General features: G+C 42.7%; 3 protein-coding genes across 3 annotated transcripts; 1 reads left to right on the top strand and 2 right to left on the bottom strand.

The window, feature by feature from the left end:
* Positions 1 to 9,800: 9,800 nt before the first annotated feature.
* LOC308314630 (acidic mammalian chitinase-like) lies at positions 9,801 to 15,649 on the bottom strand (the record flags this gene model as incomplete). The annotated part of the gene is made up of 11 exons (XM_080762262.1): positions 15,623 to 15,649; positions 15,149 to 15,178; positions 14,802 to 15,003; positions 14,515 to 14,571; positions 14,058 to 14,208; positions 13,336 to 13,460; positions 13,013 to 13,139; positions 12,321 to 12,503; positions 11,503 to 11,622; positions 10,934 to 11,072; positions 9,801 to 10,078 (listed from the first exon to the last, which is right to left on the bottom strand). The coding sequence occupies exons 1-11, from the start codon at positions 15,645 to 15,647 to the stop codon at positions 9,801 to 9,803; spliced, it is 1,437 nt and encodes a 478-aa protein (XP_080618388.1). The 5' UTR covers positions 15,648 to 15,649.
* A 7,150-nt stretch (positions 15,650 to 22,799) lies between these two features.
* On the bottom strand, positions 22,800 to 27,433 carry LOC308314773 (acidic mammalian chitinase-like). The gene is made up of 11 exons (XM_080762451.1): positions 27,318 to 27,433; positions 26,955 to 26,984; positions 26,659 to 26,860; positions 26,504 to 26,560; positions 26,220 to 26,370; positions 25,801 to 25,925; positions 25,536 to 25,656; positions 23,745 to 23,927; positions 23,461 to 23,586; positions 23,222 to 23,360; positions 22,800 to 23,096 (listed from the first exon to the last, which is right to left on the bottom strand). The coding sequence occupies exons 1-11, from the start codon at positions 27,340 to 27,342 to the stop codon at positions 22,804 to 22,806; spliced, it is 1,452 nt and encodes a 483-aa protein (XP_080618577.1). The 5' UTR covers positions 27,343 to 27,433; the 3' UTR covers positions 22,800 to 22,803.
* A 14,876-nt stretch (positions 27,434 to 42,309) lies between these two features.
* On the top strand, positions 42,310 to 62,822 carry cUnh11orf24 (chromosome Un C11orf24 homolog). Its single transcript, XM_080761421.1, has 5 exons — positions 42,310 to 42,451; positions 43,000 to 43,075; positions 45,765 to 46,194; positions 55,872 to 55,964; positions 56,963 to 62,822. The coding sequence occupies exons 3-5, from the start codon at positions 46,023 to 46,025 to the stop codon at positions 58,333 to 58,335; spliced, it is 1,638 nt and encodes a 545-aa protein (XP_080617547.1). The 5' UTR covers positions 42,310 to 42,451; positions 43,000 to 43,075; positions 45,765 to 46,022; the 3' UTR covers positions 58,336 to 62,822.
* Positions 62,823 to 72,089: the final 9,267 nt, after the last annotated feature.

Here is a 72,089-nt window from a genome sequence, read left to right as displayed (position 1 = left end):
ACCGTAACCTCAGTGAAACTACAGTATGCCTAAACCTAACCTTATTCCTAACCGTAACCTCAGTGAAACTACAGTATTCCTAAACCTAACCTTATTCCTAACCGTAACCTCAGTGAAACTACAGTATGCCTAAACCTAACCTTATTCCTAACCGTAACCTCAGTGAAACTACAGTATTCCTAAACCTAACCTTATTCCTAACCGTAACCTCAGTGAAACTACAGTATTCCATAAACCTAACCTTATTCCTAACCGTAACCTCAGTGAAACTACAGTATTCCATAAACCTAACCTTATTCCTAACCGTAACCTCAGTGAAACTACAGTATGCCTAAACCTAACCTTATTCCTAACCGTAACCTCAGTGAAACTACAGTATGCCTAAACCTCTTCGTTTTTTTCAAAAATAGCAGACCTACAAGCTCGCGCTATGAGCTTGTAGATCTGCTATTTTTCAATAGCTTAAGCATAACACAATGCTAACACCAAAAGGAGTTCCCGCCCCAAAATGGGTTAAACGATTCTGTAAAACAAACGCATACAGTTTAACAGACAAACACAATTTGATATTATCTATGTAGCGGCCGGAGGGGGTCCCTGCTTCGTCGTATCTCTTTTATAGTTTAGTCTACTTTGCCTGAAGAAGAAGAACACAGAATCATTTGAAGACCTCTGCCCTGTGGAGTTGTGTTACGCATGAAAAGGCAGATCTGGGAGATGAAAGGCTCAGCAGAAAGCACTGCCCTCTGACACACATCAGAGGAACGTTAACACAAACCCAGGAGCCGCTCGGAGGCCCTTATCCCCATTTAATCCTAATCCAAACCTCCTTAGATCACCAGATATGAGCCCCCTATGACCAATACAGCGCTGACCTGACCCGTGGCCCGTCGTTCCAGTCCTTTCATCACCAAAGAACTACATGTCCATTTGACTTGTGCATCCCTTCTGTTAAAATACCTGAGGCTAATTCTAAAAGAAAATCTCTTCTAAATCCTGACTCCCCATAGAGTCCTGACGTCACTCGCTCATCCCCCCTCGATTCCCCCTGGTTCAACGGGAGTAATTTCTCTATGGAGAATAACATGGGCTCACCTTAAAATCGCTTCATATAAGCATTGTGGTCCAAAAATAAACAAGCTGTTATTGGAAGGTTGTCAGGGAGGTGTCTCTGTATCGTTTGTGACAGTCAGTCACTCATAATATGAGTGACTGACTGTCACAAACGATATGATATGATATACATTATATGATAGTCTGTTTCTAGCGAAAATGTAACTAATTCAGTAGCAGTAACGATAGCGTTTTCTCTCAGTCAGTTGAGTCTTAATATCCATATGAGTGTAACGGCCGGGGTGACATGTTTATTTTTCAAACACAGTTCTTATGAGTCGATCCAAAATCCGCAATTCAGGTCCGCAATTCACAAAATACACTTCATACATAAAGACACTTTTTTACAAACAATTCAACCAGACAAAACAAAACAATACAATTCCTAGATAAACAAGAAACGAACAACAACAACAAAACAAAAACTGCAACAAAACAACATTTCACATAACGTTGTTTTGTTGCAGTTTTTGTTTTGTTGTTTTTTGTTTTGTTGTTGTTGGTTGTTTCTTGTTTATCTAGGAATTGTATTTGTGCTGGCTTCTGCATTTTGCTTCTACGCCTTCCGTTGTTCAGCCACTAGATGGTGTATTGGGTCAAAAGTTGGGAACCCCGTAGATCAATATGCTCCGCTGTCAGTTTACTAGTTGTCAATGCAGAGAGCAGACGTTTTCGATCCCTGCTTTGTTTGTGATCACCACAGGATCATTGCTTGTGAGTTATGCTTGCCTTTCTGTACAAATGATTATGTGTTATTCTTTGCTGTCCTACTACAGGTGTGAGTGAGTTCTTTTAGTCTTGTAGTTTAGCTTAACCTAGCCTAGCTTAGGTGTATAGCACTAGGGCTCTAGCTGACTTGCGTTAGCATTAGCCGTAGCTTTCTGTTATTAGATTTGCATTATACAGTGTCTGCTTGTTTTCAGTACTCGTTTTCTGTATTGTTAAGAAACTACTTCATGCATAATACTTGACAGCCTTGATTAATATGAACAGTATATATTACCAACCCCATGTTTATTTTCTTTTTTGTAGTTTTACTGTGTGTGTCCCGCTACACTGTAAGTGATGAGGAATAAATCCATCTTCCTGAGAATATCAGTAAAGGACTCCCAGTTGTCTATCTGCCTACTTAAAAATGAGGAACCCTTTTTGACGAGGGCAGAATAGTAAAAAAGCAGACACAACGGTGATTACAACTTCAGTGGGTCAGATACTAAGCCTTCCCAACAACTCATCACAACAACCAAGATGTCAGATCAATCAATCAATCAATTCGAGGTGAGATCAGAGAGCGGACGCTCATCGAAAGCATCAAAACGATCCAGTAGATCGGCAGTGAGTCTGGCTGCAGTAGAAGCACGCGCCAAGGCCGAAGGGGCAATTGCCAAAGCAGCCTTTTCTCAAAGGGAGATCGACATAAAGGTAAAGAAGGCTGATATAAAGGTAAAGGAGGCCGTACTGCAAGTAGAGGCAACGCGGCTGCATGGAGGCTACTCTGGAGGCCATGCAACATCAGAAAGAGGCAGCAGCCGCCTCGGCCGAAGCCAGTGTCTTCGAAGCAGCTGCCGCTGCGGAGGTGGCAAACATCGACGAGCCGTCTGGGGTCTCTGATTATCATAGCTCACCCCACGAACCACACGAGAGAACAGAAAGGTACGTTCAGGAGCAGTATGCCTACATGAACACCGAACACCCTCCAGCAAACACTGATGGTGCAGAGCCTGAAGTTAAAATGGCCCCCCCAGCAGCCGACGACCACAAGCCTACAGTCAACCTGCTTCACAGCCAAGGCAAGAGGCAATTATCATCTCCACCTAGCCCAACTCCTAACGAACCATCTCCGCCCCCCCCAGCAGCCGACAACCACAAGCCTACAGTTGACCCGCTCCACAGCCAAGGCAAGAGGCAATTATCATCTCCACCTAGCCCAACTCCCAACAAACCATCTCCTACCTCGAAACACCCACACTTCAGCCCTAAAAAAGGTGAGTGGAAGTGGCACACAACCCAGTCTACTGAGCTTAAGAGCTCACGGCCACCCAGAGACAATACAGAACATTACGACCAGTCACGTAGAGACGGATATGCGTCTAGTGAATCCCATTCAGTGCTAGATTTAGCCAAGTTCCTCGCTCGCCGTGACCTACTCACAGCCGGGCTCACAAGATTCAACGACATGCCGGAAGATTACTGGGCTTGGAAATCCACATTCTCCAACGTCATCGAAGACCTCGACTTGAAATCCAGTGAGGAACTTGACCTGCTAATTAAGTGGCTTGGACCCGAATCCACCCAACACGCGAAGAGAATGAGGTCAGTTAACATCAGAAACCCCGCAGAGGCCCTTAGTATGGTCTGGGAAAGGTTAGAGGAGTGCTACGGCTCTGCAGAGGCCATGGAGTGTGCTCTCTTTAACAAGCTGAAACGTTTCCCCCAGATCTCAAGCAGAGACCCTCAGCGCCTGCGGGAGTTAGGTGACCTTCTCCTCGAAATCCACCAAGCCAAAAAGGAAGGCTACTTAGGCGGCCTGAACTATCTGGACACCGCCCATGGCATTAGCCCTATTCTGGAGAAACTACCCTTCAACCTCCAGGAGAAATGGATGGTGCATGGCACAAGATATAAACATCAATATCACCTCAGCTTCCCACCTTTCTCTGTGTTTACCAGCTTTATTCGTGACGAAGCGAGGATGAGGAACGACCCGAGCTTCACTACTGCGACCCCTAGCACCACCCCACCTCAGAGAGACAAATCCTCACTGAAACCAGACAGAACGCCCATAACAGTGCACAGAACAGAGGTGGACAGCACTCAACAGAAGGATGAGGCCAACGAATCGGACGACCCTAAGAAGCAGTGTCCTATTCATAAACTACCGCACCCTCTGCATAAGTGTAGAGGTTTCAGACAAAGGCCCCTGGAGGAACGCAAGGCCTTCCTTAAAGAGAACGGCATATGTTTCCGTTGCTGTGCCTCAACTTCACACCAAGCAAAGAACTGTCAGGCCGTCATTCAATGTTCTGAGTGCGACAGTTATTGGCACATCGCAGCCCTCCACGCCGGCCCAGCACCCTGGACAGTGATGCCAACCTCTGAAGAGGATGGCGGGGAGGAAGAGGAATCTCCCTCCACTTCAACGACCACTTCATCCTGCACAGAAGTCTGCGGAGATAGCACTACTGGGAAATCCTGTGCCAAAATCAGCCTCGTGTACGTATATCCCAAGGGGCAATCAGCTAAGAAAGTGAAAGCTTATGCTATTCTAGACGACCAGTGCAACAAGTCTTTGGCCAGGTCAGCCTTCTTCGAGAAGTTCAACATAGCTGCAGACACATCCCCCTACACACTCAAAACCTGCGCAGGTGTATCAAAAACTGCAGGCCGAAGAGCAAGGGGTTTCATCGTGGAGTCGGCCGACGGGAAGACCAGTCTCAACCTGCCTGCACTTATCGAGTGCGACCAGCTACCCGATAATAGGTCAGCGATCCCCACGCCAGCAGCGGCAAAGTACCATACCCACCTGAAGTCATTAGCCTCTAAGATACCCCCACTAGACCCCAAGGCAGAGATTTTGCTTCTTCTAGGAAGAGACGTTATCCAAGCTCACAAGGTGCTAGAGCAACGCAATGGGCCTCCGCACGCTCCCTTTGCACAACGCCTAGCCCTCGGCTGGGTGATAGTAGGAGAGGTCTGCCTCGATGGTGCACACGAACCATCACCTGCGAACGCCTTCAGAACCACACACGAACCATCACCTGCGAACGCCTTCAGAACCCGCATACTGGAAAACGGACGTCCCAGCTTCACAAGCCCTTGCCCCAACAAAATCAACGTCAAGGAGGGCGTTGACCACACCCGCCAGCTCCATAAATCTGCTGTCTCAGCGAAACAGCGATCCACTTCCTCCTCCCCAAAGGGAATTTCATGCAAGACCTTTTTACGGCCGGTCACACAGACTGTTCTATTGCTTCCCTCAGAGACTTAAGCGTTATTTTCTCAAGTTGGGTTTATGGTGGTATCTTCACAGATACCAGGCGGGGAGTGTGCTGGCTTCTGCATTTTGCTTCTACGCCTTCCGTTGTTCAGCCACTAGATGGTGTATTGGGTCAAAAGTTGGGAACCCCGTAGATCAATATGCTCCGCTGTCAGTTTACTAGTTGTCAATGCAGAGAGCAGACGTTTTCGATCCCTGCTTTGTTTGTGATCACCACAGGATCATTGCTTGTGAGTTATGCTTGCCTTTCTGTACAAATGATTATGTGTTATTCTTTGCTGTCCTACTACAGGTGTGAGTGAGTTCTTTTAGTCTTGTAGTTTAGCTTAACCTAGCCTAGCTTAGGTGTATAGCACTAGGGCTCTAGCTGACTTGCGTTAGCATTAGCCGTAGCTTTCTGTTATTAGATTTGCATTATACAGTGTCTGCTTGTTTTCAGTACTCGTTTTCTGTATTGTTAAGAAACTACTTCATGCATAATACTTGACAGCCTTGATTAATATGAACAGTATATATTACCAACCCCATGTTTATTTTCTTTTTTGTAGTTTTACTGTGTGTGTCCCGCTACACTGTAAGTGATGAGGAATAAATCCATCTTCCTGAGAATATCAGTAAAGGACTCCCAGTTGTCTATCTGCCTACTTAAAAATGAGGAACCCTTTTTGACGAGGGCAGAATAGTATTGTTTTGTCTGGTTGAATTGTTTGTAAAAAAAACCCATTAGCAATCAGGACTGCAGACTCACTCCGTCGTAGTCTGAAACCTCACCTCTTCAGACTCTACCTTAGCCCTTATTACAGTGTTGTTTTCGTCGACTAAAACTAAGACAAAAAATGTTCGTCGACTACCTATTTTCACTGACAAAAACAAATGGAAAACTAAATGAAAACGATGACTAAAACTAAGACTACATATACTGACAATTTCGTCAACAAATAAAAACTAGACTAAAATGTTAGGAAGGGACTAGTGGACAAGAGATCCAGTATAATTCATTTTACACAATAGCCGATCTACAAGCTCACAACGCGTCGCGTTTCAGCAAGTGTAAAAACACTCATTACCACGGCATCAAGACCCAACCAAAATAAAACTAGACTAACACTAAGACATTCCAGGTGACTAAAATGTGACTAAAACTAAATTAAGTTTCAGTCCAAAGACTATAAGACTAAACTAAAATAGAAATTTGCTGCCAAAAACAACACTGGTTCTGACGTACTCACAGTCCAACAAAACACCACATTTCCACCTGGCCTAACCCATTCTGACCGGGCACCCATTTTGGTGTTGGCATCATGTTATGCTTTAGCTATTGAAAAATAGCAGATCTACAAGCTCATATCGCGCCACCGAGTGGCGCGATACGAGCTTGTAGGTCTGCTATTTTTGAAAAATTCGAAGAACGACTGACATTTTTAGAATCTGATCTCAGGTCAGAATGGGTTCATCAGACCAGTGTGTGTCCCGTGGAAACCTCGTATGAATCTGATCTCAGGTCAGAATGGGCTAAACGATACCAATCCTTTATGGAAACAGGGGAGTAAAGAAACCATTGAATCCTAACCTCTAAATCGTTCTCAATTAGAGCATAAACACAAAGCCATTTAGATTCAAAATCAGACCATGATCTGATGGTCTGAGGTTGACACTAATGGGTTCGATTGGTGGACTTAATCCCCTCAAAGGTAATCACACGCATGTGTGTTATACTTTAGCTGTTGAAAAATAGCAGATCTACAAGCTCATAGCGCGGCAGCACTCGGTTCTAGGGGTCCTTGACGTGAAAATGTTTGAGAACCACTGACATAGAAACATAGGGTACAGAAAACTGTCAGGATTTAGAAGACATTTTGTAGAATCAACGTACAGTATGTGATGATCCTTGATGACTATCTCTATGTATTTGATGTATTACCTTTTGTTGTTCTTGCTTACTGTAAATTGCTCTGGATTAAGAGCGTCTGCTAAATGCCTAAATTGTACCAGTTTTCTGAAGAAAAAGAAACATAAATTATGTTGCTATATCAGTTTTGCTCAAAACCTTTTCATGTCAAAGTATATTTGGCCGTGGTTCCCCCATCTCAAAATGTTTTGTGCCAACATGGACCCCCAGAAGCAAGATTTGAGTGAAATGTTTGCTTTAAAAATATACATTCGAAGATTTGCAACACATTTTCACGATTTCTCAATGGCCATGAAATATGGTTAAAGTGGTTTTAAAATGATTTTGATGCTAGTATATATTGGGTAAATTCACCAAATCTCTGTCTGTCACTGTCACATTTTTTTTTAGTCTACAAAATTAACACTGCATGGTCCTGTCGAATGGCAATTCGGACGGACAGACTGGACCGACTGGTCTTTGTTCGACAGTTCGCTTCAACCAGTCAATGTTATTACATTTCTGGGCCAACCAAATGTAAGACATATCACAGTCATCCAATATTCTTCACCTGTGCAACCCAAGTGGGCACCTGCTGTGTTGAACAGGTTAAGCCGTACATTATTCGACTCAGCTTACTCTCTTTTCCTTCCATCAACTGGGCCCAGTACCCGATAAGTCTCTTTTTAACAGCGATACAAATTGGGTACCTCCCCAGCTCACCATACATACACCATATTACTACAGGTAGTTGTTTTAACCTTTAGGATATACTTGATAAATTTAAGATGTCATTTTTTCTAGTTTTTTTCAATTGTTTCGAACCCCCAGATTTCACATGTGTACAGCATGACTGGTAAGAATTTGTCAAAAAGACCTAGTGCAACATTTACTGGTAAATCAAATGATCTACTGATCACTGCATATGTTTTACGAGAAGGCTTTTTCCACAATCACAGAGAACAGAACGGACCACCCACTTTGAACGCTATCAATGCACTGAAAAGGGGACAAAAACACGTTTAATCAGAGCATTCTGAGACTGGAGTTCACAAAACAAGGGTTTGAATTATGTGTTATACAGAGAAATAGATTTGTCTGACTTCATATAATTGTGTGTTGATTGACTGATTGTTGACTCCATTGTAGGGAGCGACTACCAACTGGGTGTGGTGGGGGGGGGGGGGGGGGGGGGGGGGACATGCCAACTTTGGATTTGTGTAACATGGGCAAAGTGAATAGTATAATTATTATGTTTATTATATTATGTGGATATGTTTGATGAGTAATGCGTGACACTAAAATGTGTATTGAGTAGTAATGTATTGTCTCCGGCAGTACCGGTTCCAGGCCTTTTGAGGCCCTAGGCAACATATTATACAGAGCCCCCCCCCCTCCTGCTTTGCCACGCCGGATAAAAATTGTAAATTTGCCATGAAAATGCTTCAATCTGGTGCACTTTGAGATCAAAATTAAGAAGCTAGGTGGGGGCCACATGTGGCCAGTAGCCCATGTAAGGGATACATGAAAAAAAAAATCTTCTCCCTGTGACGAGGCCCCCTCAGTGGTTGAGGCCCTAGGCGACCGCCTAGTTCGCCTATGCCTAGAACCGGCCCTGAGTGGTCCTACCCCCCCCATGAGACTAACAAATCCCAAATGTTTGTAAACAAATCCCAAATGTTTATAAACAAATCCCAAAATGTTTATAAACAAATCACAAATGTTTATAAACAAATCACAAATGTTTATAAACAAATACCAAAATGTTTATAAACAAATCCCAAATCCCATGAGACTTGGTCCTACCCCCCCGACCATGAGACTTACTACAGGTCAACTGGAGTGGTCCTACCCCCCCCCATGAGACTTACAAATCCCAAATGTTTATAAACAAATCCCAAATGTTTGTAAACAAATCCCAAATGTTTATAAACAAATCCCAAAATGTTTATAAACAAATCACAAATGTTTATAAACAAATACCAAAATGTTTATAAACAAATCCCATGAGACTTGGTCCTACCCCCCCGACCATGATAGTTGGTAGATGGTAGTGGTCCTACTCTCCGGACAATTAACTTTGTTTAATTGTGGTTTCAGTTATGGATTTGGTATGGTCCAGTGGGAGGGGCTTAGCCTATAAGTAGGGAGACCTGCCACTGCCAGCTATCAGTCAAGGTAGGACTGTGGAGGTGTGAGACCGAGGCCAGTCTCTCCAGTTCATGCTGTGTGTGGAGGGCCTTCAGTAGAAGGCTCTACTGACGTGCCCTTTCAGTGCATTGATAGCGTTCGAAGCGTAAGCACTGACACTAAAATAGAGCCCTGAGGGACGCCGGGTAAGCGCATTTGTGACCCCTCTATCACACGGAACTATGTTTTTCGAGGGTAGCTACTGGGACGTAAGTCGGGACTTGATCACTCCCGGCTGGGTCACCTGAGTTAGGGGTATGATGTTGCGAGACCCGAAACCCTGATGACCTTGGGATACATCACTGAGGATACGTCCCAGGTGATGACCTTGGTATACATCACTGAGGATACGTCCCAGGTGCATCCATTTATGTATGTATTTGTTATATGGGAATTTAATAATAAGTTGACGGTATGAACAAAAGGAATAATGAGGAAAAACATCAGTCCTATAGCTGCTTTGAATACCATAATTAATTTTATTTCAATCAGTAATTGCTAGACAGCTATGGTCTGGGTGTGTATTAACATACACCCAGTTTAGCTCCAATACAACTAAAATTGTAACAACAACAAAGACAAAGTTTAGAACCACGAGCTCCTTCTCCTCCTTCAAGCCCAGTTACAGCAGTTGCAGCTGGTGTCGAACACGAGGCTAGCAGGGCAGCTCTGCTGGTAGGTACGGCCCTGGGAACACTGGTAGTAGTGGTTCTGGTCGGTGGGGTCTGGGAAGAATCCGTTAGTCTTGCCGGCACAGAATCCAGATCCTCCAGTGCTTCCTCCTCCACTAGGCTTGGGCTGAGGCTGTGGCTGAGGCTGAGGCTGTGGCTGTGGTGCTGGGCGCTTGGTGGGGTTGACTGGGGGCAGAGGCTGTGGGCTAGCTTTGCAGCCTGCATGAGAGACAGAGGACATATACGTATATTATCAAGAGATGGAAGTCTGACGGAGTCTGTGTAGAAATGTTAACCTATTTTAACCCATTTTGACCACCTGAGATCAGATTCATACGAGGTTTCCACTGGACACACAACTGGTCTGATGAACCCATTCTGACCTGAGATCAGATTCAAAAAATGTCAGTCGCTCTTCGATTAAAAAAAAAATAGCAGACCTACAAGCTCGTAGCGCGCCACTCGGTGGCGCGCTATGAGCTTGTAGGTCTGCTATTTTTCAATAGCTAAAGCATAACATGATGCTAACACCAAAATGGATTCCCGTTCAGAATGGGTTAAGACCTCTGAGGCCGATTCTAGTTTCTACAAATGTCTTCTAAATCGGTTAAAGTTCTCAAACTTTTCCGTGCCAAGGATTCCCAAAATGATATAGTATTTGGCCAAGGACCACCATCTGAAAATGATTTGTGCCGAGGAGGGACGAGGGATCCCCCACAAGAAAATATTTGTGTACATGTACACACTTCTTTTAAACAACAAAGAAATAGTACAAGCTTGGAGCGTTGTACAAAGTGACTCGCAGTGAACTTGTATATTTCCCTTTCGGCACTCATGGGTACAACTTCAGCATCGTCACAAATTACCACACTTACTACATCAATGTCTATGGTATCAGTATTCAAATAAATTAAAGTGTTCAACTTTAAAGTGAAAAGGAGCTTAAAACCACTCCTGGCTCGCAAACGTTGTGTAGGGTTAGAAAGCATGGATGTGGACGCAAGTGCGTGCGTGCGTGCGTGCGTGCGTGCGTGCGTGAGTGCGTGCGCGTGTGCGTGCGTGCGTGCGTGTTACCAGCTCCGGTCCCCAGGTGACTCTTGAGGGTGCCGATCAGCGGGTATCTGCCCTGGCCACAGAACTGGCCGCTGAAGTCATCCATGCAAATAGTCCAGACAAAAGCTCCACCAAAGCCACTCTTCTTCAGCCAGTCAGCCTGGAGAGTAGACGGACCGAGGAGTAAACAAGGCCCCGAGTAGGGGATATACTGTATATATTATGTGGACAGCTATAACTTTGAAGTAATAATCTGCTAAATCAATTAACGTGCCAACCAACGCATGGGCCTTAATTCAACTCTCGTGTCATGTCATCACTATATAGTCTCAAAGGTAAAGTTGCGATACTAATTGCAGGTAATTTCAATTAACTTCACCTGTCGCTTATTGTTGATAATAAGACACAGAGACGCATATATATGTACGCAGAGGGACGTACGGTACGTCCCTATCCCGGACCTCCGGCCATTTAGGGAGCGAGACAAAAAGTCTCACAGGAAACACCAAAAACAGTAGACAATGGCTAAACGAATCCAGAGCGTTGACATTGACAATACAGTACAGTATGTCAAATGATTAATTTTGCACCTTGATGCCGAAGCTCTTGGCGTTGTCGTATCCGATCCAGGTCTTGCTGTTGTAGGCGTAAGGCACGTCCTGGGGGGCGTCCCAGGCCTCGGTGCCTCCGTGCTTCAGGAAGTCACAGATCTGAATGAAGGCAGAGAGGAAGGTACTTTATTGCCAGTGGCGTGCACATACACACACACACACACACTAGGGGGTGCTAGAGCACCCCCTGCCCTTTTGGCAATTTTGCTCTTAAAAAAACGCTTCTACTATATTATTTAGGCCCCCACAATCTAAAGCTATGTTTCTATGTCAGTGGTTCTTCTATAAAAAAAGCAGACCTACAAGCTCGTAGCGCGCCACTCGGTGGCGCGCTACGAGCTTGTAGATCTGCTATTTTTCAATAGCTATAAAGCACCAAAATGGGTTCCCGCCCCAAAATGCGCTGCACAAAGGTGCTCTTTTTTCACTTGAGCACCTGCCCCTCTAAATGTCTGTGCTGCACGCCACTGTTTATTGCCACATTATTCATGGAAAAATAAGCCTGGCTGTATGACAACATGCATGGCAAGGTGAAGTAAAGTAGACTATGCACATGTAGACCCAACGTTATACCGGCTATAACACTGGTGTTGTCTTTGGCCCTACAGTACCTCATAGTAGGCCAGAATCCCGGCCTGACGGGTGTAGGGTCCAGCGGGTCCAGCTACAGTACCTCATAGTAGGCCAGAATCCCGGCCTGACGGGTGTAGGGTCCAGCGGGTCCAGCTACAGTACCTCATAGTAGGCCAGAATCCCGGCCTGACGGGTGTAGGGTCCAGCGGGTCCAGCTACAGTACCTCATAGTAGGCCAGAATCCCGGCCTGACGGGTGTAGGGTCCAGCGGGTCCAGCTCCACTCTCCGCAGCGCCCACGGCGGTGTCGGAAGAGGCCAGAAGGAAGGTGTGGCCGTAGGTGGCGAAGCCGACCAGGAGCTTCTCAGCCGGAGCGCCCTGGCTCTTCCAGTAGTTCATAGTCCAGTCCTATATGGACACGGAGACATATACTATAGCATCGACTGTTCACACCCACAACACCAGAGGGAGTGCAACAAACCATGTACAACCCAGATTCGGCACAAACAAGGGACTAAATTATTTTCGCTATACTATATGCCACCAAAATGTGGAACGCCCTACCTATACAGTCATTAAGACGTGTGAATCCCTCGACTCCTTCAAAACCGCTCTCAAAGGGCACCTACGGACGGCTAGCTGCAATTCGAAACTGGCCCCTGTAAAATCTGAATCCCCCCCACCCACCGCCCCCCCCCCTTTTTTCTCCTCACTGTATATGTTTCTTTTTCCTTTTTGCTTCCTTTATGATGAATTCCTGTTCTGTTCTTTGACTATAATTATGGAAGTGTATTTGTACGTCTCTAAATGTTTTGATGAATTGAACATGGTGGACCCCCTTGTAAACAAGTGTAATGCTTAATTGGGTCGTCCACTCACAGTTAACACAATTATGAACAAGGAACCTCATCACTCACCACATTGAATTGTTGCTGCCAGACTTTGCTGTCAGCCGGGCCCTTGTACAGTGGGCTGTCCTCTCCCAGCGCGTTGGAGAAGGAGCCATGGTAGTCGTAGGTCATCACATGGAAATAGTCCAGGGCACTGCATGGTGAAAGGAGCGCAGGGGTTTCGTAACGTGTGCATGATGCAACGCGTGCGTGCGACGCGTGCGTATGTTTGTTTGTAAGCTTCCACGTCGGCCATCTCACCGTCACGCCTGAGCCACAATTGCATAATAAAGCTAAACGTGTGTGTGTGTGTGTGTGTGTGTGTGTGTGTGTGTGTTATCTATACTGACGCTCCGAGCTGGGGAACCTGGTATCCAGGATCGATGATTCCCTGTCCTGCAGAGACCGCCGCCGTGAGCATCAGACGAGGACGGTTGGTCTGCTTACCTTCAGCCTCGAAGGCGGCCACCGCCTCCTGGTGGTGGTGGAGAGGTTTGACATATGTTTCATTACTTTGTACTTCTAAAGCAAAGCAAGCAAATCTCCAGCAGGAAAAATACAGTTCCATCTGAATCTGAAAGTCAGTCCAAGTACAGTCCAACTAAGTGTTACTGTATACTGTCTATATATTCCTGAGAGAATGACTCAATATAGCATTGTTAACATACCATACGTGTTGTACACTAATAATACCTTTTAACTATATGGACACAGATTCAACTACAAAAGGTCTCTCTGCCAGGTCGAGTTGTCACACATTTTGCAGTGGAAACCTCGTATGAATCTGATCTCAGGTCAGAATGGTTTAACCCATTCTGACCTGGCACCCATTTTGGTGTTAGCATCATGTTATGCTTTAGCTATTGAAAAATAGCAGATCTACAAGCTCATATCGCGCCACCGAGTGGCGCGATACGAGCTTGTAGGTCTGCTATTTTTTTTAAATCGAAGAACGACTGACATTTTTAGAATCTGATCTCAGGTCAGAATGAGTTAGTCAGACCAGTGTGTGTCCAGTGGAAACCTCGTATGAATCTGATCTCAGGTCAGAATGGGTTAACGGCGGCCTGACCTGAGCGAAGACGGTGAAGAGCTCCTTGCTGGGCCCGGACGGGTACTCCCAGTCGATGTCCAGACCGTCGAAGCCGTGCTGACGCAGGAACGCCACCGTGCTGCTGATGAACGTCTGGCGGTTCGCAGAACTGGACACCATCTGTGTGAACCTGGAGACAGAGAGAGAAGACAAGACATAATTATACCGGTACGGTATTATACTTCATCTTTTGCTGAGGCTTCGTCGTGTCACTGGACCTGGACTGGGCCTCATGTTAACCCATTCTGACCTGAGAGAATAGCAGACCTACAAGCTCGTAGCGCGCCACTCGGTGGCGCGCTACGAGCTTGTAGATCTGCTATTTTTCAATAGCTAAAGCATAACATGATGCCGACACCAAAACGGGTTCCCGGTCAGAATGGGTTAAATACTCTCTGGACCCATTGACCTATTGACCTCATGTCTAAATACTCACGGTGCGGTGCCAAAGTTCCATCCGCCAATGGCCAGAATGGTCTTCAGGTTGGTGTTCCTGAAGAACAAAAAATAAAATATACATTGAATTCTCACGCCTGTGTGTGTGTGTGCGTGTGTGTGTGTGTGTGTGTGTGTGTGTGTGTGTGTGTGTGTGTGTGTGTGTGTGCGTGTGCGTGTGTGCGTGTGTGTGTATACTCACTGCTTCTTCAGAGCCTGGACCTGTCCGTAGAGCTGTGTGTGTGTGTGTGTGTGCATGTGCGCGTGTGCGTGTGTGTGTATACTCACTGCTTCTTCAGAGCCTGGACCTGTCCGTAGAGCTTGACGTCGTTCCACTCGAGGGTCTTCAGCTGGTTGTCGGTCATGGTGGCGAAGGCGTAGATGAGGTGGTCACAGAGACACGGGTCGATGTCGCTGACCATGTACTTCCCAGCGCCGGGACGGTACTGGGCCCAGTTGGTGAAGTAACAGGAGAGGATGTAGGAGGATCCTATGCAAGGTGTGAGAGAGACACACACATGACACACACAGTTATAACTTATATTATATATAAGGGCTTCTTGTTGTTGTTGTTGTTGTTCTTTATTCTGCTGTTTGAGGGTTTAGCCGATCACACAGAGTGGACAAAGTCTTACCTAGCTGCACGTGCAGCAGGAGAGCCAGCCCTGCAGACAGAGAGAGAGAGAGAGAGAGAGAGAGAGTTGGTTGTTTAAGTATAGGGAAAACACTATAGACCAATATTCGATGCTGTACTGCTCCGTTGTTGCATGTCTGAGAGGTCATTTTGACCCTTTTCTTTTTAGATTTTGAAGTTTATTATCTTTGAGCCCATGAAGCTTTCAGAAGGTTCCCCTTCCATGACCATCATAATTCCATCATCTCAGAAATGTTTGACATCTGAAACATTTTCTAAATATGAATTTAAGCACACATGCATGCTACTTGTGTGTCTCATTTTACTTCAGTCATGCTATAGTGTTAACACATACTCGACTAGATGTCATGTTTAAAATGATGTTGTAGGTAGGCTATAGTCTTTAACATAATTGACCGGTTTCACAGTTAATTTCCTCTGCAAAGACAAATGGAGGATCCGTTTCTCAGCTTACCAACGCAGATGAGAAGCTTGCCCATGTTGCCTCAGTACAACTATAACTGAAGGCCAGAAGCCTCTTATCCCATTCTGAACGGGAACCCATTTTGGTATTAGCATCATGTCGTGCTTTAGCTATTGAAAAATAGCAGATCTACAAGCTCATAGCGCGCCACTCGGTGGCGCGCTATGAGCTTGTAGGTCTGCTATTTTTTTGAAAAATCGAAGAACGACTGACATTTTTTAGAATCTGATCTCAGGTCAGAATGGGTTCATCAGACCAGTGTATGTCCAGTGGGCAACCTCGTATGAATCTGATCTCAGGTCAGAATGGGTTATATATACGGCCCATTCCTCTCCATATCAGTAACACCATGTTTGATCTGGCTTTGTTATTCTGATGAATCAGCAGTCACTTCATTTGCTTGGTCAGACTTGGCCTTGCTACATTAATTGTGCTGATAACTTTCAAGGGTCATTCAATGATATTATATAAATGATGATGTTTATGTGCTTCGTGATAAAGGGCTGAAAATAGCAGATCTACAAGCCCACACGCGACACGTTGTGGGCTTGTAGATCGGCTATTTTCAGCAAGCATAAAAACAGTCATTACGACGGCATCAAGGCCCACCAAAATACATCTTAGTCGACTAAAATCTCATGATATTTAGTCGACTAAAATCTCATGATATTTAGTCGACTAAGGTCACATTCTCACCAGAGAGCTTTGCTGCGATTAAAACGAATCCTGCTGCGCATTTTCAGAAAGTGCGCTTCGTTTGGCAGGTGTGGAGGCTCATTCGAATCCTAATGCGCAGCAAAGAACCGCATTTTACTCCGCCCAAAAACGGGGGTTTCGCTTCGCTTCCAATCGCACTTGACTACGATTTGGTGCAGGTGTGAATGCAATCCGCAGTAAATAAAGGAAATGAAGCAAACAATGTGGCGGGTGAGGAGCTGAACACAGTTGGAGACGGAGAAGGCATATTTTACGCAGCGCAAAGATGTCCCGTTACTGTGGATAGACGTGGTCGAATGAGGAGACTGAAGCCCTGATCGAAATGAGGACGTGTACATTAATCAATTGCTTAAGAAAACACATACCAGTAAGACGCGCAAACGCGGGAAGCGAACGCAGCTCGTACATATTTGGGTTTTGGACCTATAGCTGCTTTGGGGACTCCTTATATGGTTATGGCTGAGTCATGGTGACACAAATCACTCAGCTCCATATATGGGCACAAAAGCGGGACAGACAGACAGACACACAGACAGACAGACAGACAGACAGACAGACAGACATGATCTGCTAGGTCTCATAGTAAGTGCTCACTGCATTCGCAAAAAACACTGCAGTGTAGCCTATTATAGCCTACAGAATATTCTGTCTGTCTGTCTGTCTGTCTGTCTGTCTGTCTGTCTGTCTGTCTGTCTGTCTGTCTGTCTGTCTGTCTGTCTGTCTGTCTGTGCGTGCGTGCCGTAAACATGGAGTGCTGTCACTGTGTGGGGACTGGGGAGTTATATCAGTGGGTTCATGCAGCGCTGTGCCAAAAGAACAGTGCGTAGAGAGAGAGAGAAAGAGAGAGAGAGAGGGGGTCCCAGACGGCACGACACATGCACGTTATGAGTGTAATTTTATCACCATAGATTTCACTGTGTAGGCTAGTTTATGAATGGAACACATTGATAAAGGTCCCCCCTGCTGCGTTTCCAATTGCTGCGAATGACAGTGTGAAGGCAAACCGCAGGCAATTAAATATGCAAGAATCCCAAAATCCCCGACCATACGCATGAGTCTACCGAAGTATTAGGTGAGAATGTGACCTAAAACTAGACATTCCAGGTGACTAATATGTGACTGAAACTAAATGAAAACCATTGAAGAGACTATGACTAAAACTAAAATCTAAATTTGCTGCCAAAAACAACACTGATTGCTTGGAGCTTGGAGTTCAACATTCCATAATGTGCCGGAAATATGCCCTTTAGATCCAAGGTGCAAGTTAAGACCGTTGTACCCTTTAGATCCAAGGTGCAAGTTAAGACCGTTGTACCCTTTAGATCCAAGGTGCAAGTTAAGACCGTTGTACCCTTTAGATCCAAGGTGCAAGTTAAGACCGTTGTACCCTTTAGATCCAAGGTGCAAGTTAAGACCGTTGATAATATGCCCTTTAGATCCAAGGTGCAAGTTAAGACCGTTGATAATATGCCCTTTAGATCCAAGGTGCAAGTTTAGACCGTCGTGTACAATGACATGATGTCACACCATAAAAATAGGTATACGTTAAAGATTGAGTGCCGTGATTTTTGTATACTTGTTCTGTTTTGAATAGGAGTTATCATTGCTATCCTGGGGGTCTACCCCAGGTATGGTTAATATTCAAATATGTCTTCCCTGTGTATTTTTTTATTTTTATATATTTTTTTTTTATCCCACGATTTTTGTAACCCATTTTTCACCCCTGTGTATTTTTGAGTGGTGCAACCACTCCCATACGGAGTTATGTGTGGGGGTGGCTGGCTGGCTGGGTGGGTGGCTGGCTAGCTGGACCTTGAAAGTTTAGCTTAAAATGTGCGGAAGCTGTACATGAGTTGTGAAGACAATGTCATATTCATTTTCCTTCCGTATAGTTAATAATTGTGACAGGAGAGAAAAAAGAAAAAAAACTTTAGACAGTACTGGTAGTTTTGAATCCCATCATTTATTTCACTTCCATCAGCGATCGCTATATAGACAGCATAATAGTCTTGGATTAACCCTCCATGCTCCAATATACACCTAAACGTATACAGTAAGACAACGTGCGGAACCATCGTTCCTCCTGGCTCAGGAGGACGCCCAGTTGCAGCAGTTGCAGCTGGTGTCGAACACCAGGCCGCCCGCGCAGCTCTGCGGGTAGGTGCGCCCCTGGTAGCACTGGTAGTAGTGGGCGTGGGCGTGGTCGCTGAGGTCGGCGTAGAAGCCGTCGGGCAGGCAGCGGCAGTAGAGAGACGGGCCGCCGTCTCCGCTGGGCTTGACCATTGGCTTCAGCTGCATGGGCTGGATGTGAGGCGGCGGCAGCTGAGGCTGATCAGGGATCAGGGGCTGGGAGAGTCTGTAGGAGGATCCTATATATAGGAGATGTATGTGAGAGATATACAGTGAGTATTATGATCCCATTCTGACCTGAGATCAGATTCTAAAAAAAATTCTTCTACATCCTGACAGTTTTCTGAAAAAGCTATGTTTCTGTGTCAGTCGTTCGTTCGATTTTTCAAAAATAGCAGATCTACAAGCTCATAGCGCGCCACCGAGTGGCGCGCTATGAGCTTGTAGATCTGCTATTTTTCAATAGCTAAAGCATAACATAATGCTAACACCAAAAGGCGTTTTTGATTGATTGATTTAAATATGTATTAACAGTTTGCGGAATTACAGTACATTTCAAGCACAAACTCAATACAAAGACTGTGAGTGGACGTCCGACCCAATAAAGTATTACACTTGTTTACAAGAGGGTCCACCATGTTCAATTCATCAAAACATTTAGAGACGTACAAATAGACCCTTCTATATAGACAAAGAACAGAACGGGAATTCATCATAAAGGAGGTAAAAAGGGAAAAGAAACATATACAGTGAGGGGAAAAGGGCCTCCTATATATTCAGCTATTAGTGTAGATGTTTCGTTTTACACAAACATTACATTCAAATTCCCATTAGCAGCGATACCCAGCAGGCTTTCATTTTCAGCCGGTGCAAAAACAAATCTTGTTGACACTGAATGGAGAATTTACGTCTATATGTGGACGAGCAAATTGACATGTTACGTCATGATGAAGTACGATGTGAAGTCACTTCACACGGGTGTGATTTCCATCTTGTGTTTGAGAGTATCACACCACCATATAAATGAGAGTATCACACCACCATATAAATGAGAGTATCACACCACCATATAAATGAGAGTATCACACCACCATATAAATGAGAGTATCACACCACCATATAAATGAGAGTATCACACCACCATATAAATGAGAGTATCACACCACCATATAAATGAGAGTATCGCACCACCATATAAATGAGAGTATCGCACCACCATATAAATGAGAGTATCGCACCACCATATAAATGAGAGTATCACACCACCATATAAATGAGAGTATCACACCACCATATAAATGAGAGTATCACACCACCATATAAATGAGAGTATCACACCACCATATAAATGAGAGTATCACACCACCATATAAATGAGAGTATCACACCACCATATAAATGAGAGTATCACACCACCATATCAATGAGAGTATCACACCACCATATAAATGAGAGTATCACACCACCATATAAATGAGAGTATCACACCACCATATAAATGAGAGTATCACACCACCATATAAATGAGAGTATCACACCACCATATAAATGAGAGTATCACACCACCATATAAATGAGAGTATCACACCACCATATAAATGTGGACCAAGTCTTACCTAGCTGCACATGCAGCAGGAACACCAGTCCTGTAGAAAGAGAGAGAGAGAGAGATGAAAATGGGGGTTGGTTGTTTCAGTAAGGAAAGCGCTACCACTATTATAATTATGCTGTTATGATGTACATGTGTTGTATTAACACATACTCTACCTCTATAGACTGTTTAAAATAATGTTGAATTCATTAACATAATCGACCTGTTTATTTTCATACTTCTTTGTCTTTTCTCTCTGCCCCCACCCCCCTTTTTCCCCTGAAAACGATAGACATTACACAATGAAGTTCCAGAATGCGGCTTTATGACAAAATATGTATTATTATGAGAGTATGAATGAGCCTTTATGCGTCATATGTATCAGGATGTTAAACAATTATCTAACAATATATTCCATTCCGTTTACAGTTAATTTTACTCTGCAAAGACAAAATGGCAGAATTTATTCTCAACAGTGTCTCAGCTTACCAACGCAGATGAGAAGCTTGACCATGTTGCCTTCTGTACAACTATAACTGAAGGCCAGAAGCCTCTTATATATACGCTCCATATCTGTAAACCATGTTTGATCTGGCTGTGTTATTCTGATGAATCAGCGGTCACCTCATTTGCCTGGTCAAACATGGCTTTGCCACAATAATTGTGCTGATAACTTTCAAGTGTCATTCAATAATGTTATGATTCGCTGAAAATCAGAAGTCAAATAAAGGTTGTCATTATTATGGGTTTTCATTAAACCCAGGCCTTTTCCACACCTTCAAAGATAAATGGACATGAGACATTATTTAGATTCTGTAATGAGAGATTGGACACCTCTTAACATCACTGTACAGTATATCACATTATTAATGCTTCTCCCATAGATTCTAAGGGCCGATTCATACTCCTATTTTACCGCTGTATAGTGCCGAAATGATTTCGGCTCGTCAGAAATTTTCAGTAGCACCGAAGAGGCGACTTTAGGACGGTACCCTCCCCCCCTCCCCCAGAACCTCAAATACGTCACATTGTAGGCTCTACAGAGCCAAATGACATCACATTGTAGGCTCTACAGAGCCAAATGACGTCACATTGTAGGCTCTACAGAGCCAAATGACGTCACATTGTAGGCTTTACAGAGCCAAATGACGTCACATTGTAGGCTCTACAGAGCCAAATGACGTCACATTGTAGGCTCTACAGAGCCAAAAGACGTCACATTGTAGGCTCTACAGAGCCAAATGACGTCACATTGTAGGCTCTACAGAGCCAAAAGACGTCACATTGTAGGCTCTACAGAGCCAAATGACGTCACATTGTAGGCTCTACAGGCCAAATTACATCACATTGTAGGCTCTACAGAGCCGAGCCGAACCGACTTTACTTCATAATGAGGACATTGGTTTTGTCACTAAAAACGTTTGGTGCGTCTTCTTCTGCCACTTCGACAGGAATATGGGTCTCACGTGTCACATGGAGCGGACACTTTGATTGGTTTAATTGCCGCAGGCGCCAACACACATGTGACCACAAAATGCGCCCTGTAGAAAAGGTGCAAGTTAAGACCATGTGCCATGGTGGAAATAGTTCCACCATTAATTAATTTCCGTCTAGAATTTCTATAGAAGTTTTAAGCAATGCACTGCCAGCGTCTTTGTTCTATGACAATGTAATCAACACCAAATATCTCAAATGAAACACGAATCTCTGCTTTCATCGGGGAAAAACATGCGTCACTGCGATGTTCTGTTCTTTAGTTATTGTTGGCAGTTGAATATAGCTTGTTTTCACCAAAAACGCTGTCTGGGAGCAAAAGATTCTACAGCATTATTCCATACTATATGATGACGATGATTCCCTATCTGAAATACTCTGTTCTACTGCAATAACAAACAGTTTGTCTTTTTAATATTTCATATGCCATATCGTACGGCATACTATATTACGCCGTTTTTCATCATTTTTGAGGATTTGAAAAAAATGAAAAAATGAAAGAAACGATCGTTTTTTGAATTTCTGGAGAAAACATATCCAGGCCCATGAATTAGAGGATAAAGCTCACATGTTACCCAAATAGTTGAATACACAAAAGCTAAGGCACTGGTGTCGGACTTCTGGTTTACCGGAACGGGGTTCAACTCCCTGCAGTGCCCTGCTCAATGTGTTGTATTTACCGGAAAAATTGAGTGTTGCGGAGTATGAGAAACATTAGCAAATTGCGGAGTGTTGCGGAAAATTAGCTGAGTGTTTTTCCGCAATTTCTGCAATTTCGCAATTTCCGCAATTTCCATTTCATCAATTTCCGCAATTCCGCAATTTCCGCAATTTCCATTTCCGCAATTCCACAATTTCCAATTTCCGCAATTTCCAATTTCCATTTCCGCAAATCCACAATTTCCGCAATTTCCATTTCCGCAATTCCACAATTTCAAAATTTCCGCTATTTCCAATTTCCGCAATTTCCGCAATTTTCAATTTCCACAACACACATGTATCTGAAATACTCTGTTCTACTGCAATAACAAACAGTTTGTCTTTTTAATTTTCATCATAATTTCAGAATTGATCAACACTCTGTTGGAGATATAACGGCTGGACAAATACAGGACAGACAGGACCACTCCTATCATTTATTTTATTTCATCTGTGATTGCTAGACAACATGGTCTTGGATTGCCAAGCTCAAATACACCTAAAGAACAACGTAAGACAACGTTGAACCGTGTGACCTCGTTCAAGCCCAGTTGCAGCAGTTGCAGCTGGTGTCGAACACGAGGCCGGCAGCGCAGTGCTGCTGGTAGGTACGTCCCTGGGAGCACTGGTAGTAGGCATTCTTGTTGGTGGGGTCTGGGTAGAGTCCGCCAGCCTTGCCGGCGCAGAATCCAGATCCCCCATTAGGATGGGGCTGAGGTTTGGGCTGAGGCTGTGGTTGGGGCCTGGGCTGTGGTTGGGGCGGGGGCTGTGGCTGTGGTTGGGGCGGGGGCTGTGGCTGTGGCTTGGGGAATGGTTGCAGGCGAGATGTGCAACCTGCATTAAAGATAGAGGACAAATTGGATATATACGTATGTCAGGAGATGTAACTTCGAAACGTTAAAGCATGCATTTGGTTAATTTGTACGTGTATGCGTGAGGGTGAGAGAGTGCATGTTTACCAGCTCCGACTCCCAGGCCAGTCTTGAGCGCGCTGATCAGTGGGAACCTCCCAGCGTTACAGAAGGTGCCGCTGAAGTCGTCCATGTCCAGACTCCAGACAAAACCTCCACCAAAACCATTCTTCTTCAGCCAGTCAGCCTGTCGTGTAGACGGAACGAGTGGTTAAAAGACAAAGTGCGGAAACAGTAGACTGTATTGACAGTGGCTACAAATCTGAACAATAGGTCTTTTGCTTTACCTTGATGGCGTAGCTCTTAGGGTCGTCGTATCCAACCCAGATACTGCTCTTGAGGTTGTAGGCATAAGGCACATCCTGAACGGCATCCCAGGCCTGAGTGGCTCCAGTCTTAATGAAGTCGCAGATCTGACATGACAAGAGATTTAGATTTAAGGTAACAAACAATGATAGAGAATAGAAGGATAGGATAATAATAACACACACACACGCGCACACACACACACACACACACACACACACACACACACACACACACACACACACACAGTAGTCCAAATAAATACCTCATAGTAGGACCAGAATCCGGTATTTTGGGTGTACGGTCCACGAGGTCCAGGGCCACCGTCGAAAGAACCAACAGCAGTTTGACCACCAGAAATAACAAAGTTGTGGCCGTAGGAGGCGAATCCAACCAGCAGCTTCTCCGCTGGGACGCCCTGGCTCTTCCAGTAGTTCATAGCGTAATCCTACATTGGACATGGAAACATACTGAAACATCTTCAACAGCCGCTCTTTACAGTACAGACATTCATTCATACATACAGGATTACAACATATGAATGTATAGAGAGGAAGCTCAGAGTGAAACAGGGAAGAGGAAAATGCTATAGCCTTTTAAGCTAGTTGTTGAGAATTTCCCCAGACAATACAAATGGCAGCCTCTGGTGGACACAATCCATCACAACTCCCCTTCCACACCACCACTGCACCAATCCCCCACAGGTGTCTGCCATCATCACTCTGAGCTGATTGCCACCGTCAGCTCAGGTGTGCACCACTACAAACACTCACACTCACCCCACACACAGTCACTCTACTCACACAGCTCTCCACTCCAGACCCATGCGTCCATGACCAAATGTAAGCTCTTGTCTATATTATTATGTGTTACTATACTATGCTCTGAATCACAAGTTGATATATATGCTTTAATGTTTTTGATCTAATTGATTATATTTGTTTTGAGCTAATTTGGTCTATTGTCTGATCTACACCTTTTCTGTCTTTCCATGTCAGAACCATGGCTTCTGGACAAGTGGAATAATAAAATGCACCAAAGATTCAAGTCAATGTCAATGTCTTTTATTTGAACATTTTTGGGTGGTCAGCAAATGTCATAGGAACAACAAACTCTTAAATACTAGTATTGCACCTTTGGAAACTAAATTTGTTTGTTATACTCTTTTTTTTACTCTCTGTTCGCTCTTTTTTTGCATTCTATCCCTTTTTTCTGTGTTTGCTGTTATATGACGCTGCATTGTCTTATAGGCCTGACTCACACCTTCTGTTATAATGATGCTGCATTGTCTTATAGGCCTGACTCACACCTTCTGTTATAATGATGCTGCATTGTCTTATAGGCCTGACTCACACCTTCGCAACAGATTGACTGATGCAAGCTCACAATGCATTTCCAATGGGAGTCACATGGTTTGACACAACATTGTTGTTGTATGAGGGGGTGGGGGGCAGTCGAAACACAGCCGAAAGCCATGCAACACAAATGTTGTGTCAAACCATGTGACTTCCATTGGAAATGCATTGGGGCAAGATGTAAACAAACCCTTTCTTTACATCTAGCATGCATCAATGTTGTATGCTAGATCGAAAGGTGTGAGTGAAGCCTAAGGGCCGATTCATACTCCTATTTTACGCTGTTTCGGCGCTGTAGTGCCGAAATGATTTCGGCTCGTCAGAAATTTTCAGTAGCACCGAAGAGTCGACTTTAGGACGGTACCCGCCCCCCCGAACCTCAAATGACGTCAAGTAGGCTCTACAGCGCCAAACCGACTTTTATTCGGCTCTAAAATAGGAGTATGAATCGGCCCTTAGCCTGGTGCAGCCAGACTTCATCCGCCCCTATTGCAAATGCATATATATATACATACATATATATATATATATACATATGCCCCGAGGCAGTTTCGCAGTGCAGCGCAGTGGTATATTAGTATCGCAACACGAGGCTATATAGCATTGTCTGAAGGAATGGCCGAACTAAAATAACTTTTACTCTTATGTACAACCTCTACACAAAGACACAAAGAAGAACCTTGATCTCTCGCACCACTCACCACATTGTAGTATTCACGCATCCAGCCGTGGTCGGCTGGGTCCTTGAACAGAGGGCTGTTCTCTGTGAGAGACGACTGGCTCTCATAGTCGTAGGTCATCACATGGAAGTAGTCCAGCACACTGTGAGGAAAGGGTTTCTTGGTTTAGATTCTGGTGTTTTAAGCGTTATGTTATACAGTACTTTAGCTATTGAAAAATAGCAGATCTACAAGCTCGTCGCACGCCACCGAGTGGCGCACTACGAGCATGTGCGGTTATACTGACGCTCCGAGTTGGGAAATCTGGTATGCAGGGACGATGTTCTCCTTTCCTCCAGCGACGGCAGCGGTGAGCATCAGGCGAGGACGGTTGGTCTGCTTCCCTTCAGCCTCGAAGGCAGCCACCATCTCCTGCAGAGAGACAGGGAGGTGGTGATGGAGAAAGATGAGGGTGTCTGTCAGTAGTTTCCTCAGGTGGATTCATTTCAGGGGTCAGCCATCACAATAGCCACACCAGGCTACGGATCAGGCGCACCATTACTCCGCCCCGCATATGTGTGCAAGGCTTCATAAACAGCCATATAACTCCAGTCCCCATCAGCATGCTAAAAAGCCCCCAAACCAAACTCGATAGGTGGTCTTAAACGGCCGATATTAAGGGACAGGCTGTCCAGTTCCACTTTAACATGAAGATAGGAGGCTGACCTGACACAGGACAGTGAAGAGCTCCTTGGTAGGTCCACCTGGGTACTCCCAGTCGATGTCCAGGCCATCGAACTGGTACTGACGCAGGAACTTGATCACGCTGTCGGTGAAGATCTGACGGGTAGCAGCACTGCCCACCATGTCCACAAACCTGGAGAGAGAGAGAGAGAGACATGGGGGGCTTTTACTCATTCATGATGGTAGCCTGGATCCAGACCACTTCAGTCTGATGATCAGGCTATACGTTCACTGGAGTAATATGGTTCCTCTTGTTTAATACTCACGCTCCGGTGCCCATGCCCCATCCACCAATGGCCAGCAGGGTCTTCAGGTTACTGTTCCTGGAGAACAGAATACACTCTTGAGTTCTCACACTGTATTGTGTGTGTGTGTGTGTGCGTGTGTGTGTATGTGTGCGCACGTGCGTGCGTGTCCTCACTGTTTCTTGAGAGCCTGGAACTCTGCAAAGAACTGCTCGTCGTTCTTCTCCGTGGTCGTGATCATGTTGTCTCTCATTCCGGCGAAGGCATAGATGAGGTGGTCACAGAGACACGGGTCGATGTCCTTGGGCGTCATACTCCCTCTACCGGGACGGTGCTGGGCCCAGTTGGTGAAATAACAGGACAGGATGTGGGAGGATCCTGCAGGATAATGAGAGACTTATTGGTGACTTGGCTTCTTCATAGTTTTCTCTGTCCCGTTTGAGAGTAACACACCAAGTGGACAAAGTCTTACCTAGCTGCACGTGCAGCAGGAGAGCCAGCCCTGTGTAGACATGCAGAGAGATACAAGCAGAGAGAGAGAGAGAGAGAGAGAGAGAGAGATGGGGGTTGGTGGTTGGTTCAGTAAGGAAAAGCACTACTATACTGCTATATATTATTGTATTCTACAGTGTACTGTATAAAATACAAAAAGTACAAAAAAAATCCATAATTTATTATCAACGATAAATTTGTCTTTATTTGTATATTATTAGCCTATTATGTTTGTATGTTATAAACATTAACACAAAAATATATTCCATTCCATTTTACAGTTAATTTTCGAAGACTAAAGGCAGAATGTGTTCCTTTATTCAGCACCAATGTCTCAGCTTACCAACGTAGATGAGAAGCTTGACCATGTCGCCTCAGTACAACGAACTGAAGGCCAGAAACGTCTTATATATATAAGGTCTATTCAGCTCCATATCTGCAACCCATGTTTGATCTGGCTTCCTTATTCTGACAAATCAGCAGTTCTTTTGCTTGGTCAGTGGTTGCACTTTCTGTTCCCCATCACGTGGCTATTGCTATTGTGCTGATAACTTTCAAGTGTCATTCAATAACGTATATGATTTGCTGACAATATAGTGTAGAAGTCACGGTTAAAGCATATACTGTTGTTTCATATCAAATTGTCTGTCAAATGTAATGTTTTTTGGAAAATTGATACTTAAAGGACCACTTCACCACTTTTCAACCTATCTTCATATAATAGGTCCTCACTAGTAATAATCATGTTAAAATGGCACGATTTTTTCCTACTCAGTCTGAGTCTCATAGGAGGGCTGTGGGCAGTTTAGAAACCGTCTTCCAGTGACATCAGGCAGATAATTTTTTAAACAAGATTTCTTTACAAAAATGTTTAAATTTTAATTATCGTGAGAACGATGGCTTCCATTTTCGCATTTCGCACTTTTCAGGACTAGAAAGCCTGCCGTTTCTATTAGCTTGTATTCCCCATCGATGATGTCACTGGAAGACGGTTTCTGAACTGCCCACAGCCGTGGGTGCTTGAAATGTTAATACATATTTTAATCAATCAATCAAAGCTGTAATAGTGTTATGGTTGTTGTAAGTTGGCGGTCAAAATGCCATTGGACTGGTGTATTCAATTAACATTGCTGACTTAAGACATTTTTGAACGCGCTCGGTGGCACGCTACAGTAGCTTGTAGGTCTGCTATTGTTGAAAAATCGTTATAATGTGGCGCAAAACATTGAATATATATTTCAGAGCGAACATTTTTAACTAAAATATTGGCTTCTGGAACTACATATTTTGAGATGGGGGTCCGTGGCCCAATAGAGATAATTCTGGGGGTCCTTGGCATGAAAAAGGTTGAGCACCACTCACATTAACATGGGTTTTTAGGATTTAGAAGCCTTTTTTAAATCGACCTCAGTCCAAAATGGGTTAAACTAAGGCTCTCAAGTTGAAGCCATGCCAGTGAATACAGTACAATAGGTAGTATTGACCATAGCTATATATCTATGCCGGTATTGACTGGTTCCCTGAATCACAGAGCACCATTATGATTGTAATCCGAGGTCGCCATCTGGTGGAGACAGTACATTTTATCAAGTCAAAACACTTGGATGAGCAGAAGGATATATTATAATAGACAGCCTTTTTAAACCTAAAATAAATACCATATATAAAAACGTTTCCCATTTAACCCCAACATTAACCCTGAAGAAAAGGCACTCCACAAAAGGATGGTGTAGATAAAGAGTGCCCTGCAGGGAGTGCTGATATATTTTTTTTAAATATTTACTGCTGCTTGAAAAATAGGAGAGCCGTTAAGAAATGTGCATCCCTCCTTCAAAACTGCTCTCAAAGAGTGTGTGGCTGCAATTCAAAACGGGCCCCTGTAAAAAAAGTAAAAGTCCCCACCCCCTCTATTTTTCTATACTGTTCACTAATTGTGTATTTGATGATTTTTATTTTTATTTTGCATAGATGTGTATGTATTTAAATGTTTTGATGAATTGAAAATCGAGGACCCTGATGTAAACAAGTAAACAAGGTTTTATCCCTCAGTATCAGTTTTTCTATTGACCTGTGCCTTTCCTTGCAATCTGCTAATAAAATGTTATTTAATCAATCAATCAATGTGCAATAAAATAACTACCCTATATGCTGGCATGGTTTTCGTTGTGGGTTTGAGTAAATGGCGACGCCCCCCTGTCAATCACCACCCCCCCCCCCCACCCAAGGCTCGCATCAGCGCGTCACCGTCTACCCAGAAACAGGAGTATTTCAACCTGAGAGATTTCGCCTGTACTAGCAATTTCGCAGCCCTAAACAGTTTATTAATTAAATATATACTAATATTCAAACTTTAAGTATTTGTGATTTTTCTGGTCTTTCAATATTACATTTTGTTTGCTAATTTCTCAAAGCATAGTATACTGTACCAGTACCAGTAAGCCAGCAGCATTGGTGGTGAAAACAAATAAGTGTATTTTTCTATTTTCCTTGATTCAATTTGATTCTTATTTTTATCTGGAGTATAGGCAACATCGTTTTGCAATATCAAAATGAAAGAATAACTTTATGCCTACTACAAATTCAATAAATTATGATGAAATGTAAAAGAAAAGGAAAACCTCTTATCCCTATTCATATTTCTTTGTCGTAGCAACTGGGAGCCATGGAGGGCATGTGTCACTTAAGCTTTTAAACACTTTAACTTTTCACCCAACTTAGCTTGAAGGTCATTTCGGAACGCTGCCTGGCCAGCAGCTGCAGAGTGTCCCATCTCAAAGAGTCGGATTAACTCCTCCTGGGCTTTGCTTCCGACGTCTCTGTACTTCAGAGCGAAGGCCGAATGAACATTGTGGTTGTGGATGTTCTTCAGAATTACCACAGTTGGATACTGTGGTAAATGTAAGTCCACCTTAGCGCTGAGACAAGCAGCAGAAAGATACGTGAGCAACAATACATGTAATAGTTTAATTCAAATGACACTTTGAACATACTGTGAACAAATTTACCGTGTGTTACGCTCTCTTCTAGGGTCTGCCTTGATGATCACGCTCAATTTAGCTGGACAGTTTGTGTTTTTTGTGTGTTCTAGCTTCCATTGAGAACTAACATTGTGCTGACATCTGTAATCCTTCTGAAAATAGATGTATTTGATTATTTAACATTTTAATTTAATTATTTCATCAACATAATTTCACCACAGATGGAGAAAAGAGCATATATGTAAATGTATACACCTATTATATTCATTACCCTATAGAGATTCCGTGCTTGTCTGCCAGCGTAGACCCTCCATGTGACTATAGCGCAGGGGTGTCCTTTGTCTCCAGAATCCACTGTGTAGCTTCTTGTTCAGTCTTCAATGGGAGTCGTAATGTAGCACAAAATGCAGCGTTGTCCGTTTCTGAAGATTGCTCCTCAAAGGTAACAACATGGTAGTCATACCCAGGTGGGAGACAGTCCTATGATATGAAATGGAAGCTTACAGTATAAGCAATGTCTGATCATGTCATCTCAAGCAATACAAAATAATAAATAATTCATCATAACTCATTACTCATTACTGACGCATTACTGATGGTACAACACTGGGAGTGTGTCCTGTTTAACCATTACTGACCTGTAAGACTGGATACTGAGAAAGATTACCACAGTGTACATCACCGCAACTTGATGGCTGACACTCAGACATTCCTGCTGTACGCCTGTAAAGAGACGAGAGAAGTGTGAGTGTGTGTCTGTCTGTCTGTTTGATTGATTGATTGAAATATTTATTAACAGTTTGCAGAATTACAGTACAATTCAAGCACAACTCGATACAAAGACTTAACTGTGAGTGGACGACCCAATAAAGCATTATACTTGTTTACAAGAGGGTCCATATGGTCCACCTTGTTCAATTCATCAAAACATTTAGAGACGTACAAAATAGACACTTATATAAAGCCAAAGAAAAGAACGGGAATTCATCATAAAGGAGGTCAAAAAGGAAAAGAAACATATACAGTGAGGGGAGAAAGGGGTGGGTGTGTAGGGTGTGTGTTTAAGAACTGGACATATCATTTTGTTACACATATCCATAGGTAGCAGTTTGATTACTATAGCCATGGTTCACATGACGATCAAGTCAACTTGAATTCCCACTGTTTTGGTTCACATGAATTAAAATGCTTTTTATTGTAGAATATTGAATGCACGGGTGCTAACCCGCACACGTGCTCAATCCTAACATTCGCGGCCCTGGGGTGAGAACTTTATATTTGAAATATGAACGTTTATGTACACGTTCACTTTGTAAATGTAAGTCTCGCCGTTATGAGAAACCAAACATTAAAACATGTGGTCCAAAAGTGCTGGTATAGTGTGGGTATAGTATGGGGCTTAATTGTCATGTCTTACCTTATCAAACTGTATTTTTCCGTGAAATCGATTAAAAAATAGAAGTTCTTCTTCTTCTTCTTCTTCTTTCGGGTTTTATGGCGGTTGGCAAACCTATCAAGGTGCATTACCGCCACCAGCTGGACTGTGTAGTACTAGGGACTAAGCAGCAAACCAATAAAATAAATCAAAACTCCTATATTCTATTCACCAAGTGGGTATTTCTTATGTACTTAATAATGTAATGGTAAACTTTGCCTGCTTCTTTTCCCAGAAGACCTGACACTGTGTAGTTCTGATGTTTCACCTTTTTCAGCCGGCAGAGCAACTGATTCCTCTCACTACTGTACTTCCTACAATGTAGAAGTACATGCTCTACGGTTTCTTGTTCCTCTCTTCCACACTCTGTACACTTTCCTGTCGGGTGCTTCCCTATTATATGTAACGTACTGTTAAGACCTGAGTGTCCAATTCTCATGCGAGTAATAATACTCTCCTCCCTCCTGCCCCCACCCACTGCCCTCTCAGTACCAACCTGCCTCTGTATATTATAGAGGTGTCTTCCAACCTCCCCTTCATCCCAATACTCCTGCCATACTGCCTGTGAATATTTCCTGATCATTGGTTTGACTTCACTCTTACTTATAGTCACTCGCATGTCTACCTGCTCCACTCTTAACGTTTGCTTGGCCAGAATGTCTACACGCTCATTCCCTTCCACTCCAGAATGAGCTGGGACCCACAGGAACTGTGTTGCTATTCCTCTGTTTCCTATTCTATATAAGCTCATATGTGCCTCACTAAGGAGGTCCATTCTGCATGCAGATCTGCCTGACTTGATGCTTTCCAGTGCAGAGTAGCTATCAGACGCAATAACAGTATTGTCAGTCCCTTTCTCCTCTATCCACTGCAAGGCCAAGATTATTGCCACTAGCTCTGTAGTGTACACTGATAAATGATCAGTTAGTCTTTTCTTTATGTGTATCTCTCTTGTCGGTATGAACACCGCTGCTCCTGTACGACCTGATTCAGGATCCTTAGAGCCATCTGTATATAAAAATACTGAGTCTGAGTACTTCTGCTCACAGTAACTCTGGACTATGTACCACACTGGGGTTGACTTTGGCTTGTTTTTTAGTTTCTCCTGTACCCCAAGATCTACACACGGCCATGGGAATAGCCAGGGGGGGATGGGCGGGAGTGTCACTGTCGGACTGTACTGTAACTCATGTAACCCTATACTTCTTGCCTTTGCATTACCGATCCACCCAAAACTCCTGCAGTTTGACTCATGTTCCCAGCAGTCCTCTAATACGCTCTTGGTAGGATGTGTACTACTGTGTCCCTGGAGGTTGACCCAGTATGCTAACATTAGCTTCTCTCTTCTCATTCTTAGTGGCATTTCCCCCATTTCCACCTGCAAAGCTGACACTGGAGACGTTTTAAATGCCCCACTACAAATTCTCAGAGCTTGGGCCTGCATAACATCTAGCCTCTTCAGGTTCGACTCTGCTGCTCCCATGAAGGATACACACCCATACTCTAATACAGATCTCATGAGTGCCCAGTATATGCCATGTAATGCTGCTCTGCTTGCTCCCCACTCCTGTCCTGACAGACACCGAAGAATATTTATCACTTTTTTGCATTTCCCTTCAACCTTTCCTAAGTGAGCCTTCCATGTTAACTTTTCTTCGAACCACAACCCGAGAAATCTTATGACTCTAACCTGCTCAAGAGGGTGCCCATATAGCCTTAAGAGTATTGGCACTAACCGCCGGCGCTTTGAGAAACAAATTACTTGCGTTTTTGCTACCGACATCTTGAATCCCCACTTGTTTGCCCATGTCTCCACTGTACCTATTACCGCCTGCATTTTCTTATTCACATATTCTACATTACGCCCGCTTATCCACAGTGCCCCGTCATCTGCGTACAGCGACTTCCCTACCCTCTGATCTACCCGAGAAAAAATATCATTAATCATTATGTTGAATAACAACGGACTGCATACGCTCCCTTGCGGAGTTCCATTTTCTACTGCATATGTGTTAGAGTATTCTGCACCTACTCGTACTTGTATTTTCCTATCCAAAAGAAAACTCATTATCCAGTTGTATACCCTACCTCCAATTCCCAACGCCTTTAATTTAATTAACAACCCTTCTTTCCAGAGCATGTCATATGCTTTTTCTACATCGAAGAAGACAGCTACCACTACTTCCTTTCTAGTCTGTGCTTTCCTGATATCTGACTCTAAACATAGTACAGAATCCATTGTATTCCTACCCCTACGAAACCCACTCTGGTGTGGGGACATCAACTCTTTGCTTTCCAGGAGATATGTCAATCTCTCAGTGACCATTCTCTCCATTACTTTCCCTAAATGTGAGGTTAAGGCAATGGGCCTGTAACTAGACGGGTCTGTTGGGTCTTTCCCTGGTTTCAGAATTGGCACTATTATTGCTTGTTTCCACACTGAAGGGAGCTGCCCCGTCTCCCATATTCTATTATATAATCTTAATACCTCACACAACGAGAAATCCGCCATATTCTCCAACATTCCGTAACACACTCCATCCTTACCAGGAGTGGTCCGACGAGCGTTACCTATTGCTCTTCTCAGCTCGAACATACCAAACGGTAAGTCCACTAGACCTTCCGACCTCTCTCTTTCCACCAAAACGTGCGGATTCTCCATTATCACTGAATTCCTACACTGCTTAGCCTCCTCTGAAAGATTCCCTGAACTATGGACTTTCTTAAATGTCTGCGCCAGAAGCTCAGCCCTCTCACTATTAGTAATAGCCATTGTGTCACCACTTCCCAGCACTGGCAGTTCAAAATTCCTTCTAATACCCCCCATCCTTTTGATCATACCCCATACCTCTGACAGCTGCACATCCCTTCCGATGCTGCTGCAGTATTCCCTCCAGTAAGAACGTTTTTGCCTTCTTACCGTTCTCCTCACAATTGCCTGGGCTCTCTTATACTGAACCAACGTGTCCAGTGAGTGCATCCTTTTAAGTGTTTTAAAAGCCTTATTCCTATCCTTTACGGCTTTACTACAGTTGCTATCCCACCAAGGAACATTCTTAAAGTGTCTAACTCCTGAACTTTTCGGGATTGTCGCCTCCGCAGCCTGAATAATCCCTTTTACAATTTCTGAGTTCAATAAATCCACATCCGTCTCATTCCCCTGCTGAATTTCTACAAATTTAACTGCACTTACTTCTCTGAACGCCTCCCAGTTAGCCTTCTCCAACTTCCATCTGGGGATTGCCTTCCCTTTCTCATAGCAAAGCTCTGTGCCTATCCTGGTTACTACCGGGTAGTGATCACTTCCTAGTGTTTTACTGCCAACACTCCACACGCTTACTCCAGCCAGTGCCCTAGACAGAAACGTCAAGTCGATCGCCGATTCTGTATTTTGTACAATATTGTATCTAGTTCCTTCCCCACTGTTAACACAGACCAGGGAGTTGTCATCTATAAATTCTTCAAGTACCGCACCATTTGTGTCCGTAGTATTGCCCCCCCACAGTGGATTATGCGAGTTAAAATCTCCACACCATACTGTATTTTCTTCCATAGGTCCTGTAACCTCCGCCAGTGTTTCTTGGGTTATTCTCTCACACGGATTGTAGTAATTAATTATGTCAATTTTACCTCTCTCAGACCATATCTTTACCACAATCGACTCACTTTCTGTGCTTACATGTACAATCCTATAACTCATTCCACTCTTTATAAAAGTTACAACCCCTCCCCCGACACCATTTTCCCTATCTCTCCTGACTGCCGTATATCCCTTTATTATAAAATCTAATTGAGGTTTCAGCCACGACTCCTGAATACAAATAACATCCGGTTTATTCCCTCCCAATTTATCAACATATCTTTTAAAACCTTGCCCATTCGCAATCAGACTTCTCGCATTCCACTGTAAAACAATCAATACCACTATGGCGGACCAGAACTTGCCTGAGATTGTCTTCCACCTTCATCCTGCCTGAAATTCTGTGCAATGGTTTCCTCTATTTCTTCCCACTGCACCTCCTTTGCATCCAGGTACCTTGCAGCTCCTCTTACAACTATCTTGATCCTATCCCTTCTGCTCTCCGCCTGTATCGCCCTATTTAATACGTCAGCTAGAAACATTACAAAGTCCTTTTTACTCACTATCATCGTGTCCTTATTTACCTTATCGCATGCTTCACCTGTTCTTGCTCCTTGATTTGTTGGGCTCATAGTCACCGCCTGTCTCTGCTGCGGTTCCCCTGAAACCTTTTTCACTGCCTCTGCATAGCTGACTCCTTGTACAAATCTGACTTTCTGCACTTCTTCTGCCCTTTTACTGACCTCACATCCACGGTAGGCTGCACTATGCTCCCCGCCACAGTTACAGCATTTCACTTTGGTCCCTTCAGCACACGTCCCATACTCATGGTCTTCGCCACATCTGCCACACCTCTGCTTCCCTTTGCAAACTGCAGCTATATGCCCAAACTTTTGGCATTTAAAGCATCTGAGTGGGGGGGGGATGTATACTCTCACATTATAGCACATGTACCCAATGTAGATCCTTTCCGGGAGCTTTACCTCATCAAATGTGATCAAGACTGAGAGGCTATCACTTTTGGTACCATTTCTGTTTGCCTTCATGCGTGTAACCTCGATTATCTTGGAGGGTTTAATTCCTCCCATGATTTCCTCTTCTGACATCTCCACTGGGATCCCCGTGATAACCCCTCTAACCTTTCTTTCGCTAGCTATAAAGCACTTTACATCTTTCCTGTTTAATTCCTTTATTTTGATCGCCTTTCTTTGCTGTGTTGCATCTTTACACATGATCAACAGTGCCCCACTTCCCAGTATTTTAGCGCTTTTAATCGGGCCAAGTAAGTCTGCTATCTTTTTAGTAAGTTTAATCGGATTCTCCCCAGCGAAAGTTGCTCCCTCTCCTGTCATCTTGATAATTACTTTATACTCATCAGCATTTCTTTGCGTCGTTCCTGTTTCTTTGGATGTCCCAGCCCCACCATCCCGTCTGCGTTTTGGATTCCTAACATTATGGTAAATATCGCCACTCTCATGACCACCCTCATCCATTTCATCAAGCCCTGACCCACTTGGTGACCCATCACTTAATGCTGCCATCCCTAGTCCAGACACAGTCCTTTACAAATCGTCGCCCTGAAGAATAGACTAATTCTACGTAACTGACCGAATTGCTTCCGTGTCTTTAATTTAAATGTCCCGCACCAAACACCACGCTATTTCCTTCTCCCCTCTCTCCGCCTCCTCCCAACTGCTGCATGCGAGATGTTTGTGAACTGACGGCATAGGGAGGGCAGACCGAGGTACATGCAGTACTACCAACTGCGACACAGCGACGATCAGAAAGCAAATCGATCATCAGGAGTTTAGCCTCAAAAATAGAAGTTGTTGTCACTGCATGGTGCGTCTCATCAACTGTGGGGGGGCACAACAAGGGTCAAAGGGTGGAGGGAGCGAGGGGCGGTACGTGTTGCACCTTGGCGCCGTGACGCAGTGACTGGGGGGCGTCGCCATTTACTCAAACCCGCAACGAAAACCATGCCAGCACCGTGCATGCAGTGCCGGCGCCGCCTGCAGCCTGCAGAAGGTACTGTAACTTTCCTTGGGTGAAGTGAGGACACGCGCCAGGGATGTCTCAGCACTTGCAGTGTCACGCGGAGACGACCAATTAGATTCCGACATGGTCTGACGGCTCTGGAAGGTTGCACATAAAATCTGATCAGGGATCAGTTCCGTGTTTTAAACGTTTGTGAGAAGTGTAGTAGGCTGCAGCCGAGACGAGAGAGCCTGGTGACCGATCTTCTTGCATAGACATCACTCACTCACGCCCTCAGGCTCCACCATTTAAAGGTATTTATTTATTATTATCATACTCACTCACACACAGTCATGCAGTTACAGACTACACTCGCTCCCTCTCTCTCCCCTCCCCCTCTCTCTCCCCGCCGTTTTATACGCAGTCCCTGAATGACTTCATTCGCTGCTCGCCTCTCTCAGCAGTAGTACTTTAAGTAGCTACTAGTAGTAGTAGGTAGTCTATACACAATTTAAACAGACACACGGCTGCCCTAGAAGGACATCCTCTGTCTAATCTCTCTCTAATCCTCTTGCAGCGGATTCTTCTTCGACTCGACGACACATTTGTTGTTGTGTCTTTTTGGGAGTGAATAAATTCAGCATGTCTGCTCTGAATGCTTCTGCGCTGCTGCTGAGGAGTGCAGTGAGGACACAGGTGGTCTCCAGGGCCAACCTACACTCCAAGCCTGCAAAAAGCCCTGTGACTGGACCAGTAAGTTCATCTTCTGTTCGATGTTTGCAACATTCTTTATCTTGACTTTATATAAAGCAGTCCATTGTATGTGGCGTCGAATGTTAAATGTAGTAGCCGTAGTAATAGGCCTACTTTGGCCGGCAACAACAACCTACGCCATTGAGGCACAATGCCAATTAATCCGGCTGAGGCCAGACTGAGACTGAGACACCGTCGTAAGTCAATAAACAACAACATTCTATTTCACAGAGTATAGGCCTTGTCTGTCATTCCATACCACAGACTCTCCTGCCCACATGCTGTAGGCTAAACCTGTTTTACACGACATTTACTGGAAGTTGTACGGAGTAAGATTTCTCATGGTGGCTGAAGTGAAGAACACTGTTGCCCATCTGGACATCTGCCAGATCTCCATGACCTTGTTTGTCATTAGGCACTAGCAAACCCCATGATACACATGTACAGTGAGCTCATAGCCTCATACTATAAAATGAAAACCATTCGTTATTATTGGTGTTAGAATTGTGTATAGACTAATAGACCAAGTATTTAGGCTATATAGCTGACTCATAATTCAGTTGCCAGGGAAGATCTTGGAGAGACTGCAGTGCCAGTAATGTCATGATTTTAAAACTATGTCTTGTGTCCCTGCTTTGGAATCAGAATACATTTTAGACACTTAGCAGCTGTCCTGCTTTACATTATCACAGTTCCTCTTGCTTTCGGCTAGCTCTGTTTATTATGTTCGTAGTACAGTATGCCAACTTCACTGATCTGTCATTTGTTGAGTGGAAAAACATGCATAACCAACAGATAAATGCATTGCTGGATTTGGGTTAGGGTCCACATTTTGTGGCACAATTACTAAATTGCTATAAATATTCCACATGGATGGAAGGATGTTTTTGCAACCACGTGCCATTCAGACTGCATAATGGTCTAGTAGTGCAGTATCCCATAGAACAACAGCTTTAGGTTCAGATAACATTTTTGTAGCATTGTAGCATGTGTGTACCACCTTATACATTTACATACATGGCATCTCATTCTATATCTCATCTCCCCTGTTTAATTGTACATGTTCAAAATTGCATCATTAGTCTTGTGGTAGATATTTTTTAGAACTCACATCAGAGTCATTAAGAAATGCACAGGGCAGAGAGTGGACTGAAACAATGATATACTTTTTAATACAAGGGTTCACCCAGCCCAGGGAGACTGCACGTATGCAAGCCTCCTGAGCCCTTTACAGTGCTCTCTTTTATACACGCATGGGAGCAGAGAATACATTGAAGGTGTGGTCAAATAGTGGTCAGACATGGCCTCATGTAAGTATAGGTCTTCTGACAGACAACCAACAGGTGGATAGTATTCTCATTTCAAAACTTCTCTTACATTTTCTCTCTCTCTCTCTCTTCCAGCAACAGGCCTTCGTGTTGGGAGTCTTTTTCGTCACTATCCTTGGGCCCTCTGGCTATATCTTGGCTAACCTGGAGAATTACAAGAACAAGAACAAGTAACCTGGACAGATATGAGAGGTCGGAGGAGATGGAAGAGAGAGAGAGAGAGAGAGAGAGAATGGCGCATCCTGGGGATCTAAAGTCTGTTTAATATCAAGATTTCAAGAATAACATCTCCCTATCTTTCTAGTCTCTCTCCTGTCTTCCATCATGACTAAAGTGAGGAGACCAGTTTGACAACCACAGCACTTTTTTTGTTTTCCTGTTCAGATGTACACCAGTACAACTATCGACCACTTTCCAAATAAACCAATATACAGTACCAACTTCACTGAAACTGGGTTGTGTACTATTTTTTTAAAAAGTATAACCTTTACTGCATGCTTAGAATGTTGACAGAATTACATTTTAAATCGCATTTCTAATTCCAGTGAGGAGAAAAAACACTTAAAGGATCGGTTCGCCACTATTATATGGCCTTTGCTTATATATTGCTTAATATACATAATAATATATATATAATATAATATGTTGCTTTACATGCATTACATTTTGGAGCTACAGAGCATGGTTGTGACTTGTGAGCAACATATTCTATCTATCCCATGCAGACTGAATGGTGACCTACAGTGTCTAAGACACACACACACACACACAAGTCTACCTCTGGCCCATATTATTTAGGTGAGGTATAAGCCTATATTTAGTGCTGTGCTGTATCATGCATTTACATGAGGGCAGGCATGCCTGTATGTGCTGAGTCAATGACCTCGGCTAAACTTGACAACTGTCATGCAAGTTATAGTACACTACACACAGTAGTCTATATGATATTAAAAGTGGTCATGTGCTGTCCCCATAACTACACATGTCAGGTCAACCAAATGAGCCAAAACGTAACACTACAAACAAATCTTTCACATAATTATCCCTACTGCTGTGGACAGGGAGTTGAACTGGAGATTATCCACATTACATAAACCCCCACAATAATGTGAGGTAACTGACTGATTACTTTTACCACATTGGATCCATTTAAAAACGCAGCTACTTTATGCTGGTGCTAAACTACTTAAAAGGACATGCGCTACCTAAAATGAACATTATACAAACACATTTATATAGCGCCTTTATCCAAGGCCCCTTACATAAATTGTAGATTTAAAATATATATATTTTGTTCTAAGTGCAATATGGTTGCAATATACAAACGGCAGTTTTTCAAGTTCTGGCCTTAAATGCCTCGCATTTCCCTTGCTGTGTGTGTGTGTGTGTGTGTGTGTGTGTGTGAGAGAGGGAGAGAAACTGTTTTGGTTTACCAATGAACTGGATCTCTGATAAGGTCCTCTGGGTCTTAGCCAAAACACATCTTAAAACTCCCCAGTGAGTCTACTGTAAATTACAATTAAAAGCTATTTTAGTCCCAATTCAGTTTACAGGCAGTCTACAGTCTACTACTACAATGTACTGTAGTAACTACAGTGTCCAATGTGCTGAATTATCAAGATTATTAGTACATTAGTCAGTGCTTGTGAGCCCATTCCAGAGGCATATTCTCCAGTCAAACAGTGCAAAAGAATAAGATCAAGGTACCAACATTCAATATAATAATGAAATCCTGATGTTTCCCCACCAGCACATGACATGTAATTAAAGCACATTTACAAAAGCATACTGTAAATTATTCTAATTAAAAACTTTGTTTTCGTGTTGCACCCTGCTGTACCCTCGAGGGGAAAAGAAAACCGGGAAGAAAAGGTCTGTCCAGGCAGAACTAAAAAAGAACATCTTGGAAGGAAGCAGAGAAGGTCATCCAACACTAAACCAGCTGCAAGAAGTTCATGAATGACCTATGTTCCCCCAAAGTCAAGTCACCCTGCTGTAGGAAATAAGTGACTGAATGAAAACCAAAATGACTCTGATGTGTCTTTCTTACAGGGCTCTGTGGATTAATTTACCTAATTCCTTTGTTGAAGTTGCTGTTGAAATGAATAGGAGGTCCAAGCAGGCATATTTCCTTCTTTCCATTTATTGATCAGCAATCAGTTACAGGTTACAAGCATTCGTTCCGTGGTTACAGCATATTGAGGCCTTCGTCCCAGGCAGAGCGCCTAGGTTAGGTTCCCCTTGTCTCTCTCTGCTGTCCCTCACTCACAGTTCTAACTGATTCTCTGTTCCATCTTATACATCCCCAATCTGTGTGTGTGTGTGTGTGTGTGTGTGTGTGTGTGTGTGTGTGTGTGTGTGTGTGTGTGTGTGTGTGTGTGTGTGTGTGTTGACCCTTAAGGCTCTATTGCCTCTTGTCAACAAGTTACCACAGGTGGTCTTATTTTCAAAGCATTCTTCAGTGTGGTAAAACCTCACAATGTCCACTATATAGCAGGATCTCACAGCTGTTACAAACTGACTATCTTAAAGTGTCCCTAGGCTATCTTAGTGACTTGCTATTCTAAATGACCTCTTCACTCAAGCTTCTCTGCATGTGAACTCCTATAGGCCGAAGTGTTCTGTGTACAATTATGAGATATGTTGAGAGGCATAAGCTATCAAAATATACATCAACTCCAACAACCATTTTCAAATAAATGTTTAAGACACAAGTGGTTATGTTTTTGAAGCTTGAAAACCCATGTCTTTTTGGACTTTTTGCATGTCTAAAGCATTCATGTTTTTTGTTTCGTTTTTTACAACCAAAATAATCTATATGCATGCCAGATGTATTAAAAAGGCTTTGCTTGTGTGACATGCCACACAAGCAAGCCAATTTTCTTTAGTGCCCATATAAAACTCAATTTTTTTGTAAAAGAAAGAAAAAACTTTTCATGAATACTTCAACCACATAAAAATATGATTTTTGGTGGAATTGGTCTTTAATCGTGTCCAGATAAGCGACAACTTCTGATATTTAAATACTAGTCGTCAACATCAATATCATTTTTTATATAACCATATGACCTTTGAGATATCAAATGTGTACCCTATTAATAGACATTGGTCGGTGAGAAATTCTGTCACGATTATGAATTCAAATGTACTTTGTACAATAGTTGAAAGCGTGGAGCAATGGTGCCACCTGGTGGAGTTTAGTAGTAACTGCAGTGTAATCACGTGAAGTCGCAGTCAGGCACGCAGCAGCACTCTCATCATTTACTCTGACCGGCGACCGCTGACAGACTGGCTCTGCAATAATGAATACCTAGTACAAGCCAGACAATATTTAAAGTGTTTAGAAATACCACCAACGGAGCAACAACAGACTTGTTTGGTGTGATTGAGACAGCCAAATTGCCAATTGAGGAGTGAGGACTACTGGTAAGTAATCCGAATATTACCAAGAATTTAGCTAGCAATATATAGCGTTTGTGTGGTTACTGTTGTTAGCGGTAGACGGTTAACAAACTATCCTAACTATGCATCCTCACAGTCACAAGACAGCTTGCAGTGGTCTTAGTCAGACCATATTCCTTGCAATCCTTGGCTAGTTATACCCGTTACGAGAAAGTATGCCTTCACCACTTTCAGTTTAGCTTCTCACGCACAGCTAGCCATCATCATTAGCTTAGCATGGTATATGGTCTTGTTTCATACTTCCTTAGCTTGTGCTGTCACTGGTAGGGTGACCTGACCAGTTAACATTAGCCTACTGTTAAAAAGGACAACATACTACTAGGCTCGTTTGTTCCCATGGTGACCCGTCAGTCAATGTAACTTGTGTTATGCGACCACCCAGCAGCACCCACACAAGTTCTCCACGTTGGCATGTGATGTGAATCCTGTTTACCTTGGAGGCAGGTCACTAAACGATCAGTTGTGCACACATCATGACTAACGTCTCTCTTCAACGACTTCTGCTTCTACAGGGCCATCAATGGATAAACGTTCCACAGTATGAAATGTACTGGTCTGGCAACTGAATTTCTCTCAGGATCAATAAAGGTATGTCTGTCTGTCTGTCGGTCTGTCTGTATGCATGTCTAAATCAGGTTAACACTTAGATTGTGATTGATTGAATAAATGAATACTTTATTAACAGTTGGCAGAAAATAGCACAGGAAAGTACAGTTCAATACAAGGTCTGAGAAGAAAGCACTCTGGCTTCTTTCCATTGGGGTCCTTCATATTCAATTCATAGACGAGCAGTGTCGGCAAATAAGACAAATGAAGCAGAGTAAAAGGTGTTAAAATCCATCCATCCATCTTCAACCGCTTATCTGTAGTCGGGTCGCGGGTCGTGGTCGCTCCACCAGAGAACTCCAGACTTCCCTCTCCAGAGCAACATTAGTGACTTCCTCCTGGGGAATCCCGAGACGTTCCAAGGCCAGTGAGTCGATGTGGTTCCTCCAACTGCGCCTTGGTCTGCCCCGGGGTCTCCTCCCAGTGGGACGTGCCTCGAGGACCTCCCTAGGGAGACGCCCGAGAGGCATCCTAACCAGATGCCCAAAACCACCTAAGCTGGCTCCTTTCCAGGTGAAGAAGCAGCGACTCTACTCCGAGTCTCTCTCGTGTGACTGAACTTCTCTAAGGGAGATGCCAGCCACCCGCCGACGAAAACTGATTTCGTATTCGCGAAATTTGTATTCGCGACCTTTCGGACTTCGGTCATGACCCACACTTCATGACCATAGGTGAGAGTAGGAATGAAGATTGATCGGTAGACAGAGAGGTGTTAAAATGAACCAGAATAATACTGTAGCTAGTAATGGTTTGTGGTCATTTGTCATTTGAAATGTGGAGCATGAGGCTTCTACAAATGTGTTGTAAAGAAGAATACCTGAGTAAGTCATTGTAGGTGCATCAGTACTGAAGCCATCTGGGAACCCATCAGCCAAAAAAGAAAAGGGGGAACATTTTTAGATCTGTCTTGAGAGATTACTGCTGAAGTGACTAACCCGAAGGAAAGGTGGTAAATTAACTCTTTAATTGTACATCATGTTGTTTGACACTAAAACACCACTGACACTGTGTGTACTGTGTACTGTACTAGCCAACAAAAGTCCCCATCTGTTGCAATTATGTGGTAAAGACGGTAGAGGGCGATGGTGAGACATATTTGGCTTCTTGTGGGTGGTTACTCTTACTTCTACATGTCTCTAAATCAAACTTTTTCATGTCAAGGACCCATCTGAAGATATGTTGTTCCAGGGACCCCCCAGAAGCAAATCATTTGAGTTAAAAATGTTCACTGTGAAAGAATATATATATTTTCAAAGTTTTGCACACATTTTCACAATTTGTCAAAAATAGCAGATCTACAAGCTCGTAGAGCTGCATTCGATGTCTTGCTGTGAGCTTGTAGATCTGCTATTTTTCAACAGATAAAGTTTATAATTATGGTTAAAGTTGTTAAAAGCTATAAGGTGTCACAGATGCATCATCAGGTTTAATTTCTGCTCTAGTAAGCATGTGGACAAGTGTTGCTGCCTATTAGATGTGTGTCCATTTCCAGGCTTCAGCATCCCTGAACTACATTTCGGAATGACTGCCTCATAGCAGTAGTTAGACCCACAATCACACAACTGCACATTATGGGTGTCGATTACAAATTTAAGTTGACAATTAATTGTCTCACAAATAATTGCGATTAATGTTTTAATTGTTGTTGTTTTTTTCATTGAACATTGGAAATTTCTATTTCTGTTTGCCTTTAAAGCAGAGGTTTTCTACAGGTGGTCTGTGAAGGTATTGTATGTGGTCCCTGACAATGCAAAGTTGCGAAACAGAGTGCACTAAATGACCTGGTGACGTATGATGACACGTCAATGTTACACGAAAAAAGTACAAAAACATGCACATCCAACCCAAACTTGGGCAGGTGCCGAGCGGCGAGCAGTATACGCTCGGAGGGGCTCGGTGGGCTCCGCTTCCGATGCTGTGACAAGTGCCTTTATTTGCACAAATAGGTTACTGACACTGTAACTGACTGTAAATGTTGTAATTTACTGGAAAGTTGGATGTCAAGAACTTCCACAGTTGACTTGTACGGGAAAGTGTACGCCCCCACGTACACACTGTACGGGATTGACTGGTTGAGTCACCATTATTAGGAAATGTGCCCATATATAACCAATATAATAATACATAATGGCTGTTAAGGGGAACACAACAGTGGTCCCCAGGTTGATTCTCAGTCAGGGTGGTGGTCCCTGACTCCCTGGTTCATAATCCGTTGAAAATCCCTACTTTAAAGGCTTCATAATTACAAATTGCACAGGGCAGATATGACAAATAACTTAATTACAAAGAAAATCACTGACACATTTAATAACTTTTACTTTCCAAAAAAATTACAAAATAGCGGAAATAGTTGATCTAACATGTAAGCTTGTAGATCTAAAAATGTTTGAAAATGTATGGGCATTTTTCAACATGGAAATGATTGACGATTATGCAAAAAAATTGCGATTATCTCAAATTATTGCGATTAGGCGGTTATGTAATATTTGTGACGGGCCTAGTGCACATCACTTGTTCTGGAAGATATATCTCTGTGGTGGTACCGCTATACACATACGCCCGTATATCATCCAGTTCAGGTAATTGGACCTCAAAATGTAGTATAATTAAATCCTCAGTACTTTCCTATTGTAAATGTCATCCATTTTGTGTCTCCTTTTTTTTTGTGCAGGTCCAGAATTTGGCTGACCTCCTCCATCTCGGCCTCGCATGAGCGTGTGTTGATTGGATGCGTCGTGTGTGCATCGGTGTATATTGCCTGCTAGAGTACATGCGAGTGTGTGTGTGTGTGTTTGCGATGTCTGTGCTGTTTGACCCATCTGAATAACACGCCTGGATCAGTGCGTATGCGAGCGTGTGTGTGCTTGCGTGGTGGTCGATCGTCTCGTCTGTGGTGAGAGTTTGTGTGCATGCCGCCCCCCTGCCCGCCATGTCTCTGTGTCCCTCCCGGCTCCGGGCGGGTCTCCACCTCCTCTTCCTGACGCTGATGCTGCTCCCAGACACCCCGCTGTGCCTGACCGTGCCCAAGAAAGACCCCGGCAACCTCGGCAGCATCCTAGGCAGCCTCAACACGACCCAGGAAGCTGATTGTCAAAAAGCATGTGAGTCTATCTGCGGGGAATTCAATTTCAGTCCATTTTTCATAAAACATTAAAATAATAGCAGTAATGCAATACAGTGAGGATATGAGGAACAAGGAATTTAACTAAAAGTTTAACTAAAAGCAAGAGTGTAGAAGTGGGTCTTGAGCTGTGCTTTAACAATGTCTACAGAGGCTGCCTGTCGAAGGTATAGTGGGAGTTTGTTCCACGCCGTCGGCCCGTAGAAGCAGAAAGCTGCCTGCTACACCGTGTTTTTTAGTTGTCATTTTTAGGCACAGCGAGCAGTGGAAGACCTGAGGGGGGGGCGGTTTGGGACATATTTAGGCATATTATGTTTATTTTCTACATGCAGTGTGTTGTGAGCAGATGTACAATTGTATATCTGCAATTTTTTGAATAGCCAACATATAAATGTTATGTTTGTTTAGGCCTATACCTCTGAGTCACCGATTCTTAAGAGTGGTCCAGGGGGTCCCCAGCTAAATGATAATTTGGAACCAACATGACATCAAGGTTCAGTGAAGTACAAAATGGACCTTAAGCATTTAACTTAAAACGTATATTTTAGTTGACCGGGGTCCCCCAGGGCTCTATATTTGACCTGCAACTTTTTCCCCCCCTCCAGTCTAGACAAAAGTCTCTTCACAGATAATAGCAGATCTAAAATGCACACAATGTGTTGCAGCGACAAGTGAGGTGGTTTGAACCAGGATAGAACAATGGAATGAAACTAGAAATACCTCATTTCCATAAATGGAAATTTCACAACTTATCAGAAAGGTTGTAATTTACAATGGAGAAGGTCTTGTTTGAAGCTTTCCCCAAATAGTAATTGGAAGTTTTTCACACTTCTAAAAATATCAGACATATTGCAGTCATTCAGATTTGATTAGGAGACTTTCTTGGAACTCAATTTTCACCATAATTGGTGTTCTTGTCTTTAATGAAATGCCGACCAAATTTTCCCTCATAACGTCTGCCAGCATTCTGAGGGGTATTCAGTAAAACTTAAGTGTTCATTTAAAAAAAATCTAAATTAGACCTAAATCCTAACGTCTTTCTGAAACACTACAGAATTGTCAATGTTCACTAAAGACGTTATTTCTCGGCCTAGTCTGTAGCAGATGGAAACATGAAATGAATTGGATGGATTGAAATTGAAAGGCATAAAGACATATAGGTTACAACAGGTGTAAATGGGTTGTATTCTTTTTACAGGAAGATAGTTCTGTTTCATTACGATGTATTTTTTTATAACAAAGGTTTAATATTATGAAAGTTATTACCTAAGTACACAATTCGAACACACAAACCCAGTCTCTAATTTTGCTGTTGTGGAGGATAAAATACAGCTGTATGTAACATATTACTTTAGGAGAGCAAGACTAAGGGCCGATTAATACTCTTATTTTACCGCTGTTTCGGCGCTGTAGTGCCGAAATGATTTCGGCTCGTCAGAAAATTTCAGTAGCACCGAAGAGACGACTTTAGGACGGTACTACCTGCCCCCCCGAACCTCAAATGACGTCAAATTGTAGGCTCTACAGCGCCGAACCGACTTTTATTCGGCTCTAAAATAGGAGTATGAATCGGCCCTAATCCATGCACATCTTGAGCTGAGAGTTACACAGAATAACCTGTACATACCTTACTGTAATACATCTTTGTTACAGCCACCGTGGCTTATCATGAAAAGCAAGAAGTAAATCCACAAAGCAATGCTCCCCCCATAAGGATGAATTTATTTTCCACCACATTATCGTTGAAATAATGCAATTTCAGAATGATGTCACTCTTGGCCAATGCAATCCTTGGCGTTTGATAATGAGCATAGCTGATGAAGTAGCCTTTTACACAGAATCCCAAGTGAAAGCCAAAGTGATGTCTCACTAATTTAAGTTATAGGCCAGTATACTTGGATTCACTAGAACCTGCATACCTGCAAATTATTGGCCAAGCTTTTAACCCTGGGCACTTCAAATGGACTCCCCGAATTAAAACTCTGGTGTAAAATGCTGGAGCATCAAAGTCTGCACATTTCTTGTCCCAAAGTCGTTTGACAAAGCGTCAGTCATCCATGTGCAATAAACATGTCGATTTTTACACAAACATCAGTGTTAACCACTTAAAACCTTATACTTGGTTGACACTATACTACTATATTCTCTGTTTTCTCTCTAGTACATTCAATTAACATTAAATATCTTCGCTGAAAATGGCCAAAGAACATTAGGGTTAATTCATTAATTTGATTTAACCAAACAATGTAGCCATTAAGTTACATTTGTACATACTTTAATTTCGACATTGATAAATTAACCCATTTTGGTCGGGCACCCATTTTGGTGTTAGCATCATGTCGTGCTTTAGCTATTGAAAAATAGCAGATGTACAAGCTCATAGCGCGCCACCGAGTGGCGCACTACGAGCTTGTAGGTCTGCTATTTTTGAAAAATCGAAGAGTGACTGACATAGAAGACATTTTTAGAATCTGATCTCAGGTCAGAATGAAAACTGTCAGGATGTAGAAGACATTTTTAAAATCTGATCTCAGGTCAGAATGGGTTAACTAAGTAAGAATTTTACTGTGGGAAGAGTGCTCCAGTGTTTTACTTCAGGTAGTCTTTTGAAGTTCTCAGGTAGAAAAAAAAAAGCTTTTCCTATACAGTATTTGGTTGCTGACTGACCATAATGTCATGCGCAAAAGTAGTATTTTGGAAACTTTGTAAAAGTGAAAGTCGTTTAGTGTGTATGTGGATTTTATCACCATTGAACCAACAAACAGTATGTTAACAAAAGCTTGTGACAAAATAATTGTTGGATCCAATGAATGGAACACGGGTTATTATTCTTGTATTTCCTGAAACGTAACCATTTTGGAATTTGGACGTACAGTACACGGTTTCTGCCCGACAGCAGCAGCGATATATACTGTCCTCTACAGACGAGTGAGCAGTGCACCAACACCATTTTATTGGGAAAAAAACATGGGTGTAACACTAGCACACTGGTCTGGACCTGTGGACCACAACCTTTGGGAATGTGCATACCTGCATGTTTGGTTCTCCTCCTCTGTGTGGTGTTGTTTGGGTGGGTACACCGCTACAGACGGAGACGGAGGTGGGAGATGGTGAGAGTGCACGGCGGGCAGATGGGGTGGGAGAGTGACGAGATGTGTTAGAAGATATGGGAGTTGTCTGGCGGCTTAGTATCACGCTCTTTTAAGACGAACTCAAGCCATATGTCCCCGTTGGTCTGTTTCCTAAATCGCATCTCCCTCCTTTGGTGGAGGTATAATTTCAAAGCAGCCATGTGTTTCTAATTGAGGATGAAAGGGGCCGCTGGTGTGTGTGTGTGCACGCGGCATGTGTGTTTGTGTGTGTGTTTATGGTCCATGATTCAGGCAGTACTTTCGCTGGCCAGGCCCATCTCTCTCTCTCTCTCTCTCTCACTCTCATATGGTGGCTTTCTTGATGTAAAACTAAACTAAGCTAATCCCTGTGGTTAGAACTGGACTATGTCTGTCAACTCATTCAGGTTTCAGGGAATTTCTGCAATGTAGAAATATTCAATGTACTCTGCATCAGAATACCAAAAAGTAGAAGTATTCATTATGCAGAATGTCCCATTTCAAGTTTTCAAATCAAAAAATCTGATTATTATTTACAAGCTCACAATGCGTTGCAACGTGAGTCGCGACGCATTGTGATTTTGTAGATCTGCTATTTGTTTTGCTGAATTGCTAAAATGTATATATATATATAGGGCTGAAGTGGTTAATGTTTTGTAAAAAAAATAATCAAAAAAAATAATAAAGTTTTCAAGTAAAAGTACAACATTTGGATCCGAGATGTACAGTAGAAGTAGAAGTAAAAGTATTGGAAATACTAATAGTAAAGTTCAAATAGCTCAACATTGTACCTAAGTACCAGTACTTAAAGTAAATGTACTTAGTTACTTTCCACCACTGAGGATATTATGTGTGTCACAACATCTGCAGCGTGATTGAGAAGGTCACACGAGCAGTTCTATCATTATGCCGTCCGACTCCCAACACTGTTTATTTATAGCAATATAGTTATTATGGGAAAACCACTTCCATAGGTTGATTTAGCCGTCTGTCATAATTATGTGTGCTTTGACACACACGCCACAGCTATAAATACTGTCTGTCTGTCTGTCTGTCTGTCTGTCTGTCTGTCTGTCTGTCTGTCTGTCTGTCTGTCTGTCTGTCTGTCTGTCTGTCTGTCTGTGTGAAGAGAACCTGGCTGTGTGTGTACTGTGTAAGTTGTGCAGTAGAGGATGGATGAAACAATGATAAGTCTTATATTATCATGTGTTAACCCCAGGCCTTCAACCCCCTGCTGTCTCTTTCTCAGCACTTTGAACACCTCTGTCGAGCAGATCCCATCCATCTCTCTCTCTCACTTTCTCCCTCTTTGTCTCTCTGCCACTCTCTTTCTCTCTCTGTGTGTGTGTGTGTGTGGTGGAAAAACATACTCAAATGTTTAACTTAAGTAAAAGGGGGGGAAGGATCAACATATGGAATGCTAGAACGGGTCATCTCCATATATGGAGATCTAAGGGTTTGAGGTCAGATGTAGAGTTGCTGGCTGGCTCCATATATGTACATATGCAGATCTAGGTGATGATCCCGTCTTCTCCATGTATGGTTATCCAGGGTTCGATGTGGTCAGTGTCGTGATCTTCATATATGGAAACGCCCATATATGGTGGCCTGAAGTTTCACAAGCTGTGACCATATATGGAGTTGTGATGTCACGAGGCATGACCATATGGTGGTGACTAACTGGCGGACGAGATATGCAGGTTTTCATAGTAAATGATAAAAAAGTAAATAGTTACATTCCACTGCTCGCTCGCTCTCTCTCTCTCTCTCTCTCTCTCTCTCTCTGGCCCATTAGCAGAGAGCAGCTGCAGAAGCAGTTAAACCAGCCAGCTGTCTGTCTAATTAGCGCACTAGGAATACAGAGAGAGAGAGAGAGGATGGGAAAGGGAGACCCAAAGACTCAGAGGTGAAGTGTGAAAGAGATAAGGGTTGAGAGAGACAAACAGACATGGTGTAACTTACTGTAAGGTCTGTGCTCATGTTCATCAGCAATGCTTCCTTCTGCTTCCAACCAGCAGCAGCCTATAATAAAACCTGATTCATAACTCCTTGTACAACGGTGTGTTGCACTTACATTTACAACCTCACAACATGCGTTTTGTGTTGTGTGAGCTTGTAGATGAGCTTTTTTGGTGCACGACACCATAGTATTTAAACTAAGCAATTTGTTTTAGCTTAGTTTGCATTTGCAATTTGCATTTGCATTAAGCTTAATGTAACATTTCTGCTAATGGGTGGCAGTGGTGGCTCAGGGGTAGAGTGGCTGGATGCTGGTAACCGCAAGGTCACCAGTTTGAACCCTGTGGGCTCCCCCAGAGTTAGTGTCGAAGTGTCCTTGAGCAAGACACTGAACCCCTAATTGCTCCTGATGTGCTGGTTGGTGCCTTGCATGGTTTCCGCTGCCATCGGTGTACGAATGTGTGGGTGAATGTAATGTAGAATCTATGTAAAGCGCCTTGGATAAAGGCACTATATAAATGCACCATTTACCAAGCAGGAGTCTCTGGCATTTCATGTAGTACTAAAGCTTCTCTGTATTAAGCCTAATGTATACTTTGTCGCACAGCGGTGTCACTTTGCCAAAAACAACTGATTCAGATCGCAGCCTCTCTTTATTAAATGTATTTATCCTAATTTACATTTTGTCTCACTCCATTAGTCCAGTCCTGGAGCTGTTATAGTTTTGAAATATTCATTGGTTTTAGGAATTGAATAGTGTTAGCTTACCGTAGTGTTTCATTTAGGTTTGTTCTCAGTTTCAGGTATTATGTGGAAAGCCTTGGTTTAAAGAAGCTGAAAGGTGCAGGATGAAAGAAGGCATGACATGAACAGATTTACAAAACGTGTTATCTAGGATAAAGCTGCCATATTGAGAAAAGCCAGATATAGCAAATTGAAGGAGACGGACTAAAACTGAGCTGATTTTACAATGATATGCATGTACTTTTAATTGGTTTTGGATTGTTCATTTGAGTTAGTTTCAAATGATATTTTCCCTTTTAGTTTTAGCATTTAGTTAACTATAATAACCTTGGTGCAGTGTTGAGTTTAGTGTACAAGTTGAATATGTGTTGTCACTTGTCTGAATATTGTTTCTTTCCCTCTGCATAATTTCATCAGCTGTTCACACCACCAGTGATAACAGTGTTTCGTTTATAGAAACCACTCTGGGAACCCAACGTCAAAAAAGACAGGAAAAACAGTGCCCTCTTTTCCTTGGATTTGTTCGGAGTCAACAGTCAGTCTCGAGAGACTAATAGAAACGGACAGGCCACACCATTGCTTCCAGGTCTACCGCCAATGTGACTTTTATTGAAGATGTGAGGCTTTTGTAAACCCGAGTGAAACCAGGCTAAATTGACTGAATTAAGTTCACACGGCCAGATGGTTGAGAGAGCGGGCACAGAGCTAGTCACCAGGCGTGTGCAACAATTATGATCTTACTCTTTAAGGATTCTAATAATCATGTGCTTGTAAATGCAACAACCAAGTCGTTGTTATCACTATTCCTTCACTGGGTTCATTTTCTCCAGTGTCTTCAGTGTGTATTATGAGCAAATTACCTCATAACCCATTCTGAACGGGAACCCATTTTGGTGTTGGCATCATGTTGTGCTTTAGCTATTGAAAAATAGCAGATCTACAAGCTCATAGCGCGCCACCGAGTGGCGCGCTACGAGCTTGTAGGTCTGCTATTTTAGAAAAACCGAAGAACGACTGACATTTTTTAGAATCTGATCTCAGGTCAGAATGGGTTAATCAGACCAGTGTGTGTCCAGTGGAAACCTCGTATGAATCTGATCTCAGGTCAGAATGGGATAATAACCTTGCTGTATTCCGGGAAGGCTCAGTCGGTTCACCTCAGCAGGGCTCCTTTCAGTTTTGCTGAACGAGGCTGGAAGCAGAAAGCAAGGCGGCTCAAGCTAATTTACGGGACCAGTGGGATCATCTGATGATATGGGAGATTAACACCAGGGAAAGTCATGCCTAAAAAATGATATCTAGTTCAATTCTGCTGTGGAGTTCAACCTGAAATGCTTGCCGTTTTAAAACTAACCCTTAAAAAAGTGCTGCAATATAGATGTGTGCACTGCAGGCATGAGAAATATTCTCATGACTTCTGATAGTGGACGAAGGGCCAACGTCGCACTAAAACTGGATAATGTAACATTTCTCCAGCATTAGATTTCAATGCATGGAGGTTTGTTGGTGGTTTGTATGCAATACATAAAATAGTCAGTCATTTTGATTAGATTCCAATATCTAATTATTCAAAGGGATAATATAAGTTTTCCCTTAACCTTTGTGCAGACATAGTGTGGAGTTCAACGAATGGAGACGTATCTAAACACTAGTGTAAATTATTCACTTGGTTTGCTGATTTTCTAAGCATCCTCGTCTCCAGAGAAGGTCTGCTCAGTAGTTTAATAATTTCCACACACCTGGTCTCCTCATCAGAAAGCACGAGGGAGAGCTGGAGGGCTCAACAGAGAGATACTACTAGTGAAAGAAAGAAAAGCACGGAGACACACATCATGAAGCGTTCAAATCCGGATGTTATGAGTGAGGTTTGGCTGCTTCAAGATGCCTCCCTTTGGCCCATTCACGATGCTGTATACACGAATGAGCACGTCTACTAGTCTAGCGTGTGTGTGTGTGTGTGTGTGTGTGTGTGTGTGTGTGTGTGCGCGCGCAAGTGCAATACTCATGAGTCCCGTCTAGTGCCATGCGTCTATGTGGCAGTACGATCTGAGTGAGACACACACAAACCGTACATTTAGGGCTGTATTTTGCGTGTCTTTGGTACCAGGTCTTATTCCCTAACTTGAGTAAACTAAAGACCTGGAGGCGTGGTCAATGCTCTTTGGCCACTCAGAATAGCCAAATGGCGTTGATCACGCCTCCAGGTCTTTAGTTTACTCAAGTTAGGGAATAAGACCTGGTACTTAAGACACGCAAAATACAGCCATTAGAACGAAGGCAGACAGCGATTTGTCTTTGGCCACTGACCGTGTTTTTTTTCCCCGTGCTGGGCTCTGATTGGTCCATCGCATCACGGAAAGGGAAACCGCCAAAGCTGGTTTGAAACGTAGTGGCGCGTTAACTATGGATCTCACTGCAGTTCTATAGGTTTGCCCCGCTGTGATTGGCCAGTAGTTGAACACCCACAAAGTTGGGTTGAGAACGCAGAGGTAAAGTCAGTGACGTATCACGGCCACAAAGCACAGGCGTAAACGGCACTTCTGCATCCTCCGCATACGTCACGGTCTATGACTTCACTTTAAATTCTGTGCGTAGTGCGTATTGTCTCATGCATAAACATGAGGGGGGGGGGGGGTAAAGCACATCTTGCTAAACAGTCCCGCCCCCGATGAGTGGCCCATAGATGTTTCAGAAAGTATTTATTTAAAGACCTGTAAGCCTCGGACAAAGCCAACTCGGATGTGACAATAAACTAACAATTTTGGGCCGAATGAATAATTAGAAAGAAGAAAAAAGGGCAGGGTACTAAAACACTTTTAGTTTTTATGCTTTCTAATTATTGTTCCCAAAAAGTTGTTTATTGTCGTGATTTGTCACCATCCGAGTTGGCTTCGTCCGAGGCTTACAGGTCTTTTAAATAATTACTTTCTGAAACGTGTAGGGGGGAAATTGAATGGGAAATTCTCTTCCGGGCCGCTCGTTGTCTGCATGAAAGGGGGCGCGACTGTGACGGTCTGTAAAGGATTGTGCATCTTTGAACAATTATAAAAACATGTTTTGGCCTTTATGGCCTTCAGCACATGCATAAAAGGCATAGACAACACCGATTTTTGCGAATCTCAATATTATTACAGTACATATTTTAAACTGAATCAGCTGGAATGCTGAGAAACGGCATCATCTGTGTTGTTCCTGTTGCGTGAATTGTACGCTGTTGTCAAGGAGATAATTTTAATTTTGCCGTTGGACGTACTCCTGAGTCCTTTTCCCCATTACAGGTTTTTGGAACAGTAAACAAGGTTTAAACAAGGAGCTTTCACGCAGAGTTACATTGGCAAAGAAAAAGCCTGTTCAGAGTAGTAACAGGAAATGTTTGCTAGTAATTAGAAAACCAAGTTGTCAGCAGCATTGACTGCATCTGTTTTCAGAGTACCACTTATTTTGCTAAATGATTAAAAAGGTATTCGTACTAGTCGTGAAACCGTGAGTAAAACCTGGTTCCTTTATGGAGCAGTGATTCCCAGACTTTTCAGGTCGAGACCCAAAAGAGAGAATAGACGTTTGCCCTGGGACCCAAACTAGAGAAAAGGGCAGATCTACAAGCGCACTACGTGTCGCTGTGTGCAGCATTGCGAGCTTGTAGGTCGTCTATTTTCACTACTTCTTAATTATAATTCATTTGTATTTATGGAAAATTCATAGATTTGGGGGATTTTAACTCAACTCGTAGACCCATGAAAAATGGTCTGTGACCCACTGTTTGCTAAAGGGTACGTGTCATAAACCACGGAGAATTATGGGACATGTGGCGAGCACCTTTGATATCTTTACTTCCTCACCACAGGTCAAGACACAGACGGGTGCAAAAAGGGAGCGTTCAGGAATGGCACCTGTTGGTGTGATCCGTGTGAAGAGCCAGACGTCCCCCCACTGTCAGGTAGGAGCAGAGGAACACACAGTATAAGGCAGTACAAGTTTTCTTTCCTTTATTTTTTAGTTTACTGAGTTTTTTTTGTTTTTTGTCAAATATGTTTTTATTGAACAGATAAATTATTACAAACATTATGATATGAAAAACTTTTTTTATGAAACAAAATGAAAGAAAAAATAAAGACAAAAAAGATAAAGAAATCCCTTAACCCTCTCCCACCCATACTGCTCAGTGACATTGCATACTATATAATAAGATGATAGAAAGCTCATGGAAAACATCTGAAAAGAAAATGGCGTACAGTCAACCATATCAATGGTATCCTGTCTATTAATCGTTTCTACTCAGGTAATGGACAAGGGGCAGCCAAATCTTATCAAACTGTCTCTCCCTGTTTCACAGGAAATACCTTATTCTCTCAAGATGAAGTGTACTAGTCATTTCATTTAACCAGTGCTTAAATGCAGGAGCCTCTTCCTTCTTCCAGTTTGTCAGAATTAGTTTTTTCGCTGTAATCAGACCATATGAGAAGAGTTGTTTCTGTGCTCTCGTCAACATAGGCATGGAGTCTGACAAACCCAGAATTATTAGTACAGGATCGGGGTCAATATGAATACTCAAAATATCAGAGAGCGTCTCAAATATACTTTACTGAGTATTTACCAATACCTTTACTTCTACTCCACTACATCTCGGATCCAAATATTGTACTTTTACGAACATGGGAATTGGTTGATTTGTGGCTTCCTTTCAGTGGCTTTCAACTCTTGATATGATGTATAAGGTGGAGATAAATATATTGGACAAAACATTAGTGTGTTGGTCAGTTTCTTTATACTGTGGATTCCAGCGGAAAACTGCTTTACTGTGCAGCAAAATGTGTACAACAGTATGTGACTACTAGCAAAAATAATCGTAGATTTTAGACGTTTCAAACAATAATTATATTCATTCATGTGTTCAAACGTTCATAGACTTGTGGTGTTCTGTTGTTCTTCACAAAGGTGGTGGTTTCCAAGGCAACAATGGAGCAGGTTCTGCTTTGACAACTCTGAAACAGACACACAGCCCATTGTCCTCCTCCTCCTCCTCTTTATTATCCTCTGGTCACCACGAAACAAACCTCCGCCAGTCACAACGCAATAACACTGTTCACACTTTAAACCCGGACGGTAAGTCCACTAATCAATCATTTGTCCACCACTCCATTCCTCCATTCACTCCCTTACAAGAACAGCCTAGTGTACCTCCAGAAACATTGCCACCTTCGACAGCATCCGGCAAAGAGCCAGTAGACCAGTCGCCTAAAGTTCTCTCACCTTCAATACCGTCAGGCAAAGAGCCAGTAGACCAGTCGCTTAAAGTTCTCTCACCTTCAATACCGTCAGGCAAAGAGCCAGTAGACCAGTCGCTTAAAGTTCTCTCACCTTCAATACCGTCAGGCAAAGAGCCAGTAGACCAGTCGCTTAAAGTTCTCTCACCTTCAATACCATCAGGCAAAGAGCCAGTAAAGCCTAAAGCTGTCTTACCTCAGTTAGCACCTATCCCTTCCTTACCACAAGTTAACCTGTCTACCGCTGCTCTCCAGTCTCCCAACAACACAACCTCGTCAGCTCCTATACAGCCTGATAGCAATGTCTCCAATAATGCATCTATACGTTTAGAGCCTGAGAATAATAATAATAATACAGTCATAAAAAGCGTACAACCAGGACAAGGTACAACAACTAAAGCGAATAAAACCGAATCGGTGGCCACCCCCGCTAACACTCCAACCACGAGAAAAGCAACGACCCCATTGCCAGCGACGACAAAAACTACCACGTCAGCTGCAGCAACTCTACCAACGACGGCAAAGAATACCACTTCTACTTCAGTAACTGTATCGACAACAGCAAAAAGTACTACGCCTACAGCTGTAACTACAGCCTCAGCTCTTACCACGACAACTACTGTTAATACTACAGTGACGGCCGCGACCACAAAGAAGCCATCTTTAACATCTGTAGCCACCCAAGCGTCAATGTCTCCTATTACTGACGAGCCACCAGTTCAGTCTCCTTCTGGTTCTGCTCTAGGGAATGCTAGCACTATTGGTAATGCTGCAAGCAGTACCACCACTGCTAATACCGTCACCAATCAGAAACATGTGGTTAATACTGGAAGTGGGGTCGCCATGGTAGAGGTCACTGCGGGTGATCTGGCCAGCCACCTGGTGGATACGGCTTCTTTGCTGGCCGTCTTGCTTATTGGACTGCTCTTCTTCCTTGTTTCGGTCGGTGTGCTCGCGAAACAGGCGTATGAGAGTTATCGCAGGAAGGACTATACACAGGTTGATTATCTTATCAACGGGATGTATACAGACTCTGGGGTGTGAGGGAGGGAACGGGCTCGCCCTCCAGCATTTGAAGGTTAAGTCGTGTTTTGAGAGAGTGTCATAAAATATGGCTTAAGGTTGTGTTGAGTTTTGGGCTGGGAATGTGCTCAGGAATGGATGTCCGACTCCAGACCAAGGCTTTTGGAGGGACTTCAGTGAATGCAGGGTTCTGTTTGCAGTGGGTTTTGTGTCATGAAATGAAATTGAAATTGACTTTGGCTAGGGCAATTAATTTGGTGGGCTGAGGTTGAGACTTCACTGGTTGGTTCAGGACCACTGTTGCATGGTTCGGGGGAATCCTCAATGGGGAAAAGACCAGGATGAGGAACCTCTCGGTTGGATGACTTGAGATGAGCACTCTCTCATGGCTGCATTTCTTCTACCCATGTCCCATTTATGGCTTCCTTCTTTTTACTGTTCTGTTTTTGAGGTCTCTACATCGGCATCGCCAAACCTTTGCAACACGATGAAATTCCTATCCAGTTCCCTTTCTAATTTGTACCGATTTGGGTGGAGGGGATTCTTATGAAATTAATGTTTAGTGAGATACACCGTCATCGAAACGTCTGTTAGAGAGAAAGCACAGCAAATGGTGTGGTCAGGTCGAATTAAAATTTATAAAAACGGAAAGACATTTTGTCCTTACGATGTAATGTCATAAGGCTGTTGACAGTATTGTTCTTCTTTTTATTTAGCCTGGTAGAGAAGTAATGGACTTCTCTGGACTGTGAGTTTATTTTATTTATTTTTCCTTTTTATTTTTTGTGCCACATTTGCCAGTGAGGAAAAAAAAGTTAGCTCTTACGTTCTGACGGCAGACTTGTTTCTTTAACAATACATCAGGGAGTGTAGTTTGTGTGTCGTCTTAGTAACATAAATGTGCACTCGGGCCGCACATCCCAAATGTATGTTGTGTTGAGAAGCAGTACGAGCGGCCTTGGACACAATAAAAGAGTGTTTGGGCATTTCACTTTTTTTTTCAGTCCCAGAAGAGTCCTAGAAATTATGACGTATAACAATTAATTGATTAATCTCAAACCTGTTTTTACTGAACTCAAAAACGGCGGTCGATCAAAGAATCTACTGAAAGTAATCAGATTTATTCATAAATATTGCTCAGTAATGAAATTCCAAGCCAAACCCTTATTTTCCCCAAATTGTTTTTCCATTTAAAAGCATTTCCCTTTATACTTCTCAAACAATGAATAAGAATTGATCTTGCTGACTGAAAAGCTTTGCTTCATGTTGATCTTGTCTTCAAGATATTCTGTACTTAAGTCAAAAAGTTTAATATTAAGAGAAAGTATTTGTAGAGGTCTGCAGAATAGACCTTTTCCAGAGAAACACGTTTGCGTCGTTACAGGTACCCCAGCCAACCCAGCACAGAGATGTTTTTCCATCTCTCTTGTGTTGTAAGTTCCCCCAGATGTGGTCTGTGTGTGTTGAGGACTTAAGCGGGTGTTTCAGGGCCAAAGTATGTACGGTCTGGTGTTTAGCCAGTGGACCAGAGAGAGAGAGAGACCACCATGTGGATCTAGTCAGTCATTAGGGTGATTTGTTTTGTTTTTTTGTCAAGTCTGTTAACATTGCCAGGATTTGTTTCTGCACTGTGTGCATCATGGGTAAGAGAGGGGTTTGTTTAGTCAAATTTGTTTGAGAAAACGGGGAGGTTTTGATTGGGTTTTCACTGACTGGCCTGTCCAGGCGTGTTGCCATTAAAAAGAAAGGGACACGCGGTATTGAAACAAACCAACCCCTTCAACCACCCAGACTGCTTCAGAAAACCACTGCATAACTTTATGCAGTGTGAGCTGGCTTCCCCTTCACTTCTACATTCCATCAAATCAGTACAGATTGTAAAAATTTTAGTGAAAATGTTATGTTACGTAATGTTATCCATTAAGAGTCCAACCAAATTAGAGTAAATGAGTGAGTAAAAGAGTAAATGGCAGTATTTTGTATTTCAAGGTATTACATAAGTTCTGCACTTTCTGAATTATGTTTGTGTATCGAATTTAAGTCAACCACGAAACCCCACTCCAGTCTGGTGACCTTGTCAACAGCTCAAAACGTTTTCAAACAACGCTTTCAAGTAAATCTTTTGCAAATTGGAGTGACAATTGACCCCTGCCAATTGAAACGAGCGCGGCTATAATTTTCCTGCTGCAAACTAGAAGCACATTATGATTGGTTTGTGGCTGATTTTTGCATATCATTTTTTTTTATCTGAAATGTCTCAAGAGAAACTCCCTAAGTGAGTGAATTCCAAAGTAAGGGCTCATTTATACTTCATCAAACGACCGTCTTTGCTTGATGGAAATTATGTTTTCAAATGATAAACGTAATGCAACATGACATGTTTTTTTTTCATTTGAACATCATTTAATCTCGAGTTTCCGTCATGTGATGAACTCAAATTACACACGAGGAGGACAGACGAGGACAGGGGGACTGAGGGGAGTGTTGATGCCGTAGGTTTTCCTGTGGAAAACAATGTGGAGTATACGACTATACGTGCATGTCTTAACATCTCTGACTTTCAATGTATTTCTGCGTTTATCAGTTTATTCTAGCCTTGCTCTCTTTTCCAAAGTTCTTGTAAGTTAATGTCTTAACATTTCATCATCTTGTGTTTCGGGTTTGGTTACAGCCTAAATTATGTTTCGTTGTGTACAATTTCTATGCAGATGTATCCACCACTGAATCACGGGATTAAGGCCATAATAATTATAGAGTCTTTATTTTAATACATTTTTATATTTGTGTTCACAGTGAGTGTCTTTCTGACTTCTTGGATACTTTATTATAAAGGAGGTTGATAGTTGAACTGTCCACTTATAACTGATTTATATGAACTTTACTTTTTACTTTGCAAATCTGAGTTATAGATTACATTTACGCCATTCCATAACTCATTCCCATGTTATACAGCCTAATCTATAACTCACACACAATGTCTAATTGTATTGTATAACTGACTAAAGTATTTTTTTCTAATTTCTTTTTTTTTTGTTTACAATGTCTGACATTTCATTGACGTTTGAACCCATGTTTTTTTATCTAATTTTCCCTTTTTTGAAACATTTGCCATGGCGCTTCATAATTGAAAGTTTATTTTCTTAAAAAAAAACAACATTTGATCAAAGGCCACTTATGATTTGATTTGCTGAGCATTCTATTATAACTAACTTGAAACTTACTCGTTTGTGAAAGATTAGCTCAACTGAATCAGCTCAAACCGTTGTTGCCGTCACAGAAAGCTAGCAGATTAGCTTTCACCATAGTGTCATAGTTCCAAGATTCCTAAAATGGTTTTTAATATTGCTTTACATTTCACATAGTCCTTACATTTCCCATAGTGACATAATGCACTTTTCATTACCTATTGCATTTCATTTCATTGTTTGTCTATCATAACGTTAACTGATGATTGATGTCTGTAAGGATCAAGGATGGAATCTTGGTCGATATCCTGTGACTTCAGTAGTAGCAGAAGTACTCCAATGGACCTCATTAGACAAAATCTAAATTAAAATGTAATTTATATGGCATGGGTGGGTGCTGCAACCAGCTAGGAAATGCCCCAGAACGTGTATTTTGAGACTGTTATTATTATGGGGGGGGAAACTGTTATAGGTTTTGTAGCTAACTGAAATGCCAAACCTTTCAAACAATTGGATGTGTCCAATCATATTGCACAATTTATCCCCTTCCATCAAGATAATTACTGTATTAGCATTGCCTTTTGTCTTTTCCTGACCAATTTATCTTTGTTTACTCTTGGGTTTGGGAACTTGCCAAATGATCACACTGAAGCACATTATTTTATTGATGAAGCCAAGGGAATTGTGTAGCCATTATCAATAAATGAATGAATGGAATATATTATAATTATCAAGGTCTGTGATATGGACTCTTGTGTTTGAAAGCTCATATTTACTACTGACTAGACACCACGTTTGAGTAGCTCCAAATGTCTTATGTGTGGTGTTTAGATATTTACCGCATACTCGTTGGTAGGTTGCGTTCAATATGAGCTTTCAGATGCATTGGATTGTTTGACAACCTGAAAGAGAATCGACAGAATTCGCATGTTATTCCTCTGATATTTACTTAGTTTGTTCTTTGAATCACTAAAGTTATTCACCAAGACAAAATACTATAGAGCCATATCATTGATGTGGATGGACTAATTGAATTAAATAGTTTTTGGATTGATTTTGTTATGCCGTTGCTGAACATTTTCCTGGATTAGTCTCTTGATAAAATCTCTCTTGCCATCTCATTTGAACATTTAACTTTTAAATGTTTGAAGTCAGTTAAAATGCTCTCAAAGATCACATGAATAACATGGGTGGATTCTGTTGAGGGATGCAAGATCTGACTGATATATCCAATTAGCTTATATGAAAGACCTGCTATGTGCCAACTCAACAATGTACTAATGCACTATCAAAAGATGTTTATTTGCAGAAAATAAATGATAAAACAACCAAATAGATCAACCATGGTGTAATTATTTGACAAAAACCTTGATAAGTGAAATTCATTGATTGCTGTATTAAATGACTTGAGGCCTATTCATACTCCAGATTTAGGTGATAAGGTGACCACCGAAAACTACAATATGACATCACGCCACGGTGATAAGCCACTCGTCACCGCTCACCCCAACACATCTGTTTTAACTAACCATCGAAAGGGTGAGTAGCTCATCACCTAAAACTGGAGTATGCATTGACCTTTAATCCACTCTCTCCAACAGAGATGCTCCGATCAGGGGTTTTTTGGACCGATCCCGATCACCGGTTGTTTTTCTTACGATTGGCCGATACCGATCTTGTGCGTAAGAAGGAGAATTTGAATATTTCCAAAATGATGTCGACTCAAAACCCATCAAATCTGTTTGTGGTTTAGGACTGTCACAAAGATGCAAAACGGATACTGTATTTCTGAATGACTTTTATAGCACTTAAATTGTATAAAAAGATCTGTTCCTCCAGATCAGATAAATTGCCGTTCACCAATTGGGGACCAATTGATCGGAGCACCTCTACTCTCCAATTAAATCACCAATCCGATTTCTCTTGTCTGTGGCTATTGGGATTTAAATACTTTACATAAATGCCTTTACTATCTGAGTGTTTCTAATTGAGACTTGAAAAAGTCTTGTTAATAGTTTAGTGTAGTATACAGAATTTGTACATTATATAGTGTTTCCTCAGAAGCTTTATTGGTACCAGTGGGGGCAGTAAAACTATTCTCAGGATCAGTTCCAATACGAGTGGACTGCAATTAACCGTTGTTTGTTTTGGTCCAAGAACGCAGGCGGGTGATGAATACAATACACTTCTTCATTGTTCTAATAGCAATGGTCATGGAACTCGTGCACCGTGACGCTATGTTGAAATTGCAATTTGAGCACCATTTGTAGGAGTTCAGAGTGTTAATTCCAGGCATCATACTCCGTGCTTGCTCACAACACAACTAGTTGCCGCTCAGCTGCAGAGATTTTTACAAACCTTAAAAACAGGATGTTGAGAAGGATATTTTTAAGTACCACGACATTTATTATACTTAGGCCATTGTACAAGCTCTTTTTATTTTTGAAAATGTTTACTTTTTCAAAATCTCATCTCACCTAGTACTGTACTTGCAAAACCGCCCAACATTGATAAACTGTCTTAGTACAAACAATACTACTGAAATGGAGCCTGATTTGGGGTCAGAGACTGTAAATCTCTGATAATCTATCAGAAAATATACATGTCTTATGTATATCATGCTGTTTTAATACACGAGATGCTGTGTTTCATCCATCCATCCATCTTCAACCGCTTTTCCGTAGTCTGGTCGCGGGGGCAACAGCTCCACCAGAGCGCTCCAGACCTCCCTCTCCAGAGCAACACCAGTGACTTCCTCCTGGGGGACCCCGAGACGTTCCAAGGCCAGTGAGTCGATGTGTTTCCTCCAACTGCGCCTTGGTCTGCCCCGGGGTCTCCTCCCAGTGGGACGTGCGTCGAGGACCTCCCTAGGGAGGTGCCCGAGAGGCATCCTAACCAGATGCCCGAACCACCTCAGCTGGCTCCTTTCCAGGCAAAGGAGCAGCGGTTCTACTCCGAGTCTCTCTCGTGTGACTGAACTTCTCACCCTATCTCTAAGGGAGATGCCAGCCACCCGTCGAAGAAAACTCATTTCGGCCGCTTGTATTTGCGACCTTATTATTTCGGTCATGACCCACACTTTATGACCATATAGGTGAGAGTAGGAACACTTTATGACCATATAGGTGAGAGTAGGAACACTTCATGACCATATAGGTGAGAGTAGGAACACTTCATGACCATATAGGTGAGAGTAGGAACACTTCATGACCATATAGGTGAGAGTAGGAACACTTCATGACCATATAGGTGAGAGTAGGAACACTTCATGACCATATAGGTGAGAGTAGGAACACTTCATGACCATATAGGTGAGAGTAGGAACACTTCATGACCATATAGGTGAGAGTAGGAACACTTCATGACCATATAGGTGAGAGTAGGAACGAAGATTGCTCGGTAGATGGAGAGCTTTGCGTTCTGGCTCAACTCTCTTTTCGTCACAACAGTGCAGTACAGCGACTGCAATGCCGCCCCTGCAGCTCAGATTCCCCGGCTGATCTCCTTCTCTGTCCTCCCCTCACTCGTGAACAAGACCCCGAGACACTTGAACTCCTTCACCTGGTGTAATGCCTCATTCCCTACCCGGTTTCCTGCTGTGTTTCAGTGCTGTCAAAATGTTTCCGAGAGTGTCAACAAGAGTGTTCTTAACATTATAGTCACCTCGCATAACTTTCGACATGACCGCAACAATGACAACACGTGCCCACACATCACTGAAAAGGCCAAACATGCATGCATGAAAGGCCAAACACTGTAGCCCACCAAAAGACTAAACACTTGAGACAGTAAACATTTTCTCAGTGATTCAGCATGTTCTGAGGACAAGGTATGTCCATCATGGCAACATGTTACATAATGTTACATTTTTACACCACAGAACGTGTATACTTACGACTCAACAGAAATTGTTGTTAGATAATGTGAGCAATTTTACAGCAATTTTACAGTTTGTAAGCAGGTATAGTTCGGGGTGTTAATCCGACATCATGTTACGTGATGGCCGCAGCGAAGGACGTGGAATTCAGTTCATGATTTATCAGTCTCACACTCAGGACGTGGCGAGGAAGCTGAAGGGAGAAATAAAGTTTGTACAACAGTTAAGAGTACAGTAGCACTGGAGGTAGCCAAAGCCGACTCCATGCCAGGCACTCCCTTGGGTCGTCGGTGATGTGTGTGGTGAGATTGAAGTCAGTGCGTCGGACAGTTCTTTACGTGAACTACAGACACACATACGGATAGAAGGCGTGCGCATTTATAGCAGGATGCTTTTAATGGCTAATGTCATCAGAATCACTATATCTCCTCTTCCTGGCCTTTGCGAAATGGGCCAGTCTAATGAATCTCTTTCTCTCTGAGACTGTCGGAGTCATGGAACTTGTTTTGTCTATACTCCCCTTTCTTAGTCCATTTTCTTGGAGAGATTATGGGCCCTATTTTAACCCTCATCCCTAAACCTATTTGCCATGTTTTACTATTTTGACAAAAACAGCTTACAATAGTTCAACTAGCCGATCTACATCGACACGTTGTGAGCTTGTAGATCGACAATTTGAACTATTTTTAAGGTTTTTCAAAATACGTTTTGGGATAAGGGGCAAGGGGTGGGATATACAGTAACCCCAGATATATATGTATTCGGAGGTCCTAAGCCCCCACTGGGGCCCGGGAGGGACAGTCCCATGTGTTGTAGCCACTTGGGGGAGCCACTAAGCACCACTTAGCCTACTATAGGGTCCATCATCCATGTTCAACCAGGGAAGCCTGGCCTTCTTGTTACAGACGTTATTCTAACCCTGTGATGGACAATCTTAGTATATTGTGTCACATATACTAACACGGCCTCTACCTCTAGTGTTGGAATTAAATGAGTGAGTGAGTGACATGAGTCATATGGCGATGGCGTCCACCCACACTTTGTAATCTAGTATTCCATGCTTGTTAATACATTATTTTTTTTCACCCATCCTGCTGGACTGGAATTTCTCCACAGTAAATGTTTGCCCAACATTCTCAGAGTGTTTAGTAAGCTTTATAATAGTGTAATATAGATTTTGTGCGTATAAAGGCTTTATATTCGACAACCGTGCAACAAATTCAAATTCCAACTCATAGTGATTGGAGGATATCCAGGATTTGGCTATTGCTAAGTATTTGTACTGGCTTTGACTTAAGCTTTAATTGGAACTTTATTCATGTTTACAAATGCAGAAATGTACAAGATCACAAAGTAATTGTTAGCACAATACAATTATTAGGGACGCCAAACGTTATTATTTGATGTATTGTTTTGATTAATTATAATTATAACATGGGTTTGGACCATTGTTCTCATGTTTATGGCACCGTGTTCAGATATTATTTTCAGGATGGATTTTTTTTTGCTTCGACAGAGGATTTGTTTCCCAGAAGAACTTTAGAATTTTTATTGGGGTGTTTATATTGGCCTTATGGTCTTTTTGTAATCAAGGTGGGCTAGACGTACACAAAGGCACATCTGTGCGGGGCTGATTACTTCCTGAAATCACGGCGCTCGCTCACACTCTGTGTCCTGTTTGTTGGGAATGAGGCGCGGGGGGTTTGAAGTTCTGAGGGAATTTAATTGGCAGGAGACAAAAAAAAAAGCAAAGGAGGGCAGGATGAGAGGCGAGAATGAGGAGTAGAGTTGGAAAGGTTGCACAAGGTGGTCCAACACCTTCATACACACACACACACACACACACACACACACATGGTCTCACTCATATAGTAATGCACGCCACACACTATTACAAAATGTACCATGCATAATTCACTGTGCAATCGTGCGTGTCTCATTTAGCTGAGAGTGTACAAATGTATAACCATGCCTTACACAGGTCCATTTGGTGAGATTGTACAAAACGAGAGATTAGCTAAAAAAGTGTATGCACTTTCACGCACACGTGCCGTGCACACACACACACACACAGTCCCACACACCAGGAGGGCCTTTAAGGTTAAGGAGAAAACAAAAGATTTAAGAGCCAGACATGGGAACTATTAAGTGCAGCACTGTGTGAAAACAACTTTTTGGCATCATAAGCTTTTTTTCTAAGTTGATTTCTGTCCAGCGTTGGATTGAGTATTGCATGTAATTGTAATCTGATTAATACATGTCTCTATTGAATATTCCTCTTGGCACACTGGAGTATTCTAGCCAACAAGAGCAAACAGAAGATGGTACATTTTAATAATAATAAAATCTCAAACTTATATTGCGCTTTTCTGAGTACCCAAAGACGCTTTACATGGGGGCAGAGGAATAGCAACAAAATAAATACAACTTTATTAGAAAATAAATAAACACTAGAAGCTAAGGGATAAAAACGAGTAAAAAGAGTTATGTAGGGAAAGCAATATTGAAGAGGTGGGTTTTGAGGGCGGTTTTGAAGGTTTGAGTTTGTGCGTATTCAATGCTTCAAGATGGTTCATAATTGAATGATGTGGCCCGGGCCGGTCCTGGTACCCTATAGGCTGCAATGCCAGCCTAGCGGCGCGTCGCGGGTTCGAGTCCCAATCGGCTTTGCTGCGCGTTACTCCTCATCTCTCTCTCCCCATTTCCTGTCAGTCTAATGTCCTATCAATGAAGGCATAAATAAACCTTTAAAATAATTATAATTATGCACAAACCATTTTACATACTCAAATTAGGTTTATAGGAGCTGACTATGATAGCACTGTTATTGGTATTAACGTCAAATAGCAATGGCAGAAACAATGTATTTCTGTCACTGCAGTGGGCAAGAGAAGTTCTGATTCTATTACTTTTCACTTCAGTTAAAAAATATACGTAAATAGTAGGAACGAAGATTGTCGTCTGGCTCGGTTATCTTGTCATCACAACACTGTGGTACAGCGCTGCTACCCTCACTCGTGAACAAATCTGAATCAATTTTATTGTCGCTTCACAGTTTTACAAGTAAAAAAGTGGGTGAAATTTGATTTGTTCATAGTTCCCATCGTGTGAAGAAATAGAAAGGGAAGAAGAGAGAGAGAGGGGGGGAGGAGATAAAGGCAGGTAATAAGAAAGTTTGAGCGCTTATACAACAAAAAGTGTACAAATCCTGATATACTTAAACTCCTTCACTTGGGGTAAGGTGTCCACCGATTCCCTGCTGTCTAAGAACCCTGGTCTGCAGTGATGCAATCCTCAGCTCACCAAACAGTAGACACCCTCATCCAAGTCCATACTTATAGCATTGTGAGCTTGTAGATCTGCTATTTCCAAAAGAGTATTATACAACTTGAAATGGGACATTCTGCATAATGAGTATAGGCTACTTTTACTTTTGGTGCTTTATGTACATTTTGACGCCCATACCATTTTGTAGTTTTACTCAAATACATATTGAATTTCTGACTTTTACTTGTAACAGAATATTTCCATATTGCAGTATGGATACTTTTACTTAAGTACCGGTAAAACATTTGAGTACTTTTTTCCACCACTGGTGGTAATGTGCAGCCATGGCGCGCACACTGAAAAGGAGTCTGACTTACTGCATAGGATTCTCTCCAACAAAGATTGGATGGCCCTCAATACAAATGTGGTTCATTTTAGGAAAACTAATGTTCTCCATTCTCTGGCACTACATTTCTGAAAGGGTTGACTGACATGATCTTTATTTATTCGGACAGATAAATAAAGTGGTGGTATTCTTGAAATCCAGCCCTAGCTGGGTTGATACTTGATACCAATTCAACAGTGGCCATCATGCTACTATTAAGACTCTGAGAATGAAAAGCGATATATTGAGAGAATTTGTCTATACTAGATGTTCGGGCCGTGTAGCTGCCCTCACCCATACGTCGCACCGCCGTTCCGGCCCATATGTCTGAGTCATTAGTGTCGGAGCCTTTGTCAGAGTACCCATTGTACCCATCTGTCTGTCTGTGTCCCTGCTGTGCCCATGTATGGAGTGCTCTGTAACTGTCTGTCTACCTGTTTCTATTATTTCCATATATGGAGATCCCTCATATCAGTATGTCCATTCAGGGATTCAGATTTTTACGGGGGCCAGTTTCCAATTGCAGCCGTCCGTCCGTAGGTGCCCGTAGGTGAGATGCACCAGACTGGGCTGCCCTATAGGCTAGAGGTGTGGTTGGAACTCCCTTCTGTTTGTTTATGGTTACGTCTGCCTCATACAGTAGTGACATGCCTATATATGGGCGTATCGTGTTTGTTTATGATTATGTCAGAGTGAAGTGGCCGTGGTCCACCCAAGCTCTACATTGGAGCTCCGGTTCTCATGCGGATCCCAGATCCACATTTTGATTTGATTACCTCTTTTATACCCTTTATTCAGTCGGGGAACGATTTCTGATCACACATTCTCCTTTTCAACGACTATGACTCAGCAGGGCTTACCGGTGTTATCAAGTTGTTGATTTACTGTTGACATCAATGAGCTTAAGTGTTTGTTGATTTGCAGCGGTGATATGGCTCTGAAGTGGATGTTCCTCACACTCCCTGGGATATAGAGTGGCAGTAGACCGGGTCCAATGTTTGGCCTGTTCAGATTTGTTTTGATCAAGTCTGAACAGCAAGAGCAAGAGGCCACGTGGAAACTGATTCATCAGATTTGAACCACATTCGGAGGTGATTTGAAATGTGCTTATAATCTGATTTCTGATTAAAATCTGTTTTCTCAGTCTGAACTCTTGGGACGCTGAAGTCTGATTTATACTTAATTTACTTAAATGTATGACTAACCGAAAATACATAGCCCATCGTGATGTGACGTGTTGCAAGCTTATAGGTCTACTATTCTGAAAGCAGAATCTTATCTGATTGTTTGCTGGCAAATAACAGTTTGTTGTGACTTGTGAGCTTGTAGATCAGCTATTTTTGGCTAAGGGATTTGATCCAAAAGCAGTATAGATGCGTTATCCCACTTCTAAAAGTAGCACGATACGCCCCTGTGCTCTTGATGGACTATACTTATGTAAACATCAGCGTGTTTGTATACGTTATTTTCACAGCAGAGCCTAGGGAAACAGATATTGCTGTATTTTCACAGCAGAGCCTAGAGAAACAGATATTGCTGTACTATGTTGATCTGAGATCATTATCTCTCAAGTCAATCAAGTTCATAAAATCATGCAATCATGCACCAGTGTGGAAACCTTTTTTTGGAATCTGTTTTTTTTTAAAATCTGAACTGTGGTGCTCTCAGTACCATGAATATAATTCATGGCTGTGCATGAACAAAACAGCAGACTTTACCTAGGACCATATTACGGTTGAAACAAAAATAATGGTGTACGCGCGTGCGTGTGTGTGTGTGTGTGTGTGTGTGTGTGTGTGTGTGTGTGCGTGTGTGTGCGGGGAGGCGGGTACATGTGTGCACCCACACGTGAGTGAAAGTACAGATGTGTAACCGATCTGTGTCCCACAAAAGGTTCTCTGGGGAACCTATGGGTTCTGCGCTACTTATTTTCCAGTTTCAAAATCACTCCTGTGTTCTCTGCCAGTGAGAATCAACTGCTGTGCCCTTAGGCCTTCAGACTTACTGCCAGGAAAGTGGACTTCTTTGTATGGCAAAAACAAATATTTGATTGTGTGTGTGTGTGTGTGTGTGTGTGTGTGTGTGTGTGTGTGTGTGTGTGTGTGTGTGTGTGTGTGTGTGTGTGTGTGTGTGTGTGTGTGTGCGCGCGTGTGCCTGTGTGTGAGAGACAGAGAAATATTAATAAATTACAGTGGTGTACAACCACCCCTGTCTTATTATGTACAGTGAATGGCTCAATACATGGTATTCCTTTGATGATGGCATGAACACCCAAAGGGCCCAATCACAGACTGCCCTGAAGAGATCAACAAAAATATCTGTTGTCTTATGTTTAAGGAGTGTGAAAACTCCCACACCCTCTGAATGATACTGGGGGGGGGGGGTAGATTATTTTCAAAATATCTTGAAAACTACAGTTTGTAGTGTGTGTGTGTGTGTGTGTGTGTGTGTGTGTGTGTGTGTGCGCGTGCGTCTGTGTGTGATTAAATATTCTTAGAGAGTTTAATTAGACAAAGATGACTTGAGAGAACTTCCAGATAGAGAAAATGCCCATTAAAATTACACCCTTGTCTCTATCTCTGTTTGTCGGCCCCGGCCTCCTGTTTGTCTGTCTGTTTATTTAGGAGAAATAATGAACTTGTGTTGGTCCCTTAATCCTGTTGTCTGTGTCCACCCAGATGTAGACTCTGATTTGCTACAGACACCGTATAAACGTAAAGCAGAGTTTGTTGTACAATGTCCAAATGTAAGCGTTAACCATTAATCCCCCATACTGCAGTTGGAATTAATTAATTGTTACATCATATGATGTATCATGTCAAGCCTTCATGAGAACTTTAAGCTTTGCTCTGAGCTATTTTGCCTCTACTGCATCAAAGCAATTGTTTTATTGTCTTTCTGAATATTATAATTATGTGTGGTGCGATCTTTACTCTTTTTATAGATATGAAATCCCTGGTAGCATGAACATAATTGATTCACTTTTTCTACAAGAATTACAGAAAGGAGTTACCGTACTTAGATGTTGTTACTGACTAGAGGCATATTGGATGAAAGTATA

The sequence above is a fragment of the Protomyctophum bolini genome (genome assembly GCF_963924005.1).
Source record: "Protomyctophum bolini genome assembly, chromosome: 4".
NCBI classification, from domain to species: Eukaryota; Metazoa; Chordata; class Actinopteri; order Myctophiformes; family Myctophidae; genus Protomyctophum; species Protomyctophum bolini.
The sequence above is the reverse complement of the archived record's forward strand: the minus strand, read 5'-3'. Positions and strand labels throughout refer to the sequence as shown.

What these genes read in the sequence shown, in the direction of transcription:
- cUnh11orf24 (XM_080761421.1), top strand. Translation starts at nt 46,023, where the DNA reads ATGTCTCTGTGTCCCTCCCGGCTCCGGGCGGGTCTCCACCTCCTCTTC. An exon ending in AGCTGATTGTCAAAAAGCAT is followed by an intron (nt 46,195 to 55,871) that starts GTGAGTCTATCT and finishes TCCTCACCACAG; the next exon opens with GTCAAGACACAGACGGGTGC. An exon ending in AGACGTCCCCCCACTGTCAG is followed by an intron (nt 55,965 to 56,962) that starts GTAGGAGCAGAG and finishes TTCTTCACAAAG; the next exon opens with GTGGTGGTTTCCAAGGCAAC.
- LOC308314773 (XM_080762451.1), bottom strand. Translation starts at nt 27,342, where the DNA reads ATGGTCAAGCTTCTCATCTACGTTG. An exon ending in CCTGCTGCACGTGCAGCTAG is followed by an intron (nt 26,861 to 26,954) that starts GTAAGACTTTGT and finishes ATTATCCTGCAG; the next exon opens with GATCCTCCCACATCCTGTCC. An exon ending in GATTCTGGTCCTACTATGAG is followed by an intron (nt 23,587 to 23,744) that starts GTATTTATTTGG and finishes TTGTCATGTCAG; the next exon opens with ATCTGCGACTTCATTAAGAC.